Here is a 72,089-nt window from a genome sequence, read left to right on the forward strand (position 1 = left end):
CCATTTACTACCCATGTCTTATGCTGTATTCATTGATTTTGAAGTTATAAAATGACATTTTTATAGCCAAAACATGGCATCCTTCTTTACATGCAGATAAACGCAATTAATGTAATATACAGCAGCTAAACAACACCAAAAATTGAGACTAAATAATAGAGAACTCAACAAGATATTTTTGTTGGAAATATAGGAACGTTGAAAGCACACGAGCAAATCATTATTTTATTCTGTTATCAAGAAATATTAATCTCAAACCTCCTCCAATATGAATCTCAGTTATTTTGCTTTCAAGCAATTTCATATTTTTAAAACAGTTTAGCATTTTGGACCCATCCTCAGCCCTTCTAGTTGCATCTTTTGGGACACTTTCAAACAAGGATATTTGTTCCATATGAAGGATGGAGTATTAGGAAAACCGACTTAGTGACAAAATACCCAACTAAAAAAAAATAAGTATATCATAGTTAAGATATTTAGGCATAATGAAAAGAAAAAATTGACCTATTTTTTATTTAAAACACTGTTATATTTAAACACTTTTATTTAAAACACTCTTAATTTACAGTAACTGCAAGAAGTGACTTTATAAACAAATATCTGTAACTTAATCATTAATTTAAAATAATTATTGTCAAATATCAAATATGGATGTACACTACAGCCCCGTAGTATTAATTTCCTAATATCATCTGTCTGCCCTTTAGATTTAAGTTCCTAAACTGTTTTAATGTTATTGTTAACAAAAGAACAAAACAAAATTCACTGAAACCACTCTGAAAGCACATCCTTTATGTAATCATTTGTATATCTGTGTGTATTACCATAATGATAAAGTACCATTCATGAGGTTATATCTATAGATATATTTATGTATTACCATACATTCATTTCCTATGGATATGCTCCTAAATTTAAATCCAAATATTTATGTATGGATAGGTATTTAAACACTCACAAATATGAATCCAGAAAGTCATCCATCTGTATCATTTTCAATTAGAATGAACATTATTTTGTAGTAGTGTTGAGCCACAATCAGACATAAGTTTGCATGTCTAGAATTTCTTCAAAGCAAAATGAAAATACTAGAATTAGGATTGCAAAGGTCTGATCTAATGATACCAAGTCCTGTATTTTCATGATAAAAAAGCATTATTTCAGGAAAAGACAAGAAAATTTATCTTTAATATAACCACAATCTTATTTTAGTATTTTTATTTAATGCTTCTAAATAATATTTTCTTACAAGCTATTGGGCAACAAGTTGGATTATATGTAATAAAGGACTGTATGAACTAATTTGCGTGCAAAAGATAAGTGTTTCAATCTCATAAATCATTCAATTTATGTTAGCAATTCTGCAAATTAGTTTTTGGACTATTGTAAAGAAGCTTTCATCTCCTTCTTGACAATGCTAAGGTTTATGGGTTTTATTTAAAGATTAAATAGGAATGGTAATATCCCAACAACCTGAATTTGTACCCATATTAATGCATCTGCAATGCATAAATATGAAATGTACAGAGTTCTCAATAAAAGAACTAGTATATAAATGCAGCTTCTACTTGTTCTTAGGTACCATCAGTTACATTCATAAGCAATAAACAATCTTATACTAAAAACGTTGATATAAAAATGTATGCAAAAGAATATAGATATATAAAATATCTTTGAAATCTATTGGAAAAATGTATAGCTATAGTAAAAATTGCTTATGAATTAATATTGAGAATTAACTTTCCAGAAATTGATATAAAGTTCCTAAACCACAATCCATTCCTCATTTTCTGTTTTGAATAAAACATCTTCTTCCAATGTATAAAAAACAGAAACAATGAAAACTTTTCTTAAGAAAATGAAGTAAAAAAAAACCCCAAACAATTATTAATAGCCACTTTTGAAACATTGGCAAATTTGTACGGATGTGGAATTCTAAATAGAGACAAAAGGCTTTTTCCATGCATTTGGGAGCATCTAATGCATTTGGATGCAGTTGGAAGCATCTAACTACATTTTCATGATTCACTTTATACTTAAATATTAATTCAAACAACAGAGAAGAAAATAAGCATTGCAGAAAAAAAGGCTCTAAATTTTAAAAACTCACCTACCCCAAATCCAAGGTTTTATTCAGCCCCCCCCCCCCCCCCCCCCCCCCCCCCCCCCCCCCCCCCCCCTAAATAACTTGTTCATTCAACATAACATTATTTTCTACTTCCTTCCCCTTGTTCCACCCCCACCCCCCACATTGGTCCCATTTACTCTACCATTATATATTTTGAAACATAAGGGGATTGTTTGAGGAAGGGGAGGGACACAACCCTCTTCTGTTGATATACGCCATTTGACAGCAAGAATAACTAACTGGACTTGATGTAAAAAAATTGTTTAATCCTAATCATAAGAATAATGCCATAAATAGTTTTATGGGAAAAAGACACTTAGTAAAAATGTGATGGGTCTCAAATAATTACTCCAAAAGGGAAAGAACAAGTCTGTACAGATAGTTTTGCAGAAATCTATTTGTTCTTATTTGGACTTATTTACATATTTGGATTAAGCATCACCCTTCATTGCAGCTTTATACATATATTCATACTTAAATTCTCACTGAAACTTACGAATATAAATGATTATCTCTTAAATATACATTTAACTCATTACAGTACTTTATGTTAAACATTCTTACACCATGAATTTATATATCAGGTTTCTAAATAGTGGTCAACCACTATTTAGTTTGGAAAGGGTAACTCATAAATAAGAATTCAAAAGCATTTTGCACAAAAAATAAAGAATGGCATTTATAGTTCTTACGGAACTTTAAGAAAGCATTTTTTTTCTACAACCAATTATGTCAGAGTTCAAGAGTGGTATGTGTGTGAGAGAGAGGAGAGAGAGAAACAGAGAGAGAGAGAGAGAGAGAGACATAGAGAGAATGAAGACAAAGCTAACCCCTCCTAATGTATATGCTCTATCTCAGCCAAGTATCTCTTAACCATCGAGAGATGACACTATGTGATCTTGTTTTTAATATTTTATGCTCCCCAAATACACTTGATCAGTTGATTCATTTTCCTTTATCATTTCTTTTGATCCAATTCTGATCACAAAATATTCCAGATTGATACTTTAATTGGATAATATGCAGTTCCTCATTTGACAGAATTCTGCTCCAGATTAGATCAGAATCTGACTGAATTGGGATGTCACACACAACAGAACATAGTTCCTGCCTAATCATTGCAAGCCCTCTAAGGTGTGAGAGGAAATAGCTACAGTGGTATTTTACTAAACCAGATGGGTTTGGAGAACATTTATTTCTATCACCATCAAACTGGATTTATACATAAAGACACACTAAAATAACACGAATAGCAGATGCCTATTGAGGAAGGGGAAAGGGGAAAAAGTGTGATTAGACTGACAGCAGTATGTAGAAACTGGTGTTGCATAGTTGAAGAATTATGAATAAAAGGTTTAGATCACCAATACATTTTTGTTTTTATCTGTACAATGGTTTACTTTTAGAGTTATTGAAAATTAACAACTTTTTACAAAAGGCCTCTTTGTGTTCAATACAGTATAGTATGTTTAAAGTGCTTTCCTCTTCAATCCATCCAAGTCTATTGCTTTAATAGGTCTTTTAAGACTGCACCTGCACTAGCATCGAGTGCTACTGGCATTGGGGTGAAGGTAGGCAAGGCATCTGAAATGGGTTTCATAAGCAGATGCCCAGATCCGCTTGTTCCAAGATTAGCTGGAGAGAGGAGTGGGACTGCTGCTGATCGAGGCGCAAGGAATGGATTTACATCTGGTCTTCGACTGGCTCCTGAGCCTGTTGCATTTAAGACAAAACACAGTAATGCAATTAATTATTCAACAACAAGACATTCTTCACAATTGTTATGTTTTCTGTTTACAACTCCATATGCTGTTCTTTTATCTACCCCAAGACCGTATGTTGAGATATAAACTAAATAAATAATAATGTGTCATTAATGTCTACATGTTAAATCTTTAGAAATGATTATTCATTTCTAAAGATTTTACATGTGGACATTAATAACACATTATTATTTATTTAGTTTATATCTCACATTTCCGTTTGAGTATTGAGAATGGTATGCAAAATATAAAGAAATAAATGCAAAATGATAACACATGAAATTATAAATTTTACAATAAATTAACTGGGGGGGAAAGAAGAAACACCTTTAAAGATTTTCCAAGCACTAAAAATATGAGGGTCAAAAACAATGTACACTTCATACACATATACAGGCAAATCCATAATAAAGTAATTTTTTCCCATTTTTTGCAGCTATTTGAAGCATATAACTAAATGAAATACAGAAAATGAATAATGAATAATGAAAACGTGAATTAAAAAAAGTGAATTAACAACAAAAGTATCATTAAAAATATAATCCTATAAAATTTCACTATGAAAATGAATTGTAACTGTAATGCTGAGACCTGGTAAAAAATGTAAAGATAATGTTACACGCTTCTGGTTATTCTATCACTATGAAATTGATGAAAAATTGAATGTGTAATGATGCTGATAGTTAACACGAGACTTACATTGGCCAACAATTTAATTTTGGACTTCTGTCTGAATCCTTGTTTCTCTAGATTTTTTGAAACTAGTCATTTATGTTTCTGGAATCAGCACATTTTCATATCAAAATTATTTATTACGGGGACTTCCGGTTTGTCGGCGCATGAGCGGCAGGGGATTTGCGGCTGCGCGATCCCTGCCGCGCTAGCCGTTTTGGGGCTCCGACCCAGCCGGGTGCGGAGCTAGGCTGCCCTGCAGGGGCAGCTGAAGGTGGGGGGATCCGGAGAAGGGTTTGGGGTGCTGCAGACCCCTCCTGGCCGGCAGAACCCCCTTTTCCCAGGAGCGGTGCAGCGGCGGTCCGTAATGGCCGCCACAAAGAAGCTGGCAGCCGGGTAAGAATGCGCAGGAGGAAGTGGAGAAAGTGATTGAGAGGAGAAAGTTTTTCTTGGCTCCTAGGACTCTAAGACATATTTAATAAAATTCCTGAAAAGTATGACTTTCTGAATAATACCTGCCAGAAGAGGAAAAAGCGGCTGCTGGAAGGTGCTGAAAGGATAGCTTTCCCTCTTTTCCTACGGAATAAATAACTGGATATTAGAAACCTATTTTTAGGTGGAAATTGGTTTTAAGCGATGAGTGGGAAGAGAGAGGATTAAAAGAAAATATTTGCATGCTAAGATTTGTTGGAGCAGATGCCTTAAGGATTTGAAGACTAGAATATATTGTAACAAGACTTTAAACAGATTTGGACTTTCTTTTTCTTTGATTGATATCACCCCAGAAGGAGAAAGTGAGAACTCTGCCTTGGTTTGGACTGATTGATAACTTTGGGACTGTTTTATCTTTTTTATTTTCTTTTGAATATTCTGGTTGTTGTAAGAAGAAAGAAGGAGAAAAGAAAAGAAAAAGATTTATAATGGCTCTTTCTGTTGAGGAACTAAGAAATGGTGTGGAAGAAGCTTTCCTTTTCTTAGAAATGGCGCACTAATTATCAACAAAATTACAACAGATGAAGACAGCAGAGGAACAAGAAAGAAAGGAAGGAGCCATCTTTAATGAATCTCAGAATTTGATCCAGAAAAAAGGAAGAGAGAAAGAAAAGAAAAGAAGAGAAAAGAAGAAAACTAAAGGATTTAAGGACTTAAGATCTAAAAAAACATTTAAGAAAGGGAAAAATAAAGTGCAAAACCAATATGATGATTGTAAACAAAGGGGAAAAGAAATACAGAGAAGGGAAGCGGTAAGGCAGAGGCTAGAAGAAGGGGGGTAGAAAGGTTTGTTGGGAAAAGAAAGAAAGGAAAAGGTGGAGAAAAGCTACAACGTTTTGAAATTAAATGGAAAAAGGAATTTTTATGGATAATGGATAAAGTATAATTAAAAAAAAAAAAAAAGATTTTGCAAGGTACATAAGATGAGATGGTAGTATTGCAATGGTTTAAGAGTTGATAAGAGATTAAAATGTTAAAATGTTTAAAAATGATTGGTTTTAAAACTTAATAATAAAAGAGGTTTAGAATATTGTTTTAATTAAAGAGTTTAATAAAATTATGGTATTGATGTTATTATAAAATTTTATTATAGTATTTCTTTTTAATATTTGGATTTATTCTCTAATTATGCATTTAATTGTGTTGGATGTATTAGTTAGATAGAATGTACCAAGCAAAATCTGATTGGGTATTAGATATTATTTTAAAGATTAATTTGATTAACTTAGGGGGAGATAGAAAGGCATCATACTCTGATTAATGATTTCAGGAGAAACTGACTTTCTTTTTTTTCATAAGGGATGAGACAAAGGGATGATAAAAAATGGACAAAAGATACAAATATAATGATTTAAACTAAGATGATTAATTAAGGTAGAATTAAGAAGTGTGAAATATGTGGAGAAGTTAATATAGAAGGCTTAGAATGGTAAATAAAATAAGTAATGATATGTAAGATGAGCATGAATATAATTGAAGTCCATGAAGAGAGAGACACCTGGGTCCAAGTTACTTTCAAAAGATATTTTTTTATGTTTTGTGTGTTGTGTGTATATGTCTTTTTGGGGGAGAATTGGTAAAAACTTGTAGAAATATAGAATGAGAATAATGGTAATTAAGTCAGAAAGAAACAGATGAAATAATAATAATGATATTGAATAAGAGTAAAGAGAAGTAAAGAGAAATTGAATAAGAGGTTTTGGTATATTATATGGAAATGGTTTAAAACAGAATCATAATTTATCTGACTTGTTAAATTTACAAGGGAAAAAGGTTTAAACATGTAATGAATAATGATAATTTGTGTGTTTTAAAATTAATAAAACTTGTTTAAAAAAAAAAAAAATTATTTATTACACAATGCCATTAAGAGATCCAAAACAATCAGAGGGGTTTTTTATGTTGCATTCTCCCTGTCCATTTTCTGGTCCAAATGCCCTACCAATGAAACCAAGTCAGTTTTCCAGTCTCAAAGTGCAATAATTTATTTATTGTTCCAAAGGTGCTTTTTGAAGCAGCAACTGGACTTTCTGGTTTTTCTTTGAAGACGTTTCACTTCTTCAGAACTGAAGAAACTTCTTGGATGAGAAGTGAAATCTTAATACACAATGTATATATGGTATTTTACAGGCAAGTTCATTTGTTTTCACTCTGAGTCCTGTATACCCAGGTTTACCACTGAGGCCTTTAGCTTTGCTTTCTCCAAAAAATCTGAACAGACACATTGTTTTCCTTAAAACAAACAGAATTCACAAACACCAGTCACAAACCTTCCATTCATAGAAATTGATATGAGAAATGTATTTGTGGCTGCCAATCTACTGTTAATATAAAAAGCAATCCATTATCCAAACAATTAAGGGGTAGAGAGTATATGTCTGGTTCTATAAGGCAACAATCCAATTCCTGGAATAGAACTTGTCTTTTCAAAGATTTAGCCAGACAAGAAAACTGGGTGATTGCCAAGCAAAAGAGGGCACTTTCACTATTATACTAACAGTAACAAGAGAACAAAAGGAATATAAAACATAAATGACTGAAAACACAAACTTTCAAGATAAGGTTTCAGACTGGAAATCTTTCAAGTTTACTACAGTAATTTAAAGCCAACATTCACAAGGGCTAAACTTTAGCAACTCTGCAGCAAGCAATGTTCCTTTTATAGGGACAAACTTTTAATGTCACTTCAAAAACCATATTCAATACCCCATGTATTATTTTGCTGCCTTTGAAATGCAGATCGTAATTCATGATACTGTAATAAAAATATTAAAGAATCAGAAAATCCATTTATAATCATTGATTTGTTGTTATGAGATGATTCTATAAGCTGGTAACAGACTAAGTACAGGTATAAAAAATTGCCATATTAGCATGTCTAAATCTACCCACCTTTCCCCTTATGCTCTGCAACCATTTATATAAATACAGTCTTGAAAATCCAATAAACATTATAAAATTCAATATAATATAACATTTATGAAAATGGGAGACATTACCTGCCACATTGCTGGAAGGATTAGCCATTCCTAAAGGCTTCATGTTATCAAGAGAAAGTGTTGGTGGGGGGAGAGTTGGGCGTGATTCTGTTTCAAGGAACTTCACAAACAGTTCTGAGAAAGACTGAAAAGATGATCGCAATTAAAGTACTGCAAACAGTTTAGGAAAGACATGATATGTTTCACTTATCAATTCAAGATGAGTTGATTAAGAATTTGACACCTTCACTAAAATGTTGACAACTTGGTAGCTGATTCCTAGGTATCAATCAAGTTCTTGGATCATCTGAAGGCCAATGCCCAAAAAATATCCTTAATTTATCAAATTGTCTATCAGTATATTCATTTGAAAGGATGATAACCTGAGTTTATGATATTCCCCCTCTATTCAATACTTGAGTCTCTTACCAGATTTTCAGTTAACCTACAAATATCACCAATTCTAAAAGTATATTATTTTGGGAATAATATTTCAATTTAATTCCACATGATTCCAGAGCCTATGAACAGAAAATCAAAACCAGTTGAGATTCTCATTTTTACAAAAATAAAAATAAAAACCAACAGACATTAAGAAGGAAGTTCTTGAGCAAAATCTGAATGAATTGTATATAACAAAAAATTATCAGCAATGTATTTTTCCCCAAAGAAAAAACAACTAAACAGGAGAAAGACTGCAAAAAGTGAATAAGTTGAAAATAAGTTGATTTGAAATAGAAAAATAAAAATATCAACATAGACCTTCAACCCTTAAAAATCTAAGTGTAATGGCTCAAACACCAGCTTTTACAACATAAAATGTTCTACATTTTCTATAAAGGAATCACTTAACACACTTACACTGTTGAAAATTGATTGTTGGCTTGGTCTGAGAGGTGTGTTGGGGACACTTTTGGATTCAGCAGCTCTTCCGCCAAACCAACCTGTCACCCATTTTGTAACACCTTTGTGATCTTCAGTCAGCAACTAAAGAGCAATTTAAATCAAAAGGAAAAGTTCAAACTGGCTATTTTTCAAGTAGAGTATCAGACTTTTCTTTTTCATTATTTACTAGAAAAAACAATTCATGCTTAAATACTACATTGCTTTAGATTGCAAAATCTACTCTCCCATATAGAATACTTAGCTGTTGTTCTCCCATTCTTATCAGGATCTACAGCTAGAAAGTGGAAGATCTTTTGTCTCAAAGTACTTTTTTCTTCTTCTCACTAATGATTAAATTGAAAATGTGTGGCAATGGATTCATTAGGTTTAGCCCAGCATTTAAATAAGAATAATAGATTATTGATATTTAAATACAAAAAACAAAAGAGAGATAAAAATTACCTGCTCCAGTTCATCCTTTTTTATTCCAAGGATACTTCCCATTAGCTTTAGTACCTCATGGCGCTTATTCTTTGGAGTATGAAAATGCCCAATGAAAAGATTTCGCATCAAGACTCTATTAAAATGAAGATAAAACAAATATAACTAAAAATGGCTTAATTCTGAGAAAAGAAGTGGGGGGCGTATACAATATGTATTTTGCCATGATTGTGTATCTCTCTCCTAATGCTATTTTTAAATAACAAGGAATACAAGTTATAATGTGGAGGCAGTTTAAGAGGAGAGGAGAGAAAGGGAATGGAAAGGATTTCTAAATAAGAGATTAGAACGTGGATTTATTTGAAAGCAATTTTGACCCTGATTGGGAATGAAGGATGAAGATTATGTATTCTCCTATTCTGTGTCAAGCACAGAACTGAAGCAGTGCATATGCTATTCTTTCCTTCTTGTATACTGTAGCCTATATGATGCACATTATTTCAAGAGGAAATTATTCATATGCAATTGACTTTGTGATAGAAAAGCCTGCTTTGTGTCATAAGATTATACTCTAAGCTTAACTCATCTTTTCTGTGCCACTGATAATGTATTAGACTGAGGGAAAATATGTGAAGAAAAAGCAAGTTTATCCCACTTCCACTAAAATTAACAGCTTTCATGGACTTCCATGCAGAGCTTTGCATATATTTACTAGTAACAAACATCACATTTGATATGAAAATTATGTAGGAACCCAACACCCTAGAATTGATGATGTGTGCCCTGTGCTTTCTCAACCATCTTAATACAGACATCATCACTGTGGTATTGCAGAGTAACATGTAATCATGAGTACTAGTAATGACACCCAATTATTTTGCTGATTGATTTTTGTCAGTTAATCAAGTTTATGTAAAAGTAGTCATTATGGAAGAAAATAACATATGTCCAAATAATCTGATCCAGATAACAAAAAGTTAAACTAATATATTTAATGCTAAATAACTTTCCAAGAGAATGATCCTTAAAAGATCATGACAGGATTAGCATATGCCACTAATAAGCCAGAAATCACAAAAGTTCTATTCTGAGAACCAGCACAAGACCGCAGAAATAAAATACAGCTAATTTTAAAATCCTCTGTATTAATTAAAGCTGCAGTGTTTTATTTCTTCAACTAATCAAACTATTTATAGTTAACTTTCTTAAATTTTCCCTATTAGTAAAACATTACATTGAAGGAAAATGTCCTCTGTTTTCCTGTTTAAATTATTGTCACCCCTCCCATTAAGAGCACTTTAATTAATTGGACATATTGAATAATGTATTTAATAATGTATAATATTTAAAGACCATTTAAAAATTAGTTCTGTTTTATTTTAACAAACTTGTGCTGGCTCTCAAAGTAAAGAATTTAAATTTACAAGTAAAATACAATGTGGAAAAACAAATACTCACTTATCTACTTTTCCTTCAGTACTATTTATGAGGTTCATTAATTTATTTTGCACATCTTCCAACATTTCTTGTTTGATTGTACCTAGAGAAATAAGTTACATTTACTGTATTAAGTAAGACATAAAGAAAAAGGGATGCATTAATTGAGTCTCCAGCAGGATTTCTTTAAAAGAAATGAGATATGTGAAAAAAGTAAAAGCTATCATATACAAGCACCTTTTACAATTTATATTACAGTAATTGTTTTTATTATCTTAGATTTGTTTTTATGCTATGTTTTTCACTGTCTAGAATCTATCAGATTCTGTTAAACAGCAGGGTACACATTCAAAATGTGAGATGATGAAAACAGTTCAGCTTTGGTTAAATTAACTAAAATTGAGAAAATTAATTTCCCTCCATAAAAAATGTGATTCTGATTAAATACATTAGTGATGTTGAAATTGTCTTCTTTCCCCTTTCCATGTGCACTTCCAATTTCTTCCAGATGGTACCCAATGTCACAAGTAGATATAACCCATTCCTTATCTAGTGGAGAATTGTCCTTGAGAAGATAGATTAAAAACACTGGCAAATGTTGGCAGCATTAAATAAAACTGCATGAAGCAAGCAAGGCTTTTTAACAATCTCATAAATTATAGAATAAAAAGTTCGCAGATCTAATAAAGTCGTTAAAAAAGAAAACCATTGTAAACCCCATAACTATAAAGCTGACGTGGTCAAGGGGTGACATACTGATTTCATAAACAGTATATTAAAATAGTGGCAAGAGTGCATCATTGGAATACCAGGTTAAGGACAGGCTGTCATGGGGAAAATGCCATCGCTAAAAGTCAAATGACACATAATCAAAGAGATGAAAGAGCTGTAGAGTCCCAATTGAGCTCCAAACAAGTCTAGTTGACAATACCTCTAGTGCAGCAGTATAAATAATGCATCTCTAGAATAGTAAAAGACTTAGACTTGTAGTTGACTCCTGTAAATTTTGGATAATACAATTCTATACACGCTCTGTGCTTATCAGGTAAATTAATCAAATCAATAAGTATCTGTTTCCCTCAATTTCACATGATGAAATTCAGAAATTGATATAATACTTTATTAATGGGGATAAGTTAGACAGGACTAAATTTCAAAACTTCTGTTGACCCAGACACTTAAAATATTGTCTTTCAATTTGTTAACCATTTATGGAAATTCAAAAACCTAAATCTAGTATGTCTTTTGTTTTTCCACAATTGTAATATCTGGTGCCAAAATAATCAATTTAAAAATCCTTCAGCAGCTCAGGCCAAGAAAACCTTGTCTAGGAATGCATCTGGCCACTATTCAACACGACATTATGTTTTCTTGTGCAAATAATAGCCTTTGAATAAAGTCTTCATTACTTGAGAAAAGAAAAAAGTAGACTAATTAAAGGTAAGATTTGATAGATATTAACCTCCAATCATTGTCATGACCTTTAACTGGGCAAAACGGTGCGTCATAGGGTAACAATTTCTGAACCAAAATACCATAAATGGATTAGAGAATATGTCCAAAATACGGGACCCACAATTCCCAAAGGAATGAAATTTGGGAAAGTTGTGGCTGCTTCAGTGCTATTGGCTGTTGCTGTGGTCATTTGATCTTTATTTGCAATGAATGAAGATACATATACGTGTCCCAGGATAATGTTGCAGGATCCAATATGAATTGGTCAGCAGAACCAAATATTTATTCTTCTAAGCTCTGGGCTCATGCTTGAGCTGATCATCAGGGAAATATTCTCTCCAGAGTATATGCAAATAGAGCTGCCCAGTACACATATTCTGGAGAGACAGGAGTTCCCTGATGATGGGCTCCAGCGTGAGCCCGAAAGCTTGGAAGAATAAATGTTTGGTCCTGGTGACCATCTGAGATTGGGTCCTTCATTTCAACGTTCCTTGATAGTTTCCCAGCCAGTCTCACAATTCCTTGCTCCCTCAACCTATCCAGGATCAGCCACTTACCTGCCTGCTGGCAACTGATTCCCACAAGGAAACTCAGTGGAGAAGTTGGCAGGAACTACCATTTTCTGCTCCCACTGTTGTTGTTTTTTTGCCTGTCCTTGCTGATTGTTTCTCTGTTTAGGTAAGGTCATACTCTGAAACAATGCCCATTAGGGCACTGTTTCTCTAGTATATTTTAATAGCTTTGAAGCTATCAACAAACAAGCTAGATGGAGTATTATTCTTCCTTTGTCTATTACACAGTAATTTACTGAAATATTTTTGCAAATTCCCTCCTCCTATACAATGCAAAGTTATGGCACATCTCTGTGGGATAAGCTTGTCCTGTGCCCTGAATATCTGTGTATTCAAAAGCAGCACTTGCCTTTTTCCTTAGGGCCAATGACTTCCTTACAGAATAGAATAGCTCAACTGCGTTGAGAATTGCCGGCCTCTGAGTTCAGGCACACATTCTGCTTGCTGCAGCACAAAGTTGCTTCCCTGACCATTTGCAGAAGACATAACATCATAATGTTACCTCCATTTCATTGTAACACTATTGTTGAGACAGGCTGAATGTGCTTTAAATGTTCCTTCTTATTCCAACACAACGCAATATAAGGTGTATAAAAGGGGAGCCTCGTCACATCCATGTCAGTGATCTGATCATCTCGAACTGGCTTGGTAGTCTGCTACAGAACACTCCCTCCTGGCCATATATCTGTTCTGTGGTATCGCTTTGAGGAGGAAATCCCAGCCACTTTATTTGCTGAAAATACTGACATACTGATCTACAAATCTCAGAGTAAGATTCGATACAGCAAAGAATATCCCATAACTAAAAATATGTTGTGCGTGTCAATTACAAGAGGGCAATTCAAAGGTAAAACAATGGGCATGAAGCACAGTGAAACTTGGCTGCAGGATATACTATGTGCTTTACGTGCTAATATCCTATTAAAGTACAAACTGAAAACACACAGCTGGAATTTAGGGCAATGTTTATGCAATTAAGCAATAAACATCACAGTTTCTTGTGCAGTGGTTGCTGATCTCATGTGGCCAAATCCCAAATTGTTCCACATCCTCAACTACAGACCACAAAACACTATTCTCACATCTAATGATCAAAGCAGCTGTGCATAAGGTGAAATAGTATCTTTCTCAGTATAACCCAGAAACAGTTTTTACCGGCTTTGAACTGATTCTGATAAAGTACTTTGATTTTATTTACTAGTTTACTAACTAGAAGTGACTGTTTTCTTTAAAGGACAGTAAACAAACAAAACAGTTAATGTTTTTGAGAGCAAGTAATGATGAAAATGCAATCTGGCTTTTTGAATGCTGTTCTTTCTCCTGAAAATACTCTCCTTTTGGATTGACAGAATTGGCATTAAGAAAATTAGCATAATAATGAATGATTGCCATGAGAGAAGAGCTTTAAGACATATTTATTTTATAAAAAATATTCCCATAAAGAGAATTTCAGTTACACTTTATTAAAATAGAAGTCCACATGAGTATATTTAAACTGTACTATTAACAATCTCCATTTGACTTATGCAAAATAAGTTAGTCTGCACAGCTATTCTCACACATATATTTGCAATACTAAGATAAACAGAATTGGCTTCATTTTTGAAAAAAAATGTTTCTCTTGGCAAATCTTTCTACTGTCTGGCCAAGATGTAAATAAAATATATTATGACAACATTTATCAACACATCAGTATATTTAGTCCAAAAATAAGGAAGCAAAGTTGAAAGCAAATTTTCAAGTGGATTCACTATATTAGTATAGTCGAGGGTCTGTTTGAAATGGTTGTTTTTTAGTCCAGAAGTTCATATTTTCTGAATAGAAAAGCTACCTAGTACAGTTTCTTCTCAAGAAAAGGAGATATTGATACATATTTCATTGTATCAATATAATACTTGTAACATTTTAGCAGTTGTGGAGCCCATTTGGCCCTACCACATCTCTCTCAACAATCCAGTTGTTTAACCAGGATGGGCAATAATGACAGATGCTGGAAAATAAATTCAGAAACATATGGAAGGCAACAGGCTGCCTACCCAACTTTAAATTAATGATAGCACTTCATGTAGCAGGAATCAGTATTAATAGGGTCTTTTCAATTTCTGAAAAAAGTATGTAGAGCTTTCATGGATGTAGAATATATCTCCTGACAGAGGATGTAACGGGAACACAGATTAAACAGCACCGTGGCACAAGCTGAATGAATATCAATAAACCAAACAAACACCTACCTGTAGCAATATTCTTGGTTCTTATCTGCCCAATGAAGAAATTAAATATTTGTATTTGGAATAGATAAAAACGGAGAAAACAGAGGATTTACTATTTGATGAAATATTATTTCTGAGAAATTGTTGGAATTTGATCAGATTATATTCAGGGATGGGCTTCAAAAAATTTAGTAACTGGTTCTCTGCCCGGTTGCTGGGTGGACGTGGCTATGGTGGGCATGGTCTAGTTGGCCTCCTGCACTACGGTGGTGCTGGGGGGCGTTTTTGCCCTCCCCGGGCTCTGGAAGCTTTCCTTGAGCCTCCAGGAGGGCAAAAACCACCTCCCCGGGCTCCGGAGGCTCTCTGGAGGCCGGAAATGGGCCTCTTTCCAGCCTTCCAGAACTTCTGGGAGGTATGTTTTTCGCCCTCCCCAGGCTCCAGAGGCTTTCCTTGAGCCTCTGGGAGGGCAAAAATGGCTCCCCGGGCTCCAGAGGCTCTCTGGAGCCTCCGGGAGGCCTGTTTTTTGCCCTCCCTGAGCCTCCCCGAGTCTCCGCGTGCGTCCTGAACTTACGTGTGATCCAAAACAGGCCACGTGGGGACTCCTGAGAGGGGCAGGATGGGGTGGGTGGGGCCATCCAGGAGTGGGATTTGTCAGTTCGCCGAACCAGCCATAAAATTAACAACCGGTTCGCCCAAACTGGGGAGAACCAGTAGCAGCCCACCCATTATTATATTCCTCACAAAGCAACTTTCCCAATCCAATTTTCTTACAAGGACAAAATGTCTTAATTTTAATGATCAATAGAATTTCTATGCAGTACAGAATTAAGGAAATTATTTTATCTTACTTGTTGTTTTGGAAGTTTTCTAATAAAAATAAACAACGTCCACAAAATACATGTAATTTTCTAATGGTGTTCAGAGAAAAGTTAGCAATCAAAAAGAGTATTTTTATTTTCTGTTAATGTATTCATCAAAGTATATGGAAATAATTCAATTGTACGTCCTCAAGATACAGGAAGATCTTGACAGACTTGAACACGGGACCCTATCTAACAAAACGAAATTCAGTGATGAAATAGTGAGCTTCTATATTTAGACAAGAAAAACCAAATACATAGAATAGGTGGTACTTGGCTCAATAATAGTAACTGCAAGAGAGATCTTGGAGTCCCAGTGGACAATCACTTAAATATGAGCTAGCAGTGTGCTGCAGCTGTCAAAAAGGCCAACACAGCCTTAGGCTACATTAACAGAGGGATAGAATCAAGATCACGAGAAGTGTAATATCACTTTATAATGCCCTGGTAAGACTATATTTGGAATATTGCATCCAGTTTTAGTTGCCATGATATAAAAAGAGGTTGAGACTCTAGAAAGAGTGCAGAAAAGAGCAACAAAGATGATTTTGGGAATAGAGGCTAAAACATGTGAAGAATGGTTGCAGGAATTAGGTATCTCTAGTTTAATTAAAAGAAGGACTGGGTGACATTATAGCAGTCTTCCAATATCTAAAGGGCTGCCACAGAGAAGAGGGGGTCAACCTATTCTCCACAGTACTTGAAGGCAGAACAAGAAGCAATGGAAGGAAACTAATCAAGAAGAGAACTGAGAACAATTTTCCTAACAGTGAGAACAATTACCCAGTTGAATAGCTTGTCTTTAGAAGTTGTGGATTCTCCAATATTGGAGGTTGGACAACCATTTGTCTGAAATGTTATAGGATTTCCTGCTTGAGCAGGGGTTTCTATTAGAAGACCTCCACTCTGTTGGAACGTTAAGTTAAACTGTTAAAATGTGTCTTATTCCGATTCTAGAATTACCTGGAGTAAGAACAGCCTGGGGCATACTGTGGTCATGATCAGAGAATCCACTACTAATGAAGGAAGAAATAATTGTACAAACACAAAGGAGCTACTTCCTTTTTCTTTTTTTACATTAATTATAGAAAGTAAAATGACTTTCAAAGAGGAAGATTCAGTCACAACTATACACTGACTTTTAATCTTAGTAAAATAGAAGATAATTCACATACTAGTGCTTTGCTTGCAAATTTTTAAAAATAATCTTGTTACCTTGTCTTTTAAGTTCTTCAATTTGTTCTTCTTTCAGATCTAGTTGCTCTGTTAATCTTGATGCAGAACCTAGAGCTTCATTTGCTTCATCCAACCTTTCCTGTATGATGAGGTGGATTGTTAAAGTAAGTTTACCATGGTTATCAGAGCTAACAAAAATATCTTATATTTCACTTGTATGGATCACACATAAACACATATATTAATTTTATTAAAGTCAAACTTTTTATAGACAATGAATGCAAGAGAGCAGTAAGACATTTCTATTCTTCTCACAAATTCTTTCAGACACTTTTTACTCTTATCTTTTTAAATCTGTCCTCTAGCATCTTGCTTCCTAAAGGGGTGCTTAAATGTTTATGAGCCCCTTTGAATTTTCAATTTTTCTGTATAAATATGTAGATTAAAATAGAATTTTTGGGCTGGAATGACGTTAACAAAAGGAAACACCACTTTCCAGCGTAATAAAGTTATTACGCTCATCTGTGAAGCCTGGTAGTCAGCGTATTATATTTTGGGCCTAATTTGCTGCCTCTGGATCAGGACAGCTTGCCACTATTAATGGAATTCTGAATTGTACCAACAAATTCTATAGGAAAATGTCAGAGTATACCTGTCTGTGAAAGTGGGTCATGCAGCAAGGCAACAACTCAAACATGCAAGCTGTATGATTCAAGAATGGCTAAAGCAGAAAAAAGTTAATATTTTGGAATGGCCAAGTCAAAGCCCTAACCTTAATCCTATAAAAATGTTAGGGAAGGACTCAAAGCAGGCAGTTCATGCAAAAAAGCCCATCAACATATCTGAGTTAAACTGCTCTGTAAGGAGAAATGGGCTGAAATGATGTGCTGAACTGATGTGCTGAACTGATCAACAGCTATTGGAAACATTTAGTCAGTTATTGCTGCCCAACAGTTACTGAAAGCAAAATCATACTTTGCCACACACAAATATGTACATTTAGATCAGTTTCCTCCATAAATAAATGAACAAGTATAGTGCTTTTGGTGTATTTGTTTAACTGGGTTGTCTTTATATAGTGTTAGGACTTGTGTAGAGAACAGATCATATTTTAGGTTGTATTTGTGCAGAAATATTAAAAATTAAAAAAGGTTTGCCCATTTTAAGTACCACTGTACAACAACTGTTACTGCTCCTTCAGATTTTCTGATTCTTTTTCTTTACTGAGTCAGTTTGAATAAATAAGCTGAGCTAGAGAATCATTCAACTTACTTGCAACAAAACCACGTGGTCTTCTAGCTGCTCTGCTTTCTTCTTCCAATCTGCAGTCTGCTTTTGGGCTTTTTGTAACTCAGCTGAATACATGGCTTTCTCTTCTAAAGTTAAAATATGCTTATTTAGCTCTTTAACACACATTCATCATTAAAATCAGATATTGAGAGAACAGCTTGTTCAATAGCTTTAGTGTCACCAAAACGGTATACAGGGTTAACCATGGAAGTCCTTTTTCCAGAATGAAGCCAGGGAATTCTGAAATGGGACATACCATAGCTGTCCCGTTTTGTGTGTGTGTGTGTGTGTGTGTGTGTGTGTGTGTGTGTGTGTGTGTGTGTGATATCAGACTCTGAGGAGGAGGCTGGTTTTCTGCTGGAGTATTTTCTGAAGTACATTCCTAGCAAAAGATATTTTGGCCAAGAGTTAATCTTATAGAGCTATATAAGGAATGGCACAAATACCAGATGGCAATCCTACAAATGTTTCCCGGGAGAGTCAATAATGCCAAGGGGAGCCAAGCTGGTTGGGCCATTTTGTCAGCAGTGCAACCATCTTGCCAGTCAGGGATATGATTAAATCAAACAGATAATCCTAACATCCTTAAAACTTTTCATCATCAGCATGTGTGAACTCATTTTAGCCTTCCTAAACCAAGGAAGAACTTTGCATCCAGCATGTCCAAGTGGGATCCTGTGGGAAAATAAGGTTGGTTTCAGGCCTAAGTTCTCAGACTTCTCTGAGTGGAATGAGGTGTGTGTGTGTATTGGGGGAGGGTAGGTGTCCTTTCCTCTACTAAGTGACTTTTTTCTTTCCTACAATCTTCACCTCTACAGCAGGAGTCATGAGAAAACTTCTAAAAGGTAAAGGACACACAGGAAGGATTGGTGTGATTTTTTTCCCTTACTTTCTCTTTGCTTGCTCCCTCTGTCTACAGGTCCCAAGACTTGACATCCTGCTTTTCTAGTTTCTGTCAAGAGTGTGTGGATACAGAGGCGGACCTCCTCTGATATTACTACCCTATTGTCTTCACTTCTTTCTCTTCTTTGGAGAAGAGAAAGTCATTGATGCTTCAGAAGGGACTATAGGTAGTCCTTGACTTACAACCGATTGCTTTCTAACCGTTCAAAAGTTATGATGGACCTTCCCAGGGTTACTTACAATCCAGATTCAAAGTCCTTATAGCTACCACTCCCCTGGAGGTCATATGATTGCATTTTGGGCAAGTAGCCCTCATTTACAGGAAAATTTGACCACATTTTTGCCAGCATTTACTTCCTTTTTCTGGCAATAAAAAAGTCCATGACAGATAATGGATTCACTTAACAACCTCTTAATAACTTAACCACAGTGGTTCATTTAACGCCTGCTGCAAAGAAGATAGCAAAATTGGTCATGTTCACCTGATGCCTTGCTTGACAACTGGCATGATTTAAGTCCATAATTCTGAGCTCAATTATGTTAATAAGTTGAAGATTAATTGTACTGCCACTTTGATGGCAAAGAGCCAGGAGGTGGTGGTGAAAAATGGGTGCCTTTGGTTTACATTTCTTCTGGTGCCCAAGCCATGAAACATTTCAGTACTAATAAGAGGTACATGGTTTTTTTTATTTATTTGACTTATATGGTTGCCAAATCAGAAAGAGTCAAAGTAATCTGTAACGTTTGACTTGGGAGTTTTGGTTTGATTGCCTTGTTCTGAAGGAATCAAAAGAGGGAGATAAGAGGAAATGACGCTGCAAAACTTTAAGGAATTCCTGGACAGTGTATTTCTGTCTTTACTTCGTTAGTCATTGACCTGAAGTTACCTTAAAGGAAGCCCAGAATAAAGGAAATGGAAGAAAACAAACAAACAAAACAAGCACAATCTGTAACAAAGGTGAAGTGTCCAGGTGGAGGTTTCACAGAGTTCACAATGTGTGTAATGTCCCCCAAAAAGGAAGGATTGAAAGGAGAAAGGCATCTCCTCCTATAGGAAGGAAGTTTTTCTTGTCCTGCCCCCAGAGTGAATGGAAGGGAGTCTTCCATTTTAAAATGCCCCACTTCAGAACAAAATAGTAATAAAATAGTATTACATTTTTAGATTACAAGGAAAGACAATCATGGCAATGTATACATTCAACTTACCCCGTTGAAATTGCTCTAGCACCATCTGCAGGTTTGTCAGGGATATGGCATACTGTTTAACTTGGTCTTGTGAAAGTGTTAGTTGAAGCATAGTCTCATCTCTTTGTGCGGTAACAAGGTTCAATTGTTCTTGCAGAGATTCCACCTGCATGTTTGCCTGATGGCTTCAAATAAAACATAAATACTTAGAAATACTAAATTTTATTTCCGATTTCTGTTATCTTTTATTACACATGTGCATGTTAAAACTTTTGGGGAAGGGCCTTTATTATACTCTGCCAAGAGTCCATTATGACTGGGCCAAGTAATGTTTCTTGTATCCATTTTTTAAATACATATCCATGCAAACAGCAATTTACTGAGGAGACCAAACAAATACCTGACATTTTCCGCTACAGTTGATGAAGACTGAAGCTTTTCCTCCAAATCGCGGACTTTCTTTTTTAGCTTTGATTCCCGATCCTCAGCGGCTAAAGCTTCACGTGTGGAGGTATCTTCCCTTTCCAAAAGATGATTACGTAACCTGTCTAGCTCTTGATTTAATCGCTGCTCCTTCTCACGTAAATACTGCACCTGTATATGATTGAAGAAATGTTCTTTCAGTTCCTTACGTTACTACCATCTATGCATCACTCACTATTTTCTTGCACCCTTTATTTACCTCATTCTGTAGCGCGCTAGTCTCCATTTGTTTTTGTTTGAGGGCCAACATGACTTGATCTCGCTCTTGCTGAAAGGCAACAGCTTTTTCATGCATTGACTTGGCTTCATTTAGCAGCTGGTTTAGTTCTCCTGTCTTCCCCTTTCACAAATAAAAATAACAAGCGGATTAAAGCTCTGGGATAGCACATCAAGACAAGCAGACATTGTTTGTTTGAACATATAGAAGATATAGTTCCAAAAAATGTGGCCACCCACCAATTTTATTTGCTGCTGTTGCCTATGGAGCTTATGTGGATTCCCAAAACATTCTTTTAAGTAAAACTGATTTGAGAGGCTGAAGTTTTGCATTATGCCAGCTTCCCATATATGTTGATTAATTAAAAGACCTTAAGAATATAAACAGAGCCCTGTGAGGAGTTGGTCATCGTGATGATAATAAATAATATAGAGATAGTCCTTAAAAGAGTTCATTTAGACTGTTCAAAGTTACAATGGCATTGAAAAAAGTGACTTATGACCATTTTTCACATTTATGACCATTGCAGCATTCTCATGGTCACGTGATTTACATTTGGATGCTTGATAGCTAGTTTCTATTTATGATGGTTGCAATGTCCCAAGGTCATGGGATCACCTTTTTCAATCTCCTGACAAGCAAATTTAATGGGGAAGCCAGATTCACTCACCAACCATATTACTAACTTAACAACTGCAGTGATTCACTTAACAACTGTGGCAAGAAAAGTCGTAAAATGGGGCAAAACTCATTTAACAAATCTCACTTAGCAACATAAATGTTGGGCTCAATTATAATCATAAGTTGAGGACTACCTGTATTAAATTTACATGTTGCCTGACACCCAATGAAGGCCCATCTAAATTGGCCATTTTCTTTCTTCTATGGCCAATCAGAAAATAATTCAAGTCAGGTGGGCATTCCCAGGCCCCATTTTCCTTACTTATGCTCGGGGGAGGGGCTGATTTCACTTTCCAAATTCAGCATAGGAAATGGGAATCCTACATCAGAGTTTAAATAACATGACATAACTGCAGTCACATTTCCTCCCCTATGATTTTGATGCAGAAGAATTCAAACTCATTGCATACCTGTTCTCTTTCTTTCAACATCTTTTCAAACGTAAGTGCTTTCTCCTTCATGGAATTATGTTCAAATTCCTTCTCCCTTAACATTATTGAAAACTGCATGTTTGTCTCTTGTAGTGCTCGGAATTCTGTTTCTTTTTCCTGGCTTTTTGCCGCTATTCTGTCATTTTCTTCCTTCAATGTACGAACATCCATTTCTAAGATCAGCGTTCTTTCTTTCAGGTTAGTGACACTTTGCTTCAGCAGCTCATTTTCACTCTCTTTATTACTAAGATTTTCTCTCAGAGAAAGCAACTGGTCACCTTTTGATTTTATCAGCAGATCTTTTTCTTTGAGAGACATCTGTAAAATGTCAGATTTATCCTTTAACTGCTTTATTTCCAAGCTAAATTCCTGTTGACACTTTCTTTCGACCTCTGACGATGCAGCCATTGAATCAGACAGTCTCTGATTATTTTCTTGCAAAGTCTGGATAAGCAAATCCTTTTCCTGCAATGTTTTCTTTGTGAATTCTAGTTCCTCATTTACTGATTTACACTCACTGTCAAACATCTGAGAAGAAGTATTACTGGGAACTTCTAATGGTTTTCCTTCAACAGAAGAAGTTACTAATAGTGGTGGTGTTACCATATCAAGCTTTCCAAGAATTACATCACGGGTATTATTAAGGTTTCCTATGCTCTGCTGAACTTGGGCTAATTCTTGAGTAAAGGTTTTTAACTTTTTCTCATTTTGTTCATAGCCCTGTATTAAGCCATTGTATTCTAGCTGTAGCTGGGAATTGTTTTCACTGTCAACTGAAATTTGTATCTGAAGTTTTTGTAGTTCTTCTTGGAGATGACCAGACTCATGTTGCATATTTTGAACAGTAGTCATTACTTGTTTCTTCCATTCTTCCATTTTCTTTACTTGCTGTTTCAGTGTGTCACGTTCCTGTAAAAGTTCCTCAAACTGATTACTATTAATTCCTGGTAACTCACTGCCTGAGTTTATACTGGAAGACTGCAGGACAGTTAATAAAGTTTGACATTTCTGACTTAAAGCATCAATCTCAATATCTTTCTCTCGGATGATACGGGATAAGTTCTTTATAGTTTCTCGAGACATATCATGACTGCTACTTTCAAATTCGCTGGATAGCTTTTGGTTTTCTTCTTGTAACTTTTTCATGGTTGATTCCTTAGCTGCAACAATATCCACTAATTTGTGATAGTCTGTTTTTAACTGACTGTTTTCTCTAGTTTTTTCACTAAGAACTGCTAGCACTTGTTCTCGTTCCATGGCATAGGTCTGTAATTGCTGTTGAAGGAAAATAACATCTTGCTTGTAAGATGAGGAGGAAACCGTTGCATGCAGTGCTTGTATTTCTAAGTTTTTTTCTTGAATGATCTGTGTAAGTTTGCCAACTTCATCTTTAGATAATTGGTCAATCTGTCTACTTAGTGAAACGTTCTTTTCATTCAGAAGCTTGATTTCCATTTCTCTCTCCTTAATGCCTTTTATCAGCCTTTCAATTTCAACCTTAGATAGGTCATGCTTCTCATTCCCATTTTCACCATTGAGTGTCTGAACTTTAGATTCCTGAAAAAGATCAGGAGGGTCTTGCTGAATTACCTTTCCTTGGTTGTTCAGTTGTGTTTTAATTTGTTCTACTGTCCTCTGTAGGCTTTTGATTTCTTCATCCTTCTCCATGCATACCTGCCTATGTACTATGTTCATTTGTTCATGCTGAAATTTTGATTCCTCGGTTTCCTTTCTGTATTCTTGTAGGGATTGCTGTAGTTGAGCCATTTTCAAATTCTGATCCTCAAATGTCTTTTTGTTTAATTTAATCTCTTCTTCAAGACTATTTTTAAGTATAGTTAATTGTGTTATTTCTGCTTCAAGCTCTGTGATGATATCCAATGTTTTGGGCTCAGCCAAAGAAGGGGACCTACTTTGTTGTTCTTTTAATCGCTCATTCTCTTCTTTCAAATGACTGGTCTCTTCTTTCATAGCTGAAAGACTTTTCTCCCTTTCCTCTAAATTCTGCTTCAGTGCCTCAATTCTTTTCATGTTCTCAATATAATCGTCATGTTGCTGCTCTAACTCAAAAGCTCTGATTTTAAATTTTTCAACAAAGACTTCTTTCTCTTTTATGAGCTCTGTCAGTTGTTTCTGGCCAGCTAAGCTAGTGGTTAACATCTCTTTAGTTTCTTCATGATCCATTTCCATCTGTTCAATGTTCCTTTTGAGATCTGCTATCTCAAACTCTTTGTCTTGAGAAAGTTTTACTAACCGTTCATGTTCATATTGTAATGCAGTGGTATCCATGTTACGTGCATTTGATAACTCCTCAATGGTCTGTTCATATTTATGAGCCTGCTCCAACAATCGTTTTTCAGATTGGTTTAATTCTCTTTCTAACTGTCCCTTCTCAAGTTTCAAAGCTTCCAGCATAGTATCTTTTTCAAAACCAATTTTACCCTTCTCACTATTAGCTATTTGCAACTGCTGTTTAAGTTCCTCACATGCTAAATGAAGTCTTCCCTTTTCTGTTTGAAGATTCATGATGGATTTCTCCAAATCTGTATTTATTAGTTTATTTTTAGAAATTTGCTGCTTCAGGTCTGATATTTCTTCTTCTCTTTCAGTGGCTGAATGATCTTGATAACTATCAGATTTCTGATGTATCTTGGTTAATTCGTTTTTGAGAAGAGAACATTCTTCTTCTCTTTCAGTTAGATTTTTCTTTAATTTCATAATTTCCTGTTCATTTTTGAAGCTATAATGTTGGGATGTTTTAAGTTGTTCTTTTAACTCTTTTATTTTATTTTCCTGATATTGGTTAGTCATGTGCAAATCATTAAGGGCAAGTGAGCATTGATTCAATGCTTCTTTCTGGTTTTGCACCTCTTTGCTCATTTCCATTTTCTCTGCCTCCAACATAGATACTGTATTTTCCCCAGATTTTACATCCAGTTTTAGTTGGCTGATAACTTCAGCAGCTTCTGCACTTTGTTTGACTAGTTGTTCCTTTAACATAATCATATGCTAAAATAAAATAAAATAAATATTTTTATTTATGACATACAAGTAAAGCTTTGAGTCAAAATACTCTTTATTTCACAATGTTTTCAAAGCATTGTATTTACGTTACTGTAAAGTACCAATATCAATCCTGCATTTTACCATTTTTTTAACCAGGAAAACTTGCCTCCTCACTAGCAGAAGACTAGGGTTTCATTAATTCCCAATTCACGATACTGACATTTTGCTGGGTATCCATCTTATTCAATCAGAGCAAGGGGAGGAAGCATTAGTTGAAGGAAATCTGTTAGGGGTTATATAGGGGGAGGGGACAAAGTCACAGTCAAAAATCGATGGAGTTGTCTTTTTGCTTTTCTTCTTTCCAGTGTATCTTTTCACCTTTTCCCTTTTTTTTTCAAAAATGCTAATTCTCCTGTTTCCAGGGAAAAATTAGCTTATACTAGTCAAGAGGTCTGAATTAGAGAGGGTTTTTGAACTAGTTTTTTTAAATAGTTAACCAAAAACTTTATAGTTTTGTTGCACGGATATTTAAACACAAAAGCACATATTTTGTAAATTATACAGTATTCCTGCCCCTCCCTTATATTTCTCACCTGGGTAGCTTCTTGGTTCTGCTTGTCCAGTTCTTCCAATTCCGCTATTAGAGTTTCTTTTTCAGCACTGCTTTCATTCAATTCATATTGCTTCTTTAGCATGTGTTCTAGCTGATTTTCCAAGATCTGTCCTTTTATAGTACTAACAGGTTGTAAACTTCCCATTTCTTTGTTAACTTCTCCCTTAATTTAGACACAAAAAAGATCTTAAATTTAATAGGATAAAATCAATTTGAACATAATTGCTTAAAGACTTAATTTTTGTTTTACATAAATAGCAAAGGGGTGATTATATTTTTAATTTTAGAAAGCTGCAAATGGACTCAGGGACAGGTAAGTTTGAAATAAGCTTTTGGAATTAATTATAGGAATCCTTTCTGTTGGAAAAACATGGTAGGAAGGGACTTAAGGTTAGACACTAGAGAGAAATAGAAGGAACAAGATATTATAATTAAAGAAGAATATTCTGTATACTGAAGGATAATTTTGAACAATGGACCTTTAATGTTGGACATATTTTTATATTACCTTTTACATAGTTACCTGATTTAATGTTTTCAATTTTGTTATTTCACTTTCTGCATCTGTAAAAATGTAAGCAGAAAGTTCATTGATACATAGAGAATTCAAGTTGTTAATAGAAGATTTCTTCAGATTTTATTTATTAAATTTATATGCCGCTCATCTCACTTTGAAAAGTGACTCTGGGAAGCTTACAATTAAAATTATAAATATAACAGATAGTACAAAGATTAACTACAAAGAGAAGCAAAAAAAAAAGGAAGACCAATAAGGCAGTAGCATCTTCTTAGTTAATCCACTAGCCACTTCCAACATGGAGCACTTCCATTAAGATCCCAGGATAACAAGCAGAGCCAAGTTTTATCTCCTTTCTGGAAAGCCAAAAGTATGGGAGCAGACTTCAACCCAGGCAGACCTCAAATATAAAGACATATTTCATAATGTGCAGGTTATGTGCACCACTCTAGGAGCAGCTAAAAATGGCCAGGCTGGAGGATTCTACATGACCTATACCTTCCAAACAGTCTTCGTGGATAGGCCCCACTTGAGTGTCTTGCAATAGTCCAAAAGACAGGTGAATAAGGCGTGAATGACTGAGTGCATGTTCTTATGATCCAGGAAAGGGTGCAAGCAAAAGAGTCGTAATTCCAGAAGGACGCCAGGTTGTGCAACTTTATCTAGAACTATAGATGAACCTCTCCAGCCATTCTCTCTTACCAGGATTCAGCTGAAGCCCTTTGTCCCCCATCCAGATCCCTACAAATTCCAGCACCATGGGGCACCTACAGCATCACTGGGGTCGCCCATGATGGAGATATATAGTTGAGCATCATCAGTGTACTTAAGATACCTCGTCCCATGGTGTCCAATGCTCTCACCCAGTGGTTTCATATAGATACTAAAAAGAAGTGGAGCAAGTGCCAATCCTGCAGCACCCCACAAAGGACAATCCATGGGCTAGACCTCTTACCCCCTATCAACACTGACTGGGACCAGCCTTGGAGGAAGGAGCTGGATCAGCACAAAACTGCACCCCTCAAATGCCACAGCTGATCCAAAAGGATACTATGGTCAATAGTACTGAAAGCCACCCAAAGGTCAAGGAGATCCAGGATGGATGTTCTACCCACATCCCACTCTTGCTGGAGATCATCTAGAATGCAACCAATATTGTTTCTGTCCCAAACTAATCAAACAGGCCTGAAACCCGACTGGAAGGTGTCCAGATAATCCATTTCATCCAGGATATCCTGGAGCTACAGTGTGACCACCTTTTCTACCACTTTCCCCAAAAAGGGAAGGTGAGAAGCTAGACGAAAAATTGTCCAGATAGGTGGTTGAGTGATGGTATCTTGAAATATACTGAGTAAAAGTAAAGCAACAATTAAATACAAGTCCATTTATTATCATATTTTGTATCATTTCGAAACAAATTGGGTTAGGAAGAAAAACAGCCAAAAGAACTGTTTTTCAATATTATAAAGTACAATAATACAAATAGGTGAATGGGTTTGGGTTTATTTATTTATTTTCTTAAACTTGTTTTTCTAGAAAGGCTTGATCATATCTTTTTAGGTATGAATGTTTTCCTCACATACAATACTTGGGCTAGGAATCAAAGAGCTGTATATGAATCGACCACTTTTCAGCTTTCTTCTTTGAGCAGCAGCTTCTAATGCTGAAAGAGGCACAGGAAACCACGAAAGGAAAGTACCAAAATAGAAATGAAGAAGCATTTGTGCATAAATCTCCAATCTTTGTTTCACGAAACTGTGTTCACATGCTAAAATACAACATATCATATGGTGAATTTGCAGTGTTTTCATACCAAGTAGTGCTTGTTGCAATCGTTCCACTTCAGCCTTCAACGATTCTTCTACAAAACTAGGGACTTCCTCTACTTTTACATCGTCCTGTTTTTCAGGAATAGATATTTGGAATTTACTGCATTCAGATTTTAGCCTTTCGTATTCTTCTCTTACTTGATTTTTCTCTTTTCTTACAAATTCAAGTTCTTTCAAGAGAATGTCTTTCTCTTCTTCTGCTGAAGACAATTGTTGACTTAAACTTTCCACTTTATTTTGTAAGTTACTCAGGTTTGGTGATTTTGATCCATTTTGTAGATCTTTTTCAGAAGACGCTTCAGTATTTCCATCAACTAAGCAAGGAAACATAAATTTATATTAGAACCCAGAAGCACTCTATAATAATGTTATAATTATCATATTGAGTACATAAATAAAAAAAGTTAAAACATAAATAAAAATATTTTGTAAAATTAAATATTTCTTAATTTCTTCTGCATAAATATTAACAATAAGTATTTTGCAAAGCATTTTTGTAGCATTTCTACTGGTACTGTCAAGTTTTATTTGTAGAAACTCACAGCCATGGTTTGGCTAAATTAAAAATTTTATTGCCAATGATAAGAAAGACACGTACTTGATTGCTTAATGCACTGCAAAAATGCCTGGATTGTATATATTCTCATAGTTTTAAGCTTTATTTCTCATGACCTACTGATTTAATGGATACTTTTCCATTAGTAGTTACAATGGATAGTAGTCATTATAAACACAGCAGGCACTCTGTGTTTATATAACATGGAGATACGTTGCAAAGCTTTTCTGTTGGGTTTGCAAATATTGCTAATACTTGAAACAGACATAATGTAACTATATGCCCTGCATGCATATCTTCATTACTTTTCCTCTTTAGCACTATAGAGAGAAACTATACAGAAAACAATAGATATCTTGAATATCTTTAATAGTATAAAACTGAGAATACATGAATATGAAGAACTAGGAAGTACCAACATCATTAATGCCATAAGAAAACAAACAGAGAAATTAGTGGCAGCAGTCAGCCAAACAGAATCAAAGAATCAAGGTTTAGAGTTTGCAGAACTTTCTTATTGATGCTATTTTTAGTATTTGCGTCACAATGTTGCACTTTGGTTCTTAACAGGCAAAGCTTGTATCATAACATTATAATGGACATTTCATCATCCTGACAAAATCTTTGTTTGCTGCAAAGGTTCGTATGGTAGCATTAAGTCTCTGAATAATCCCACCTGCAGAAATTTTTCTACCATTGGAAGTACAGTGTTTCCAGCTTCAGGACTAAGCATATTTATATATCCAAGGATTTTAACTGGCCATACCATTTTACTAATTATAGCTAATGTTTCCTGTTTCACAAATTTTATAGTTACAGTTTTTCTTAAAAGTACTATACTGGTAAATTAGAAGGACTACGTCTATGAAGTATCATATTATCCGTTATGGGTGCTCAGCAGTCCAGAAATTATAAATTACATAAAGTACTACTTGGAATAAAATTACACTTGAAATCTGGTACTCTTTTTACATGCTCAATATAGTAATAACTTTTTTAAAATTCTTTTAGAACTCTTAAGAACAAACAAAACCTTTCTGTAATTGATCCTCCAATTCATCTATTCGTTCTTCATATTCACTTAGTTCTTCTCTATGACGTCGGCTTATCTCTGCTAATTTTTGATGATGTGCATCTTGCAATACTGAAAGCTCATGCTGGTGCTGATCTATTTCTTGGCTCAACTTCTGTTTCAGTTCCTAAAATGTGTAATTAATGAAAAGTAAAGTTCATGACTTGAAAGTTTAAAGTTCTTTATGGTTTTAAATTTTAAATTTAAAGTATAAAGTTCATTCTGGAGTACTTTATTCGTTAACAATGCAAAATATCTGAAGACTGATTCACTTACAAAGGAAAATATGGAACTTTTAGTAAAAAATGTCCATGAATGATTCGGAGGTTGTACCTTGTTGTTTAATTAAGGAGCACTCAAAAGATACAATGCAAATCATTGTTTTAATTCATAAGAAAGCATTATTTCTAAATATTTCAAGATGTATATTTACATTCATATTCATATGCAAGTATTTTATTCAAAATAACTTTAAAAAGCATTAATAAATGTCTGTGCATTAGAGGATTATCCTAAACTTGTAGTAACTCTATAAGGAGTGATGTCCTTATAAGGAAAAGAGGTGGGGTGTTGTGTTTTTTTTTACCTTGATAATATTTTGCAGCTTGCAGATTTCATTTTGATCTGTACTATTTTCTCCTTGAGGCTTAGAAAACTAAATGAGATGGTGGAGAAAAAAGATTTAAAATGCTGAAAGTGGTTTAGGCTTAAATGGTGTGCAGCAGCAACATGGCAGGATCTTAAGAAAATTATTCTTGAACAATGTTTAATAAATCAAGTTTCAAGCTCTACAATGAGTGTGGCCTAGTGAACAGAACACCAGGACCCACCACAAGGATTTGTGTTATACAAATTGCATCTATGTTAGCTTCAGTCCATCATTTAGGAGCTTCATAAGCTAAAGCTCAGCTCTATGTGCAGCAGTTTACAATTTGCCTCTTCTTCCCACCCTGCCCCATTAAACATACTGAAGCAATATTCCCAATGTAAACTTATGATTCAAGTTTATACTGAAAAATGAAACTGTTATAGAAATACACACAGCTAACTATTCAGAATTCCTGGTGTGTGTGGGGGGTGGGTGGGTGGGGGGAAGCTGCAACACTTTTATCAATGTTGGTAGAGGTAATCCTCAGCTTACGACCACAATTGAGCCCAGAATTTATGTTGCTAATTAAAAAATTTGTTCAGTGAGTTTTGCCCCACAACTTTTCTCACCACATTTGTTAAGTGAATCACTGCAGTTCTTAAATTAGTAATACCGTTGTTAAGTGAATCTGGTTTGCCCATTGCTTGCCAGAAGGGGATCATATGACTCTGGGACACTGCAACCGTCATAACTGTGAGTTGTCAAGCGTTTGAATGTAAATCATGTGACCATGGGGATGTTGCAATGGTCATAAGTGTGAAAAGTGGTCATGTCATTTTTTTCAGTGCCATTGTAACTTCGAACGGTCACTAAATCAACTGTTGTAAGTTGAGGACTACCTGTATATTTTTTATTCATTGTCACAAATAAAATATATGTAATGATGTACAATTACACTACAAACCTACAGAGACAGTGAACTCTGGATCAAATGTTAAACAGAACACTGTCACTGGAAATAAACAACTCTTGTGCCACTCAGGCAAGTTCCATTAATACTGAATTTAGAAATGAGATAATTAATAATACATCTCTTATTAAATCATACTGCCGTTTAAAGGGAAAAGTCAGGGAGCAGGTCAGGCAGGGCTGGCTGGTTGGGGAGGGGGGAATCATGGCTACTTAGGTTGCTGCCACCACCGCCAGCAGCTTGAATTTCCCGAGTGAAGCAGGAGTTTGCCGTTCCGAGCGAAAAACGAGAGGCTCTGCCTGCCGCCGCTTGGGTGGGGAGGACAAGGAGAAGAATGGCGAGACCCAGGGAGCAGTCAGGTGGGGCTGGTTGGTTGGGGAGGGGGGATCATGGCTGCTCAGGTGGCTCCTGCCACCCCTGCCACTGCCAGCAGCTTCAGTGCCACGGCTGAAACAGGGATCTCTCTCTCTCTCTACACACACACACACACACACAAACCGAGTTTGGAGAGCCCCCTCCTCTCTGACTCCCTGCGGCAGCAGTTGCAGTGCTTCAATGCCTGGCTGGCAGGGTGCTCAAGTAAGCTAGTGTGAGGCATGGGGGGCAGCTCCACGCCCTCTGCCTTACTTACTCCTCCACCGCCCCACCTCGTTTTGTGGCCACTGCACAAGTGCATTTCTCAGCTTCCTGCTAGGTTATGGTGGCAAGCAAGGAGGAGGGGATGTGGAGGACGAAGCAAGGCAGGGGGTGTGGAGCTGCCCCATCTGCCCCCGCCACGGCTTCCCTGAGGCCCTTCAGCCAGGCCACCCAATCCAAACCCTCACCACCACCCAAGGCAGCCACATCCCTTCACTAACCTGCTTTCCAGCTCTGTTCTCCGTCGCCACACACAGGCCCAGTTCTCCGTCACCACATGCAGGGCAACTAAAGTAGTCTGGTGGGACTATGGTAAAAAAAATAGTTCAGACCTTCCAACTCACGGAAAGAAATAAAGTTCTTGTGAGGTTGGAAGATCTGAACTATTTTTTTTTACCATAGTCCAATAGACTACTTTTGTTGCCCTGCATGTGGTGATGGAGAACTGGGCCTGTGTGCGCGCGCGCCGGGATGGCATGGGCCAGCCGCGGGCTGGACCCTTATAGTTTCCAGGATGGCAATGCAGGCTGGATCCGGCCCGCGGGCCTTGAGTTTGACACCCCTGATATATGTAGTCTATATTATGTTATTCAGAAAAGAGACACACCTGTGCAATCTGCTTCCAGTGTTCAACTTCAGATTCGAGCCTAGAAATTTCACTGGACAGTCTGTTTATTTCCTGTTGAGACCAGATCACATCTCCAAAATCCATATCATCTCTATGAAAATCAGAAGAATGATGTCTAACAGGAAAAGAAGCTGATGTAGTGGCTGATGGAGAAACTGGTTTCAACTGTGATGAATGAGCAGCTGACTGCATTTTCTGTAGTTGCTCTTGTAAAGCATTCTGCCTGGCTTTGAGATGGCTGATTTCCACCTAGACCAAGACATGTACATTTCAGTAAAGAAAGTGTTTGATCCAACATTAACTGCAACTTTTAATTTTAATTTATCTTTTAAATATTGTTTAATTTAGCTAACAGCTACTAAAATTATTCTTATTTCATTAAGCTATTTCATTAATTGTACCTTTTTCTCTTGTTGCATTATACTAAGAAGAATCCCTTAAATTAAGGCCAACTTCTTTCAATTGCATGAACATGTCCTTGTCATTTTTCAACAACATAGCAGTGGTTAGCCACTACACTCTTGAGACTTGTATTTCTGGCTTCCCAGGATAGGACTGATTATCTCCCATCTGAAAAGTAACTAAGCCCACTTTTGCTTATCTTGTTCATAATAGAATAGAATAACAGAGTTGGAAGAGACCTGGGAGGCCTTCTAGTCCACCCCCTTCTTAGGCAGGAAACCCTACACCACTTCAGACAAATGATTATCCAAACTCTTCTCAAAAACTTCCAGTGTTGGAGCATTCACAACTTCTGGAGGCAAGTTGTTCCAATGATTTCTGTCAGGAAATTTCTCCTTAGTTTTAGGTTGCTTCTCTCCTTGATTAGTTTCCACGCATTGCTTCTTGTCCTACCCTCAGGTGCTTTGGAGAATAGGTTGGCCGCCTCTTTGTGGCAGTCCCTGAGATATTGGAAGACTGCTATCATGTCACCCCAGTCCTTCTTTTCATCAGACTAGACATACCAGTTCCAGCAACCATTCTTTATATGAACAAGATCAAGTCAAGACTGCTGAATACTACCACTTAAGTGATTATTTTTTTACCAGAATCCTACAATGCCTCCATGAAATCAATTATGTAATTTGAATCTGATGTTAACATACTATAAAACAATCTTTGTGCAGTATCTCAGTCTGATATTTATGTGTCCTGAAGACCTCTCTCCTGTGGTTATGAGGAAGAGCGTATTTGTCCTCAGAAAACAGTGCATGCGTTATGAGACTTAGAAAGAGAGAATATCTTCGCAACATAATAATACATTATGAGGGAGAAGATGCATCTTAGTATGTGTTCCCATTCATACCTTTCCAACAATGGGGTTTCTTCAACAATGGGGTTTATTTCCTTTGACATAAGGAAACATAAATTACATGCAATGATTTGTCAGAGAAGGAAAATTACTTACTAATGTTGTAAATGTATGTTTTAAAATTTTTACTAACTTGAGTGCTGAATGTAACATGCTTACTTATGGGAATTTATTATAATAGCAAATCCAAATTTTTGGTATTTAAAACAAACATGGACAAAATAACTGTTTAGTTACTCAACCACTTTGAACTTTTCATGACAGAATGGATATCATTTGATCAAGGCTATGTAGCAGCAATTTGTCTCCTTCTGGCCTCTTTTTTATTGTCTTCTATTTTTTCAATCATCACGGTCTTCTCCAGTGACTCTTGCCTTCACATTATATATTAACAATATTTAAGCTCTAGCTTTATTAAGCAGTCTGGTTTTACTTTACTAGCTACTGAATGATTTGTTCTTCCTGTGGTCCAAGGAAGTCTGCAAAAATCTTTCCAATACCACAGTTTACAGGAGAAAACAGACTCATATTCTTATGCATTACGAAGTGGCACAGACTGCTCTTAATTATATCTTTATGTTATTGAACATATTCTATGCTGTACTGATTTCTACATATCTATACACCATATTTCTAGTGTTCAATAATCCAGAGAAATTTCAGCAATCTCCCTGAACTAATTCCAGACTTTATAAAGAACAGCAGCTATTCATGTTTTTTAAAAAAATATATTACAAATGAATCATAAGCTTCCTTAAACATAAATAGAACAATATAAAGACAATATAAAAAATATCTTGTTATGCTGATTCTTAACGATTCAAGATGAAGTATGACTTGTAGAAAGGTTTGGGGCCACTTACACACATTACAACAAATAGCCAAGTTGCCTGCCTGTCTTTACAAAATAGGTTGCCATCCTATTAAGTACATAAAGTCACAAATTAAATGTTGTTCAACTAGATTGAGCCATTATTTACCTCTTTCTGCTGTAGCTGATTACGATAATCTATAGATTTTTGCTTTATTTGAAGCTCTGCTACTTCGTTCTTTTCTTCAAGGTCATTACAAAACTTTTTCAACCTGTCATTCTAGAGAAAAATGCATTGAAACATTAATAAACAAGAGCTTAAAACTAATTTAACCCAGAGTACATATTAGGTCTGACTCCCAAACACAAAAACAAAAATGTATTTTTTTTCTATTTGCTTTTATTTGTTTTTCAGAAATAGCATCCTACCTCTGATCTCAGTGTGGAATGAAGACTTTCTACATCTCTCAGACTATTGTCAGATACAGGAAAATCAACCGCAGGACCTGAAAAGAGCAGGAATGGAAAGAAGATGAAGATATTATATTGTCTCTCTCTCTCTCTCTCTCTCTCCCCCTCCCTCTCTCTCTCTTACACATACACATACATACATATGTGTATCCATACACACACACAATACACCAACACAAGTACCAAACATGGGATTTCTGTTTAATTCTAGGGAGCTGAAAGTGCCTCACTTTGAATGATTTTTAATATCTTTTGCAGATAACATTGATCAGATCTACCTTTAGATTTCAACATTAAGCCAACAGTTGGATGTGCCTCCAAAAATGCAAATGCACCAAAACAAATATAATTGTGGAACTCACAATAAGTAGTTATTCAACTGTATATTTCTTTCATCAGATTCCCACACTTGAGTCCTGCACTCTTTGAACAGAAATCAGAAAAAATTATAATAGGTTCAGACCAATCAATAAGAATGATTAGGGGACTAGAAACTAAGTCCTATGAAAAGGCATTAAAAGAGATGAGCAAGTTTAATCTAGAAAAATATATCCAAATGGGGGAATACAATAGCATTATTCAAATCCCAACGATGTCATACATAAGGTCAAGAATTCTTATTCCAAAGTTCCAACACAGAAACTTTACTAGATATTATTAAAAAAATCCAGTTTAACAGTAAGAACAGTGTGGCAGTGGAACCAAATACTCAATGAAGTGCCAGGCTCCTCTTTCACAAGCTCCTCTTCCTTTTGCTCTCTTTGTTCAACAGAAGGCTAGACTGCAAGCCATCTGATATTCCTACATTGAACAGATGTTACACTCAGTAGCCTAAATGGCTCCTTCTAACTGTATGATTGAATGACTAAGTCAGTCAGGAAAGACTCAACCCAAAATTAAGGGAGATGATCTATATCTCCTTTAGATGAGGTAAGGTATATTCCATCCTGTTTTTTAAAAGCAAGTTATAAGTCTACTCTTGAAGAAACATTTCCTTACATCAGAAGACTGAGCAAGTATAAGTCAGTTTAAAGCAGGGGTCGCCAACCTTTTGGACCTCAGGGACCACCAAACTCATAATTTTAAATCCCAGGGACCACTAACTTGTTCTGTGGGTGTGGCCTAATTTGTGGGTGTGGCTTGGTGGTCATGTGACTGGCTGGGCATGGCTTGTATGTAAATATTATAAATATTTATATAAATATTGAATTTTGTATAAAAAAAGAGCAATTTACCCAAAATCAGGCAAAGCAGGCAGGCAGATTGAGTTGCTCACAGAATCACAGATTCATTCAGAGATCTATCTACCTGCCATCAGCTAGCTCAGTCTGTCACATAAAATTTGCTTGCAAACTCATAAAATTTGCTAGCAAACTCACAAGATTAACTCACAACACACCATGTATGTAAATATTGAATTTTTTATAAAAAAAAAGAGCAACTTTTACCCAAAATCAGGCAAAGCAGGCAGGTAGATTGAGTTGCTCACAGAATCATTCAGTGATCTATCTGCCATCGGCTAGCTCAGTCTCTCAAATTTGTTTGCCGTGAGTCTGCATTGAATCATAGAATCTTCACTCCTAAGGGAGGTTCGGCTGTGCTTAAAAGCAGAGCCGAAGATCTAAAGACTAGCTAGAAAGCAAGAAATCCAACCATTTCCTGCTTCCTAGCTAATCTAAATCTCCCAGCACAGCAGAACACCTGAGGGTCAGAAAAAGGAAAAATAGCAATTTAGCAGGCAAGTTTTCCAGGTAAGGAGTGAGTGGTCAGAGAGGGTTCCCTTGGACCATGTGGGCCTTGTGTTTCTGCACAGCCTGGATTAATTGCTTTGAGGGGGTGCTCTGGGGGTGAGATTTCTCTGCGGCCCACCAAAATTTTCTCACGGCCCTCCAGTGTGTTTAAAGCATCCCATTTCACAAAAGCAACCGAGAGTTTAGTGGCTTCACAATTCCAGGTGCATCTGGATACTGTTTATCTGGACTAATGAAAATTGGGCATTTAGTTGGCAAAGCCACAGTGGCCAAAAATTGGAAGAGACCAGGTTACATACAATAGCAAAGAACTGAGATCTAACAGACTGTACAAATTATTGCATAATATTCACAATGTCACATGCTAAAGAAATATAATACTTAGGTTCATCCAATTTATATTTGAACCCTCTGTGTAAGGAAAATATTAGACATTCAAACTGGTTTTAGACAGAGGAAGAAGATACATTATTGCCAAGGCCTGCTGGATAAATGAGAAAGCCAAAAATCCCCCAAGTCAAAATATGCTTCACTTACTACACAAAGGCTTTGAGTTGCATCAGCTCTGAAAATGTCCTTAAGAAAAGGAAATCCTAGAATAATATACTGTCCTCATGCCAAATTTATGTGTAAGATAGATAGCCACAAGCCAAATAGAATATGGCAAAACAGACTGGCTCTAGTTTGGTAAAGTGGTAAAGTAATAATAAAGACTGCATACTCTCTCCTTATTTATTCAAGCTATATTCTGACTATAGCTTGAATAAATAATATTCTGAATACATTCTGAGTCCTTGTCTCAGGACCATTCATTTAGTGACTGTTCAAAGTTACAACAGCACTAAAAAAAAGTGACTTATGACCAATCCTTGCATTTAAGACCATCACAGCATAGTTGTGGTCACCTGAACGTCATTTGGATGCTTAAAATGCAGAAGGTATTTATGATGCTTGCAATGTCCCAGGGTCACATGATCACCATTTGCAAACTTCCCAGCTGGTTTCTAACAAGAAAAGTCAACAGGGAAATTGCCAGGAGGTTGTAAGTCACAGTCATGTGATGTCTTGCTTAGTGACCATGGCAAAAATGTTTATAAAATCAGATGTAATCATGTGATGCCTGACTTAATGACCGTCCTGCTTAACAACAAATGTTCTGGCGCCAATATTGGTCATATGGTGAGGACTACCTGTATACTATATATTGAAGGGAGAGAAATTGGAAATGATGAGCATCACTTTAAAACTGAAGAATAATCTGCCCCATGAGGTTAACATAATTTAGATAATTGCAAAGCCACCCAGTCATTGAGAGTTGGGCGGCATACAAGTTTAATAATTACTATTATTAACATGCAAATTATTTGCAAGATCCAGTAATAAAATAGTGAAAAAATAGGACTGTGATTAATTAACAAGATGAAAGTAATGTCAATAGGTTCAGTAAACAGCCTTAGAACTGACAATGAAGACACAGAAAAAGTGGATATTTTTACAGGATAAAGTACAGTAAAGGAACTATCAATCAAGGAATATACTACAAGCTAGCACTTAGCGGGGTATAAATGAAATATATAGCATCTGATTATATTTTCCAAATAAACTTTGGAAAAGATAGATGCTATAACATATCATTATCTATAAAGATTAGAATCATGCAATGACATTCCATGGATGTGAAAGATGGATATTAATTTGAGTACTGTGCAAATAATGAGGTACAGAAAGAAACTATTATTTTTTTAGTTTCAAGAAATTACTTTGCAATAATTTACTATCTTGTATACCTATTACCTTTTCTTTAGATCCTAAAATGGAGAATATAATCTATTCTATAACCTGTATACTGTGTATATTAATTAGCAGCTTTTCTTAAAAGAAAGTAATCCATATGGAAGAAAACACTAATCTGTATAGGAATTATGGAATGCTGTTGTCTTGTGTGAATGTAATACTGTAATAATACTTATAATACAAGTCTTGGACTTTGGCACTTTCTCTCTCTTCTATCCCATCTGTTATTATACAGCTTGCCATCACTTCTAAATGAAGACAATGCATTGCTTCGATCTTTGCATCATTTGCAATTAAATTATCTCCTGGAAGCTCACCCACCCCGGGTTTAATTTAAATTTGTCAATCTCTTTATTCAAGCAACTCTCTGTATATTTGAATCAAAATTATTAGAGTTAGTAATTCTCTAAAACTGCTTTGTGACATAATTTATGGAAAATTACAATCTAAAGAGCCTTTTGATACATTTCTCATATTTTGTCCAATACTATCTTCTTCCTCTATAGTATGTTGCTATCCTTCCTTTCATAAGACATGCTTATTGTAACAGAATTACTCATAATAAGGATTTAAAGGACAAGCCTGAAGACATCTTAAATATTTTGATCAGCTGCACTAATACTTATTTCTTAGTTCAGATCAAATGGATATTTTAGTACATGAAGCTATAAAAACTTTTAGTACGAATGTTATTTAAAAAAAAATTAGTTTCAAGAAATTACTTTGGGATAATTTACCACCTCATACATCTATAGCCTCTTCTTTGGATCCTAAGATAGAGAATAAAATATCTTACCAAAAAAAGCCCTCAATTTATAGTGCAAGTACCCAAGATTCTATGATCCTTGAGCTCTGTATCCATCTGTTTTTTTTTTAAAGGTAGTCTTTCCTAATCCGACATTTTCAGATATATTAGGGCAGTAATCCTCCAGTTGGTATGTAGGTGCTGGTTGAGTGCCTGCAGGCTATATGGGTCTGGATGGGTAGGAGCTAGCCTTAGCTCAACCCCGGCAAGACAAAATGGCCCTGGATTTTTGACCCCCAGGCCCAGATGATATTTCATCTCTGACTCTGAATGAAGTGGCATTGACTTGGGTACACAATTTGGGGGGCCTTCTAAAACCACCACTTCTGCTCAAGAAGCAGGTGGCAACCATGTTGGTGGGGGGGAGGTTGTCTTTATACAGATTCATCTGGTGTGCCAACTGCATCTTTTCCTGGACTGTGAGGCCTTGGCTATTTCCCATATGGATTGCTACAACATGCTGTACACGTGGCTACCCAGAAGCTACACCTGGTCTAGAAAATGATGGTGCGTGCAGTGATCGGTGTCCCTAGGTGTACCCATATGAGTCCTCTGTTGTTTGAGCTGCAATGACTCCCAGTTTCCTTCCAGATGCAAGTCAAGATGCTGCTTGTTACCTTTAAAAGCATATATAGCACAAGATCAGGTTATCTGCAGGACTGCCACTCCCTACCAGACTAGATAGGGTGGGCATGTTCCTAGTCCCTTCCCTTGAATATTGCCATCTTATGGGTTTAGGAAGTATGCCTTTTCCATGGCAGTCTCTACTTTCCTAGCCTTCCCTAAAGTACCTACAACCAACTGCTGGGATATGCTGAGGTGAATGAGAGGATTTATGGTTTTAATTCATATATGTATTATGCTGTTTTAATTGTTGATCGTGTGACACCCAGGGTTTGATATAAGTCAAGTGGCTACAGTATATAAATATTTTAAATGAATAATGAAAGTTGCAGTCCCAAGTTCTTTGTAGTATACCAGGTGGGAGCTATTCTTTTGCTTGTTTGTTTGCAACATTCAGAGTTATTGTTTAAGGGACAGAAGACAGAAAGGGTGAATTAAAAAGAAAATTTCCTACATTAAAAAAACCCCCTGCCTTCCTCTCTTTCAGAAGTACCTGGTCCAAGATCTCTTCCTTGTTTTTCCCACATGAGGGAAACATATGCCGCCATTCTCCACCTGCAGGACACAGGTTAATATTTACAGAAAATACCTCCACAACCTCATTGGAGAATTTTGGGGGGAAGAATCCCCGTCCCCAGTCTGAAAACCTCTAACCTGTCATATCCTGGCCTTATGGGTCTTTGCCGCTTGATCCTAACCCTCACCCCACCCACATCGTCGCCTTTTCTTACCTCCCACCTCTTCTGTCCCTTCTAACAGCATATCCTTGGTGAAGCTGGAGATCTGTCCGGTCAGTGTCGACAAGCTGCCGCCGACCTGCCCCACCAGGGACTGGCCGAAACCCGCACCGAGGCCCCCCAGCCACGACGACATCCCAGTCAAGGCTCAACCCAGTCCTCGGGGAAAGAGAGTAACAATCAGCTGGGGTCTCCGACGCCGCTTTCCCCCACCCAAGTCCGGTCCGTCCCTCGGTTTAGCCGTTTCAAGGAGCTGCCGGGTGACTTTTTGGGGTCTTAAAAAGGCTCTTATCGTAGGATTTCTACCGGCCAGCCGTCCCGGCCGGGGTTGTTCAATCAGCTGTAAGGCCTCCAGATCCAGCTGCCACCTCAACGGCCGCCATGACACCTCCAGCTCATCATAGAGCACGGAAGGGTAGAGCGCCCTGTTGGCGCTCGGGGAATGCGTCTCAAGAAACAAAGGTCGACGGGACGTGGAGGGTGGGGGTTGCATGCTCGCCGGAAAGGTAGCTTTAGTCTCACCTGGTTTTACCCCACCCCCCCCCCCGGCCCTTTCCAAAAATTTGGTTGGATTACCCGTGGCTAATCCCCAACTCGACATGCAACCGAATTCCTTGTTCTTTGAGGATAGATCTTAGACCCCCCACCCCGCGTAGACAGATGTGAAATATTTCACAGGATTACGAGGTATCCAGAATTATTTGTGGCTGCCCCTCCTTTGGGATTTCACCAGTGTTTATGAACAGTAAGAGCACTTTTTATTCTGTTCCAGTACGATTTAAAACAAACAAACAAACTTCGCAATAGATGCCGTCTTCCTTTTTAGTGTTTCCCAAATCTTTAGATGGTCGTAAATGCGAAGACCGGTTGTAAGTCACTTTTTTTCAGTGCTGTTAATAACTTTGAATGGTTGCTAAACCATTCTCTTTCTCAACTCTGCTAATATGAGATACGTAATGTGGGTTCCACACTGATGAGCTGTATTCGAGTATTGGTCTAGCAAATGTTTTGTATGCTTTAGTTTAGTGTGATATTACCAGAGAAAAAGCTACGTAGGATTAGGTTAACAACTCTTAATGCCTTTTTGGCTATGTAGTTACAGTTTGTTCTAGCACTTAGATCATTAGAGATAAGTATTCCAAGGTCCTTTAGAGAGGTTGGATCATCAGCAAGGTCTTGACTATTCAGCTTGTATTTTATTTTCTGATTTTTTTTGCCAATATATAAGACAGAGCATTTATTTGTTGAGATTTGAAGTTGCCATTTGTTTGACCATTCTGATACATAGTCAAGGTCTTTTTGAAGGGTAGCAGTATTGTCTGTGGTATTGAACAGCTTTATATCATCAGTGAAAAGAACGCAGTTGCTCTTAATATGATCACAGAGGTCATTTATGTAGAGTATGAAGAGAGTTGGTCCTAGAACACTGCTTTGGGGGACACCACTATTGACAGGTACAGAATTCGATAGGGCTTGATATTTATAAAGGCAGATACTGTTAATATTAATTTCTGGGTCCATTGTTCAAAAATACCTTTCAGTATGTCCAAGATTAAAATAGTTTATTAGTAAGTCAAATGTGTAATCTTTTTTCAAGTTCCCTCTAGTGTCTCAGTTCAAAGTCTCATCATATCATGTTTCTTTTCAAGATAATTCAAAACAAAAGGATTTTCCCACAGGAAGGATTCTTCTAATTAATTGAAAAATCTTTATTTCAAATCTAAAATCATAATGCTAATCACTTTTTGCTGTTTATTTCAAGAGAATTTTCTTTAAAAAAAATTAAGTCCTTAAACTTGGATTTAAAATGTCTTTTGGTAAGAAACCTAGTGCTGTAAAACGTGTCGATCCAAAGGTTCCTAATAGCTTAGTTAACAACCAATTTCTAAAAAGTGGTTAGAAAAGTAAGCATGTGAACCCAGGGTCATTTGGAAAGCACCAACTTGGTTTGAGAGTTGGCTATTCTTTCATTGCCAGAGCTCAAAACCCACTAGACACTACCGCCTTACATTCTCTTCACAAGGAGCAACTGTATGGAGCACTTCTGGGTCTTCTCTTTGTCCACAGAGGAATTATGAAGAGAGAGCCTACTTGTTAGTTCTTCATTCTGCCATGGTTGGGTCAGCTCTGTCTTCAGTTTGCCATTTCTTCCTTAGAAGTCCCTATTTGCAGGAGGTTTTTTTTTCATTACGAAAATGCATAATTTAGCCAATGTTTAAAAAGGTCAAATTTGGACCTGAATAAGCATAATAATGCAAGGGGAACATTATTGTTTGATGATTCAAACCAAATACGATCAGAAACCTGATGAAGATTCTGCTCTCAACTCTAGGTGGCTTACAATAAAAAGCAATTTTTTTAAAAAAAAGCAATTGGTAATCATAATAGGTGACCTGGCTCATATTTATACTTCCCTCACTATGGAGCTGAGCAGGGGTGGGATTTAAAATTTTTAACAACCGATTATGTGGGCGTGGCCATGTGACTAGGTGGGTGTGGCTTTTTTGCAAAACCCTTTTTTTTTGCCTTCTGGGCCTCAGGGAAGCCTCCTGGGGGGGTGCGTTTTTGCTCCCGGGAAGTTTCCCTGGGGCCCAGGAAGGCAAAAAATGCAGTGAGGTGCAGCACCCCCGCCGTGCCCCATTCCCCTTTTTGCCTCCTGGGCCTCAGGGAAGCCTCCTGGGTGAAGCAGTAAGACAGCAAGGGGGATCCCAGCACAGCTGATCATCAGAACAGCTGATCGTCGGGAGTGGGGAAAAGAAATAAATACCTTGAGTGACTGGGCGGGGAGAACGCAGTCAGCAATTCATGCGTGTGATGTCACATATGCACGATAAGGACTGACTGGGAGGGGAGGGGAGGGCGGAGAGTGGCTGGGCCAGCAAGAGGCACGATTTGCCAGTTCTCCAAACTGCAGAATCATAACAACCGGTTCTATAGAACTGGTAGAATGCCACACCCGGAGCTGTGCTCTTCCTGGGATAGCCCAGGGGGATAATCAGGTTTCAAAACTCTTTCTGAAGTCATCAGGGTTAATTTATATAAGCTAATTTAGGCCCTAAGAATTTATACAGTAGTACATCATATTCCTGGATCCAGTGACCATAGTCGTTTTTGTTTGTTTGCTTGTTTTACATTGAGCATCAATTTTGTCCTGTGTGATGCAGTATTATTTTCAAAAAGTTCACAAAGGAACCATTAGTTATCACAGAGCTGAAGGTGAGATGGACTTGGCTTTGCCTTCTAATTATTGCTTCTTATTTATACAAAGGTAATTATTGTAATCTTACATATCACAACTTATTTTCAATTTTATTTATTACTAGCTGATAACCCGGTGTTGCCTGGGTATTTATTTATCCCAATCCCGTATGAATTATATCTATAGTAATTGGGCCTGATGCTGTTGTACTGTCTCTGAAGCTCTAGATGTAGCTCCCTCTCTTATCCTTTAGTTGGGCCTCACGCTGTTGTATTGGAAGACACACTCACACTCACTCACTCTCTCTCACACACATACGCACATCGAGAGGTGTTGGGGTATCTTACCTCCACAGTATTTGTTTCCAGAGGGCAAGTCATTTGTGTACGTTTGGCTGAAATTGCTCAAGGCGTTCCAGAGTTATACACAGTAGCCGATAACCCGGCGTTGCCCAGGTATTTATTTATCCCAATCCTGTATTAGATAGGAAAATCTTGTAGTTGGGACTCACACTGTTTTACTATCTCTCACGCAGCGTCACAAGTCTTGTATTCCTCTCCTCAGGAGTTTGTCTACTCTGGCACTTGGCCAATCGCCTGATGTTTCCTTGGAGGGCTCAGAGGGAGTCCCTTTGTGGAGTACTGTGAAGCCATTACCATGGAAAGTCCACTGTGCTGTACAGAAGCCATTTTAAGGCACAAACACCCAGAGGGGTGTTAGGGGTGTCTTACCCTACAGTATTTGTTTCCAGAGGGTAAGTCATCTGTGTACCAAGCTTGGTTGAAATTGCTTGAGGTGTTCCAGAGTTATGCTGGAACACATACACGCACACATACACGTTTTTATATATAGATAAATTTTTATGCTGCCCATCTCCTCTATAAGGCAACTCTGGGCAGCTACAGATTATTAAGGGATTGGGACTATATCTGAAGCATGTATTTTCCCAAAGACCTAAGTTTGAGGACAATGAACCAAATGATTTTCACTCTATAGAATATTATGTCCGTCCTACCCGGGGAGTGAGATTGGCTCCATCCACAATGTCCTTGCAGAAGTCCCCCAAAGCTTGACTGTGTTGATAGGCTTGGGGATCTCAAGGAAGTGGTGATTTAATGAGGTAGCTACATTGCTTGTAACATTTAATAATCTTTTCTAGCAATTAAATGTTTTAATTATGAAATTTAAATATATGTTAATATTAATAATTTTCAATATTGTGACTGTTTCTTATTGTATGTTGCCCAGGATCATGTTCAGGAGATTGAGGGGGGCATATAAGTATGATAAATAAATAAATTCTACACCATTATCTGGTTATAATGCCAATGGAATAAAAAACCCTTAGATGACATTTTTTTAAAAGGTCTTGGCTATGAAGGAAATCCAGATTTCTTTCAGGTCTTCCACCAAAAGTGGATTCCATACTTTTCAGTTTTAGGAATGTTCATCATTACAAATATACAATTTTCAAGGCTGTCCATTAATGTAATCCCCAAATAGAGAAATTTTCAAATTAATAAAAAAATCTCTCCCAAAATCTACTGCATTAACTTTAAACCATGGAATGTTTTACATCGGTTGGCTCTTAAATAAGGATTACACCTTTTTTAAGTACACACTAAATGGAAAAATTATTTTTAAAATCTTTGCTTCATAATGGATATGGTATATATTGCATATGTTTTGAAAAGATACCTTGCTTGATGAAAAGATACATTTGAAAGAAGTGGACCTAAATTCATCCAGATTCAACTTGTCCACAAGGACACAATTTATTGGAAAAGTAAGAAAAAATAAAACTATGATTTTTACAGACTAGTATGATTTCATTTCATGGTTTCTATACATCTTTTCATATATTTCTTTTCAAGTAGTAGCTTAAACACAAAATGAATGCATGTAGCTTTATGTAACTAATGCTGTTATTTTTTTCAAAACAATGTGCAGTAAATATGGTATTTTTTGTTAATAAATAAATTAGGCAGATCTAAAATAGCTATCTTCAGTTTACTGACTGGCAAAGCTAGATACACTTTTATAGCATTTATCCCTGGACCAAATTGTCCTTCTTGTATTTCTGTAATACCTTCCCAGAAATCAACAGCATACGAAACATGAAAATAAGAGGCATTTGGCTTTCATATTTAACTATCTACTTAAATAATTTTTGTAAGCAGATATTATCAAAATCAATTTTAATAGTTATTTTTATAGTACCATAATCTGTGTACATTTACTAATCATTCAGTAGCAAAGAATGACACATCAACATGGCGGAATATAATGATTTTAAAATAATTTGTAAAACCTAATCAATTTCACAAGATTTTTTTGTATATCTGGCAAGTATCTATAGGTTTAATGAGTATATCATTTGTATCCAAAACTATAGCCTTAATATGTATATGAAAACAGAATGTGTGCTTAAAGCATTTTTTAAAGAACTATTTTAATACATTTTGCCAACTTCAGTTATCCTGCAATATTTGTTATGTAACATTTGACTGTCAGAATATAACTAGCTTACAGAATTTGCTTCCCAGTTTCCCTTGGTAATAGAAACAGAACAGTAAAGTGCATGAATGAAGACCATTCATGAAAAGCTGCAAATCTGTTACAAGAAAACATTCATTAACATCTGATAAAATACATATTTATACACATTTATTTGTGTATATCCATTTTAACACATAAGTAACTGTGCAGGGTTCATTTCAGATGTTACTAATGTATATTAATATGGCACTGAAATCATGGCATCAAAATCTTTTTTAACTTCTTCACTTCAAAATTAATATCGAATCTTGGAAAGGCTATAGCTCAATGACAGAGCACATGATACACATAGAAATTCCGGGTTCAATTCTAATTATCCTCCATTAAAAGCAATTCAGAGAGCAGATTCTTGCTTGAGACTGGAGAATCACTGCCAGAGTAGATAATTCTAACCTAAATGGATCAATAAGCTGATTCAGTAGAAGGTAACTTATGTCCAGCTTGATAGTGTTAATACTTACAGAAATATCTAACGGAATATAAAATATTAATGCCAACTGGAATAAGAATTATAATAACATTTATCAACTATATCCAACACTTTTGACTTCAGTTAATCAGATTCTAGGTGTTGGCTGAATATATATACTAGTTCAGTGCATCATAGCCAGTATTGGCCCAACATTTAGTTAAAAAAATACTAAAGGCATTTTTAGAGCAAAACAAGGAAGAAATAAGTCTTGAGTCTGCTATTGGAGAGGGTTCCTCCTGTGTGCCCATCAAATCAGCTTTGGAAGATTGGAATGCGTGGAGGCAGATCTGGAGGAACAGGAGAATAAAAGCAGGATGTTCCATTTTATGATGATGATCTTTAATACTCTAGCACAGTCTTCCAAAATAGGTTTGATGGCGTGCAAATCTCTTGCTATTCTTAGTCAAAATGTTGTTAACTGATTAAGTTCTGAAATTAAGCTGATGTACTGATTCATGCGTGTAATTCAAATATCTCTAAAAAATGAAAGGTGATTTGTATTATATTCAGTCTGTTAATCTGGAATCTTGGAAGTGCACTGTAAACATGATATTTAGAACACCTTTGAGCATATATGTGAAACTACAAATTTTTAGATTTCACATAATCTTATTTAGCAAAGTTTCAAAGCCTTGCTTTATAATCGGGTGATGCTTGATCTTCCTGTTAAGAATACATCCTCCAAGAACAAGCCATCACAACTGAGAGAGCTGCTCCAAATACAAAGATCTGCAGATATCATAAACTCAACCTGAACATCTATGGATCAGAAAAATATTGGATGAGATTTTATTGTATATTAAATACCCCTTTTCTCACTGTTCTTCTGACTGAATAGAAATTACCCAGAAGGTCAACGGTATAACCATAAACTAATGAGATTTTGTTGTATAGTAACCAAATTGTTTTTTTAATTCTGATCCTCAGTCCGAAATCTCACAACTGTATCTTGCTTTGGTACATCAGTGAAATGAACCCTACCTTTATGCCACCCACACAGAATTAATACAGAATGTTGCGTTCAGATTAGAATAAATATAAATATTTGTCATTTCTTTTCCTGTGTATTCAAGCTGTTTGTAACAGTTTCCAAGGACATATTCATAGCGGCTTGAAGCATATCATTTTCACTCACATCACCTCCTGAGAAGAAACAAGAAAACAAAATATATTAGTTTTAGAATACACTGTCTTTTAACAATTTTAAAAGACAGAAAAAGATCTAGTTCTGATGCTCATAGCTTATTAGTTCAAGACAGGAGTGGGGAACGTCTTGCTGTCAGACAGGCCTATCCAGGAATTCCCCAAAGACCTAGTAACCATTTCCTACTTTCTGCTACCAATTGTGCAATATAGTCAGTCAGATCCACTTTACCCATGTCTTTTTTTAATGTAGTTAAGAGTCAGTACATGATCTGACTGACTGATGTAAATTAAACCTCTGCAATGTCATGTGGCCTTCAAATCGGGTAGGAGTCTGGATTTACTTGGAACTAAATCTAAGTCTCCACTTTTGGTTTAGAAATTGGTAAAGAGGACTGGGGTCATTATTCTCCACCCTTCCCACCCCCCAGGTGTTTATCCTTTTCCTTGTTGGTAGATTCATAGAGGAGACTAGATTGCATTCAACTACAGATTCCTCTGAACAGGAAAACCCTTGGCTTAATATTAAAAAGAAAAAAATAAATTAGAAAGCCTTGAACCAAAGTTAACAGATGCCTATCCTTTTTTTTCCAGATATTTTGAGACATGTCTGAATATTTTATTAACTGATATAAATTTTATAAAAGTTGATATAAATTCTAAAAGAAAAAAGCATCAAATATTTTATTTATTCTATTACTTTTATAGCCTACCTTTCCTGTTAGGCTAAAAGAAACCAACCATATCATAATCAGTGAGGAATGTGAGGTTTTCTAGCCTGCCCTAGTTGTTCATTTTAAGCACTACACCACAATGGCTCACTGGCCTAGTTAGTCATTCTATTTCATTATTCATTCTTTGAATAATACCCAGAAAGCATCACCCACACAAAATATACCTGCTACTTCTGGTAACCTGTTTCTATTCTTTTATACCTTAAAAGGTGAATAAGAACAGAAAAGGTGATGCCAAAAAAAATGCTAGCGTAAATGCTAGCTAAAGTACAGTTTTCTAAAATTAAGTCTCATATATAACGCACTATGAATTCCAGCAACATATTTTCAACATATGGCTAATGGCAGATAAGTATCTATGGCATCCAAATAGGTTGGCAGTTAAGGGTGAATTTTATCCTATGCCACTGAAACCATTAGACTTAGAACTGATTCTATGAGCACTCCCAAGTTACAAATCTAATCAAGAGTGATCAGATTTAGAGTAGACTGAGCAGATTCTTTTCCCAGTTTATTAGTCCTCATCTATTACAGTTCAAACATCAATTCAGAACAAGTACCACCATGCTTGTACTTGATGAGAAAGGACAGAACTGGACATCATTCACACACTGGTACTTCATTGCTGTTCTCTACATAATCTCTATAAAGTAGATGCTCAAAATAAACACAAAACACAAAATAGTATTTTGGAAGACACCCACCCCACATGGAACTGCCACAGGACAGAACAGCAGTGCTTTCTGAAAATTTCAGATGGTATTTCCCAGAAGGATATGCTGACCAATGATACAGAAAGCTAACAAGATATTTGGTAAAATGTATTAAACAAAGTAAGAGATATCCTTGGCTCATCATTTGAAAGAATAACTGGAAACATGTTGAAATCTACCAAATAAAAGCAATACCTGTGTCATTAACTAGTGTGTGTGAATTTGTAGCTGCTTCACCATGGAATTGTGGAATCTGAACTTGCTTTTGCAGCTGCTGCTGTCTAAAATAATCAAAGAGAAATATGCAGCATTAATTTTTATTATACATACCGTGTTTCTCATATAATAAGGCCGGGTCTTATTTTTTTTTGAGCCCCGAAAAAATGGCTAGGCCATCTTTTCGGGGTGACTTAATTCCCACCCCTTGCATCTTCAGGCGGGCGGGCAGCGATGGCTTGAATGTTGGCCTCGGCATTGGTGGGGCACTTCATATCGGGTTCAACGCAGGCAGCACCATATCTGGGTGTGCAACAAAAGTACTTCCTAACGGCAAGCCCCCCACCATTCCCCCATTTTGCATGTTTTAATATAGGCCTTAATTTGGGGGAGGGGCTTAATTTCATTTCATGCCTATAAAACATGCTGGGACTTCCTATTGGGGGAGGCCGTATTGTTGGAGAAACAGGGTAGAAAATCCTATAACTTTATTATTCCTTGCCTTTCTTCATCCAATTTTATTTTTCTTATTTAATAATGAAATATTTAAAAAGTTCACAGTACAAGAAGCTGGACCAATTTATTTCAATTTTGCACTACACACATTAACACACATACATATATACATGTATGTATGTATATTTAAAATATCCAATTCTAAAAACTGATCAGATAGATTTAATATTTAAAGTATATTGATCCCAGAGAATTAGCCAATAAGCTTACTAACAAATGTTGACAAAACTCCACATTTTGGTCTTTTCTCCTAGATTCCATTTTTCTCCTAATACAGAATACACAACACAAAAATATTTTGGGATCATGCTGTTGGACAATACATCTGATTCCAAAGCCATGAGATGACAAACCATCCTTGAAAGGGCTAAACCAGTGCATTCTCAGAGAAAAGAAGAAAAAGTGTTCTCTGATCAAGATATGGAGTTTGGCACATTACTATGGTAGAATATACTTTTGGACAATAATTACAGTGATGATGATTAGAGGAAATGAAGTCCAGGCATGATATTCCCCTCTGAAAAAAAAATCGGGGCCGGCCAAAGAGACCCCCCACCGCGCGCCAAGAAATCGCTGCCCAGCTCCCTTTTCCTGCCGCTCAGCGGCCTCCGCCGCACCGCCCGCCCGCCCGGGCTCCGCTCAGGTATCTGGCTGGGGCTGTCAGGAGTTGCTACCGCCGGGCGGCCCACGCGGCTCCTCCTGCGTTGCCTCGGGAAGGGAAAGGCAAAACCAGGAGCCGCTGCTGCCGTTGCAAAGCGCCGCCGCAGCTCTTCCTTTTTGCCTTTCCTTCCTGAGGCAACACGGGACTGGAGCCACGCAGAGCCGCGGCAGCGGTAGCAACTCCTGACTCGGGGCCTCCGAGGGAGGAAGGAGGAGAAGAAGGGGGGAAAGGGGGCGATTCCCCAAAATCGAATTCGATTTTAATCGGAAGAATATCATGTCTGATGAAGTCTGTCTGTTGATGCATTTTCAGTTATTACCTTGAATTAATGCAACATAAAAATTTTCTTCAAAATAAAAATGATAATCATAGGTAAATTACACATGTACATAAAATAGACAAGGATTATAGGAGTACCAATTGCTAATGAATGTATTTTATCATTACATAATAAGAACAAGAGATGTACCATATCCCAACTAATTTATAGTCTAGAGCAAGCCAAAAGAGAAATTGGATCTGCTTGTGAAATAAGATCTTATTAAAAAGAAGCACTAAAAAGAATGATGCCAAGAGACAGGCAGTATAGCATTTTCAATTAAAAATAGTAACATTGTTGCCACTTTCGAACAAGATGACACAATGTTTGCCAAAAAATAATCAATGAATACATAACAGAGATAAATTATCAATTTGCTACTAGTTTATACTTTATACTGTCCTAAATAAAAATACTTAAGTCATCATACATTCATTTGCATTTCAAACTGGAACAATCATCTATATAACTGACCAATGAATTAGTTACGTAGGTAGCGTGTTTTGCCCAAGAACGGAATCCTGCTATCTGCAGCCAGCATGGTGCCTCAGTCTTGTACTATAATATCAAGCCAAAAGAATCGAGATATTTGCAAAACTGAGTGAGTGGTTCAGGAGTTTAAGAACCAGTTCAACACTGGGTATGAGTTAATTCAGGAAAAAAAAAAACTCTCAGCACTCTCCTAATACTTTGGACTACAATTCTGTGTTCTAACCAGCATGGTTGGCATTAGAAAAGATAGGAACTGTAATCCAAAATACCTGAAAAAATCAAGTAATAAAGTAATATCACTTAACAAAGGCTTCTGGGGCTTGCCATCCACAAATTATGCTTTACACAGTTTACATTACTTTTCAAAATAGGCCTGTCTTCGACGCCGCAATTCTTCTGATGGGAGAGATTCAGTTTGGCCTGTTGCAGATGAGTGTGGAATGTTCTGTGTGCAACAATCTGAGAAGCCACTTCGATGTTCTCCTAAAAGTCACACACACCCACTTATTGGGAAGGTTAAGTTAACCGGAATATTTATATGTTTTGCATAAAATAACAAAAGCAATCTACAATAGAAATTTGTATAATAATCATCATATAATAGAAGAATTAAACAGTAATAACAAGGAACAATATAAAAAACTTTTTAAAAAAGTAACAAATGCAACTGCCATCAATCATACTTTAAAACCTAGAACAGAACAAAACAAAAATATCCCCCGTTTGGTTTCCTCCACAGCTGGTAATAAAAAGGCTGGTGCCAGTTAGACATGCTCAGGGAGGACATTCCACAAAGCAGGAGATCATGCTGACTGTAGAATAAATGGAGGCTCAAAATGAACACTTTCACCTGTGATGTAATAATGCATGTACTAATAATCAGTTCTTTTAATATCACTGCATTTCAAAACCAGAAGATTGAGAGGTCTAATCCTGCCTTAGTAATAAAAGCTAACTGTGATTTAAGGCCGTCACTTTCACTTCAACTCACTTATTTATAAACATGAATTTAAAAAACAACACTGGTATAATCCTGCTTAGTAGCTGGGCTACCAACTGAATGTTTCATATCACCTTAAAGGAAGTCCTGTTAGATACTTAAAATATTTTAATAACTGCCTAAAACAGTTTTGAAATGCTGTCACCTTGTAATAATATTAATGTGAGACACACTATATTTTAAAATTATTATTCCTACCTTAAACTTCAGAATTTGGTTACTGAATTAAGAGAAAAAGTAAGATTACTCTTTTTGTTTTTGCTCTGATGGGATGGAAAAAGCAAGAAGCTAATTTTGAGTGTTAACCACCCTTCTGCCACCAAAGCACTCTTAACTGCAGATCTCTGGTAAATATCGTTCAACTTTCCTCACACTTTTCCATATATGTGAAAGTAAAAAGAAATAATTTCTTGCAAATACTTTATTTGCTTTCTTCACCAAACTTAGTATTAAATCATTCAAACCTGAGTATCAATCCTTGCATCTAGTCACTTCAGAAAAAATCCCACTCTGCTCCAGAGAATAAATTTCTCTGAAAAACTTAAATGAATCCAAAGCACATCACCAGATGAAACACTTATTTACTAGGGTTGTGCAGTGTTTGAACATGATTTGGAAATTAATTATTTTGACTCAGAGATTGTGAAAAGTCTAAATAAAATGTAACTCATTTTTAAAGTGTGCAAATCTTATAAAGACATTTTAAAGGCATGTAATGCTTCTGTGAGCAGAAAATTTGGTGTAACCTTGACTCACTTTGGGTCAATCACTGTCTCTCAGCAATAGGAAGAAAGTCACAGCAAACATGTCCAATCTCTGGCAGACAAAACTGCTGATTCTAGTCCTGGCAGTCAGCAGGAGTCCACACTGACTCAAAGGCACATATGCAAAAAGCTTCGGTGTACTTTTATTGCTTTGTTGTATTATATTTGAATATGATTAACCCTACAAAATATCAATTCATTTTTAAAAACAAAATGTAATCTTTTACCTTGCATACTAAGTTGAATAGCCCTCCGGAGATCTGCTTCTTCATCCTCCATATCAATTTCCTGTCTGCTGAGTGCAAGTGCTTTTTGGAAATTTTCTTCATCTTCATCTAACATATTGGTATTATCAAAGGACTGGTTAACATCTAGTGCTTGTTCTAAGTCTGTTTTTTGCACTCTGGAAAAGTTAAACAGAAAAAAAAAAACCATTCTTATTCTAAAGCCAAATGCTGTGCTATGTTGAGATGAGTAGTAGAGAGAAGGATTTAGTTTTTAAAAGATACAGTGAGCAGAAAAAAGATGGCCATCAGAATGAAATCGGACTGGTTTTTTGTTGTTCGTATCAGAAGCATCACAATATGACATAAGGCATACCATATGACATCACATTTAAAATATTAAATACAAGATTAGAATATCTCCAGATTAAACAGATCTTGCCCAGAAACTAGCAACATTGTGTTCTGTCATGCTGCCATGAGGTCCTCAAGTATACCATCATAGGGACACAAAGGGCAGATGTATGTGTTATTGTCTCCATGTCACCACAATCACAAAGAATAGAAGCCAGAAGTCTCTGGATCTCATTGCACTCATGCATAGTCTATTAATGAGGTCAGTAGATTTATATATAGAACCATTGACACTTTATTTAAGATTCTCCTAATAGCTGCATTTGCAAGGATAGCTATGAAGGTTGTCCAAGCCTTTTTTTTTAAAGTCTTACTTTAAAAAAAAATCCAATTCTTAAAAAAATATGCAGAAATGATGCAAAACTTATTTCGTATTTGGTGTATCTTCTATTACGCATAGACAATATCTTTATTATACGCAAACATATATTTTGGTTTATTCCATGTGTAAACATAATAATACCCTCTACTTTAGCTCCTATTTTCTTTGTTCATAATCAGGACTCAAAAATACCTACACCGAATCTATTAAAGCATTTATTTACCTTACCTCTGATCTCTTGATTGCAGTGTCTCTTCCCCAATTAATTTTGGCCTTTGCATTTGTTGCACTCGAATCATTTGCAGTAACTGATCAGCTTCACAATCAGGTAAGTCACCTTTTACAACAAATATTGAATAACCTATGAAAGATAAGAGGATACAAAGAGATTAGGAAGATAATCTAAAAATTAATATAAAGTACAATTAAGTAATTAATATAAAGTTAGTGGACAAAGCATTACTGGATAGAAAAAATGTTCTTTATCAATATTGGGCAATTTGGTTATGCATTCTGCATAACTCAGTTAAATAACAGAGGAAGAAGAGTGTCCTTAGATCAATATTACAGCAACATTAGAGCATTCAGCATCTGAAAATTAGCATTACCTTCCTGTTGTAGTTGGGCCAGAAAAAGTGCAAGGTAAGTATCAGAAATTAGTTCTGGACCAGTCAAGAGAGAGTTCAAGTTGAACCACTGTTCAAAGAAAGAAAATTAACATGCAGGGTGATTATTAATGATAGATTTTAATACATAGCAAAACATATACCTGCTATTAAAACAATTAAGTAAATATACTATATATGCAATCAAAGATAAATAAAATAATTTTTTTGTATTACTTACTACACCATGGAATAATATTTGTATAAATTTGACTGCTTGCAAATAAGAGAATTCCTAGTCTTTGTCAGATAGTAAATGCCAAGTTAATGGATACGATGACCTACAAGGTCCCTTCCAACTTGGTTAATCTGTATTACTATTTAGTTATAGGGAAAAAACAAGGCTGTAATCAAAGGAGTGCCATGAATACATAGCAGAAAACTTAACACATTGCAATTTCTGCTGTGGAATCATCTACTGCAGGGTTGTCAAACTCAAGGCCCGGGAGTTGCTTAGATCTGGCCCACGGGACCGCCTTGGAAACAATGTAGGACTGCCCCTGGTGCCTCTGCCAGTGAAAATGGAATTTGGGAGGGCCGTGCATGGCCCTTCCCCTGAGCTCTGTTTTCTCTGGCAGAGGAATAGCAAAACAAGCTAAAAACAAAACAAGAAATGTTTCCCCTTTTGCATTTGAGCATCCAAGAAGGAACAGGAAAGGAAAAAGGGAAAGACAAAGAAAAAGAAGGAAAGATGGGAAGAGAGCAAAGAAGGAAAGAGGGGAAGGAAGAAGAAATGAGAATGAAGAGTGAAGGAAAAAGAAAAGGAAGGTTATAATGAGGGAGGGAGGGTCTGAGGGAAGTCCTGCCTTAGCACTTGAGGACCACAGGTGCCCCTGACACGAGTGACGTTGATAGCCACACACACCCCCGAGGTCAAACACAACCCTGATGTGGCCCTCAATGAAATCGAGTTTGATACCCCTGATCTATTGCAATGCAAATGCCTGGTTTTAAATTAGAAAAACTGATTAATCAGAAACGTCAAGGGAAAAAACCTGGCTGCTGCTATTATTATTAGTCTACATGTTACGAAAAATTATTTTTGTCTGTTGTAACCTTCAATTAGCAGACTGGTACATCATAGGGCAAGAATTTTTGAATCAAGATACCTGAAATACATCTTTAAGTTAAAAATACGTATAAAATCCAGGACCCATTACTCCGATGGAACTGAAATTTCAAGTATCTTCAAGATGCAGCTGTTGCAGCATAACCACAGTCAGCTGCAGTCATGTGACTGATTTCCAAAGCTTCCTGCCAGCTTCCCATAAAGTCAGTGAGGAAGCTGGCAGGAAGTTGGAAGTTACTCTCTGTTCTGCTTATCTATAGTTCTATATTTAGGTAAGTAAATATTGATAAAGGAGGATTCAAAAGGTTGTAGGTTATCTAATACAATTAACATGAAAAAAATCACCTACATCATTCTGAATCAGTTCGTTTCAGAATGGGAATACTGAACAGTAGGAACAAAGCAGCTCTGGGAAATAACATTTTGAAAAAAGCTAAAATGTTTCATCAATTCAGTCAATCAATCAATCAAACTACCTACCTATCATTTATCTATCTATCATCTATCAATGAATGCAGTGTTTGTCATTAGACATGTACTAGATTTTGACTAAATTTATAGCTGATTCCAATGGTAAGTTTGACATAGATTTTAAAGAAGGAAAATATAGAAGAACTTTACCTGTTTCCCTAATTTTCGAACTGTAAACCAGTGCTCTTTATAGTTACATATAAAAGATCTTTCATTTCTGAAAATAAAACACAATGTATTCAGAGAATTAAATATTTGAGCACAGAAATATTAATCAGTGTTACCATTTTTGCATTTAGAAATGCCTACAGAGGTATTAAAACTGTGATTCTGATTATGTGAACTTTTCATCCACAGATAGTTCAGAATATTTAATAACATTGTTTTGGAGATATATTTATCATTATATATGCTTGATAAATACAGACATACTGGTGATGTCATCAAGCAGGTACTATTCAAAGACAGCATTCTACAGATTCTGAAATGTCATGAAGGCTCAGGGGACAAATGGACATGTAAGGCCTCAATAATATGAAACAGAAAATGTTGAGTGGATAAAATCAGAACTTGAAATAGTAATTTTCAAAAGGAATTCTGAAGGAAAGGATAAGGCTTTTCTTTTTCTTGCATAACTGTTACTATTTTTTAAATGGAAGCAGGGAGCTAAAAAATAAAGTCTTACATAGGATCGATCCCGAGCCTCTGATACTCTGGGCTGTTGAAGAGGATTAGTTCTAAACCCCAAACTTTCAAGGCATTGCTTATAACCTGTCAAAAAACAGCACTTTTCATGAGATAAATCAGTCAGTTATAAAATGTAAGCAATGCAACCATTTTAGAACTATAAAGACAAATATATTAACTAAATGTAGATACGTCATACTCAGAATAGACCACTGAAATCAATGGAACTCCAGAAGTCAAGACTAAAGTCACATTGATTTTAATTGGTTTGCTCTGATTAAATCTAGGCCCATTCTATTGTTTCCACTAAACTGAGAGTGGGGGAACAACCATATTTCATGAAAAGAAAATGACTGGGCTAAGATAATTAAGAATTAACCTTCATGAATCTACTTTGAGCAGGCCACATATAAAATACATTTAAGGGAGGATAACAAATATACAATTTGAAAACTAATTTGGCCTTTCAGAAAACCAGTTGCACTTGCAAGGAAAATAATAGGAAGAAAAAAAAACAATTTGATTCCCCCCCCCCCGCCCCCAAGTCACATTATACCTTAGTTGTTATCAGCAGCTCTATACAATCAATTTGCTCTGGAAGCATCAATGTTATTCTTACTATCTAAAGATCATTATGTGTAGCTGATAAGATATTTAAAACCTATCAATCTAATTCTTTATATCGTGAAATCACATTTCAACTATTTTAGGGAGGAAATGTCCCTAATTCAGGAATATCTGTTAAACATTATTATACTGATGTATCATTTGTGTGAATGCATGATTTATATCTTTATCCAAATTACATGATGCAAATGCTGTAAATCACTGCAGAAATTTAGTTCTTTGTGAATGAGATCTATAAACTATAGTTTTACTTTATATTATAAAAGACATTCATTTTTTTCAGGGACAAGATGTTAACCATTTTAAAATGCCACTAAAATAATTAAACGTTGAGTAACTATTCCAAATGTTTTTTTTTTTTTCAAAAAAACAACTAGACTTCCTTTGTTCTTCCTTGAAGTCATTTCACTTCTTACCCAAGAAGCTTCTTCAAGTTCTGACTGAATGTTGGAGAATGGAAGGATTTATATATATATTCCTGTATACCACTGATCTGTTTACAACATAGTCCTTTTAGCAATTCCAAGAAGGTTCCACATCCATTTGCACTATTAAGGTGACCCTGAGGACAGATAAACCTCCAGATAACCTCAACAATTCCTGAAGAAAGTGTTAATGACCAGAAGACTGCAAGGAATATAAATTTTTCCATTCTCCACCATTCACTCAGAACTGAAGACGCTTCTTGGATCAGAAGTGAAACATTTTCAGGGAAAAACAAAAAAAGTCCAGCTGCATTTTGAAAAAGCACCTTTAGGACAACCATGACCTGGATGACTGAGAATCTCCATAGACATGTTGAGTGACTATTTGCATGAGAGCTGTATTTCTGGATATCACGGAGTCCTACAAAAACTCAGTATATATCCATCTGTTCTTAAATTTCTTGTTTGAAATACATTACTAGTATAAAACTTGTTTGCCAACTATTGGGAAATTAAAGAGAGAAATTCACCCTGCGTCACATTTTGTAGAAGAGGAGAAACTAAAAGCAATCTATAGAAAAGTATAATGATAAATTGCAGATTAAGTCTGCCAGCTTCAGTGATTTCAAACTTGATACAAATATAGTCAACTTTGGATAGTTTACTTCATTGTTACAAACTACTGTACTTTGCAGGGCATATATACTACGTAACGTACATGGCTCTGAAGTCTTTGTTCCTAGTTTACTTATTATTTACTTAGCCTAGTTATTACATACAACAATCTATCCCAAAGTAGCCTACTATAAGGACAAGTTAGACACAGGTACTCCTCGAATTAAACACTGTTTAGTGACCATTCAAAGTTATAATGGCAGTGAAAAAAGTGTATTATAACTAGTCCTCATACTTACAACTGATGCAGTATCCCGATGTCACATATCAAAATTTGGGCACTTGGCAACTAGCATATATTTAGGATGCTGCAGTGCCCTGGGGTTATGTGATCATAATGTGATCTTCCTAGTCAATTTCTGACAAGCAAAATCAATGGGGGAAGCCAGATTTGTTTAATGAGTGCATTTGTCATTTAACAACTGCAGTGATTTCTTTAACAAGGTAAAATTGGGTGTGACTCACTTAACAACTGCCTTGCTTAGCAATTGTCCCAATTATGACTAAGTTGAGGACAACCTGTAATTAATTATACAGGGATATTGTAACAGTACGTGGGGATAAGCCTGGATATAAGAGGGGAAGAGATGCTGCCAAAGAGAAAGTGGAAGGTTTATATTATCAGCCTTACAAGATCCTGTTAATGTAACCTCACAGTCAAGTAGAATTAGATCATCTGGTCAAGTTTCCTGTCTCGCTTATCTGGAAATGCTGAGATCAATTTTGAGTAGAAACTGCATGTGTGTGTGATCGCATATTTGCACACAGAGGGAGTCAGTTTTATCTAGGAAGCAAATTTGCTGTAGTGATTAAGGCACCACATCAGAAACCAGAGGGCTAAGTTCTGATCCCACCATAGGCTTGAAAGCTGGCTGAGTGATTTTGGGCCAATCATTCTCTCTTAGCTCTCAACTCACTTTATAAGGTGGTTGTTATGAGGAAACTAGGAGAAGGGAGGAGTATTAAGTATGTTTATTGCTTTGAGATTTTTTTATAAAAGTCATAAAGGCAGGATAAAAAAATTCAATATCACTCTCCCACCGTCTCTTTTACAGCTTGAGAAGTTGGTGAGATTCCTTTCTGAGTCTCTTTCTCTGCCCATTATGCAGTTGCAAGCCATGCACTCTCTTTATCGGATCATTCCCTGGGCTGCCTCTTTTCTCTCTACCTCCCACATGTTTATGTATGCAAACTTTTTAGTTTGTAATGACATATTTGGAAAATATACTTTACACATATAAAAGTACATTTCTACCATCCTTGATGTACAATACAAAGGAAGATTTTTATTAATTACAGATATAAATAAATAAGCAAATCTGTCCAGAAAAAACTTAACGCAAACATTTTTTTTAAATCCCAAAGGACAGATAAATTGGGGCAGGAAAAAAAATCCAAATAATGTATTACATTATCAGTTTGCCCTGGGGAAATCCATCTCATCCTAACTTATGTAGAACAATTATATAAATTATTAGAATGCTAATCTTCTACTGAAAATCACTGGGGTGAAAAGGCATGGAAGCTATTTATAGAATTGCAATCACAATGCAGGAGTGAAACATAAGGAACTCTCTGTAACCATGGCTTTGTTCCTTATACATTTTTAGAGGCAAACATTTACCTTTAAAAAATGTATTCACTGAGCACAGCTGTTTCCTAAACAGCTCTCAAATAGGAGCCCAAGGTATTTCAATAAGCATCCTCAAATGTTGTATTTTAATGAAGTTTTCAAAAATTAGAGAGCAACTGCTTAGAAACTGCTTACTTGAATTGAGAAGAAACCACTATCATCCATGTTTACTGAAGGTTGCTGTTCAACAAAGAATGCAAAGGAAAGAAGATTAATTTATGTGCTACGGAAACTTTTGGAAAATCATATGTAGAGAATAATTTCAGTTAATCTCAGTAAATCTTAAAACTTTAAAAAAATACTTTTAATGAACCATTCTGAAGGCATGAGAACAAGTGTGACATTCTGGGATCTGCAGGTTATGTCAATGAGAAACAGCAAATAAACTATGTAGACAGGCAACACCAGGCAAATACAAGAACTTACTGGTTAGTACAGTAGCCTTTTTCATTTTGTTCTTTGTTATACTCATTTGTGGATATCAATTTAAAAGTAGCTGGGGATAAAATAAATTCTGTACCTTAAGTTCTCTAGTTTCTAAAAAAAAGTCTTTAAAATGTTAAATAGAAGCTTCACTGAGAAATTGACTGTAATTCTAATGCAGGTAGTTCTCAACAGTCATTTAGTGACTGTTCAAAGTTACAATGGCACCAAAAAAGTGATTTATGACTGTTTTTCACACTTATGACCATTTCACCATCTCAATAGTCATGTGACCAAAATTCAGGTGCTTGGCAACTGACATATTTATGATGGTTGCAGTATCCTAGAGTCATTTGATCCACTTTTGTGACCTTCTGACAAGCAAAGTAAATGGGAAAGCCAGATTCAGTCAACAACTGTGTTACTAACTTAACAACTGTGGCAAGAAAGGTCATAAAATGGGGCAAAACTTACTTAACAAATGTTTCACTTAGCAACATAAATTTTGGGCTTAATTGTAGTCTCGAGGATGCTATTCCAGGAAAGAGAATAGATAACTTTACATTTCATCATTCTGAAATTCAGTTTCAATATAAGCTCTTTCAGTAAGAAAATATGCAGAACAAAAACTGGCAAATAAATATAAAACCACCTGAAGAGATGTTACCTGTAAAAATATTCTATATTCTTCACTAGAAACTCCACCTTCTGCCATTCTTATTCTCTCTTCTTCATCTAACTGCTGTGCAATAGAAGACAGTTCCACAGGACTGAAATACTCCCCTTGCAGTAAGTTATTCAAACAGTGCTGGGCACACAGAGAACCTTCTTGCTAAATTATGAAAAATTTAAAAAGAAAAAGAAAATGTAGTATTGTATTATCTTTTCATGTTTATTGTTCAAAAACCAGAGCAAGTATATCCTTGAGGTTACCCTGCTTCTGTGTTTAGCCAGAGATAGTGAAATAGATATATTGCGATAGCTTTCTTCGTGATTTCAACAATTATGTTTTTAACATTTTGCACTATATTTTAATGCATTTATATCAGTTTGGACTATTAAATGAATACACTATACATGAAAGTGTTTTGAATAAAGCTCACTGTTTCCATTAAAGTATTTAGCTAAAATTATGCCCATGCAAATATGTACCCAAACAAGTCCAACTAGTTCTGCGTGAAATTGCAGAAACATATTCATAATCTTTATCATTTAAGTTTACTAAATCACATATTTAGTTTTCCAGCTTAACTTTTTTATTGTTCCTAGCACATTAAGCCCTGCATAATACCTACTATTACCTATTTTTATTACCTATTACCAAGAGAAAAAATGCACATCAGTTAGCTGTCTTATATATCTAGTACTAATTTTTACAATTTTAATGTAAAGTTAATAAGAAAATCAGATGTATGAATTTATAATATATAACATATACCTGTTTCTAAACATAAAAGTTGCATCTATCCATATATAGTCAATTAAAATAGTGTTCCTGGCTGATTTAAATCAATATGACTTAGACCAAACTTCAGGTTTTTTTTCAGTTATCAGTTGCTAACAACATAGATGGCAAAATGCAACTACATTCACATCCTGCTTGAAGGCATTTGGTAGCCCATTAAAGAAATTGGACTAGCCTCTTAATACAGTTCTTTCTCTACTCTTTGACCTAAACATGCATAAAAAAGGCATTTATATACATTCCAGGATAGCAATTTTTTTTCTTTATGCCAGAGACACCCAACCCTCTGGGATGTTTTTAGGGACATGCAACTCTTGGGAGGGGGAATCAATTTAGCAAATTCATGTTATGCTTAAAAATGTTCTTCCTTAATAGCTAAATTAGTTGGATACCATTACTTTATAATACTATTAATATATCATTGCCTTCAGAATAATCTGAAATGTATCATTTTAACTTCCCAATAAATGTACATCTAGAGATTTCAATGTTACACAAAACAAAGATGGAAAAGAAACTCAAACCATTCTCTTCACCCAGCAGCAATAATGTTATTCATGTTGTCAAGAAAAAGGGGTTCATATTAATGACAGATGTATGAGACATACACAGTTTCAAAATAACCAGTTCCATCAGTAAGGCAGGAAACAAAATCATGTACTGTATCATTCTGCATGTATAAGCATGAATAGCTGAAAGGAAACGAGGATATACATGCAGCACCTCATATAAAATGTTAGTGTTTAGTAACACCAGTTCATATGTTCTTGTCCTCCATGCTAAGCTCCATGGTTCAGCTCACTTCCTTGTTTTCTGCTCAGCAGATCCTGCCAGCATGGTCGGGGGCGAGGATGCTCGGAAAAGATTCACTAAGCATGGGAGACAAAATGCTTCCTTGCACCCCCCCCAGCTACAGGAATGTACTTTAAAAGCAACACCTTAAAGAGTAGCCGTCCGTTTTCAACAAACGTGACCGCTTCCCCTTCCGAGACAGGCGACAGTGTTTCAAAGCTCAGACCTTTATCGTAGCAGTCACTATCCTCTCCTACTGATTGGAAACCCTTCACCCGCCTTGCCTTTCTAAGTACCTCCGAAACACAAGAAATTGGCTTTATTCTTATTCTTCCCTTCGGCAGCTTGAATATAAAAGTATAAAAGGCTAAAAAAAAAAAAAGATTTTGGTAGCCTTTGAACGACCCAAGGAACCGAAACGGCAAAGATTCGTTGTCCGGGCAAGCTGCCCGCGACCCGCCTTTCTTTCCTCTCGCTTCGCCCTCTTTTTAACCTCACACCCCACCTTCCGTAAGGGAAGGCAAGAGGCTCACTCACCCTCTCGTGAAAGATGGCCTCCATGTTTATGTGTCTCCCACCGCCACCATCGGCTTCCATCCCACATGATCCGACCCAGCCAATCGAGCCACGTTGTGCTCCGTGACCCGCTGCAGCCAATCGCCGAGGCCATCTCTCCGTTCCGACGAGGTGTCCCCTTGACTCGCCTCGATGAGCGCAACAAACGCCCCGTAGTAGCCCGTCGCAACGCTCTGCGCGGCACTTGCTGTCGTGCTCCGGGGTCTCCTGCGGCGAGACGGACAGCGGACTGCACCGGTGGGGACCCTGCTCGGGCGGGCTCGCGTCGTACCGCCTGCGGGGCATTTTTAAGAGTAAACAAGGATGGAAAGGCGACAATAGGAAAAGAACGCAACTCTTATTTGCCTACTGCACTTGTTTTATTTATTTATTTATTATTTATTTTGATTTGTCAATCGCTTACAAGATAATAGGTATAAGTATATACATAGTTATGAATACATGAAATGGGTACATATAAGAAAAATAAAAGAAACAATAGGACAGGGACGGTAGGCAAGTTGGTGCGCTTATGCACGCCCCCCCCCCTACAGGCCTCTTAAGGAAGGGGGTGAGGTCAATAGTAGACAGTCTAAGGTTAAAGTTTTTGGGGTTTGGGGAAGAAACCACAGTCAGGTAGAGTATTCCAGACATTGACCACTCTGTTGCTGAAGTCGTATTTCCTGCAATCAAGTTTGGTACGGTTAACCTTGAGTTTGTATCTATTGTGTGCTCTTGTGTTGTTATGTTTGAAGTTGAAGTATTCATTGACAGGTAGGACATTGCAATGTATGATTTTATATACCATACTTAGATCAGACCGAAGACGGCGTAATTCAAGGTTTTCTAGGTCTAGAATTTCAAGTCTGGTGGCATAAGGTATTATACAACGAGTAGAGGAGTGGAGAACTCTTCTTGTTAAATATTTCTGGACTTTCTCAACTGTGCTAATATCAGATATGTGGGTTCCAGACTGATGAGCTGTATTCGAGTATTGGTCTAACAAATGTTTTGTATGCTCTAGTTAGTAGTGTGATATTACCAGAGAAAAAGCTACGTAGGATTAGATTAATGCCTTTTTGGCTATGTAGTTACAGTGGGCTCTAGCACTTAGATCATTAGAGATGAGTATTCCAAGGTCCTTTACAGCAGTGGCCCCCAACCTTTTTTGTGCCACGGCCCGGTACCGGCATCACAAAATGATCCGCGGCCCGGTACCGGCATCAGTACGCATGACAAGGCAAGGCGAGCCGAGCGACCGGCCAGCCAGCCGTCCCCCGCTTCTCTCCGCCACCTTCAACTCCTCCTTTGTACCTTTTTTGTGCTTTTTTTATCTCTGCCGCCATCGGGACGGCTCTTCGTTCGAAGCCGCCCCCCCCCCCTCTTCAAAGAAACTAAGGCACGAGGATTCCTTCAGGACCCAAATGCCGCTTTCCAACCGGAAAAGCTCACCAGGAAGCACTTTCTGTCGAAACAAGATGGCGGCGCCCAGCAAACGGGCGGCCCAGTAGAAAATGATCCACGGACTGGTACCGGTGGTTGGGGACCCCTGCTTTACAGAGCTTGGATCATCAACAAGTTCTTGACTATTCAGCTTGTATTTTATTTTCTGATTTTTTTTGCCAATATGTAAGACAGAGCATTTATTTGTTGAGATTTGAAGTTGCCGTTTCTTTGACCATTCTGATACATACTCAAGATCTTTTTGAAGGGTAGCAGTATTGCCTGTGGTATTGAACAGCTTTACATCATCAGCGAAAAGAATGCAGTTGCTCTTAATATGATCACAGAGGTCATTTATGTAGAGTATGAAGAGAGTTGGTCCTAGAACACTGCCTTGGGGGACACCACTGTTGACAGGTACAGAATTTGATAGGACGCTCCCAATTTTGACCATTTGTTGTCTGACAGGAATGCTTCTATCCAGTTATGCAGTTGTCCAGAGATACCATAAGATTTTAGTTTTAGGAGTAGTTTGTCGTGTACCACTGAATCAAAGGCTTTACAGAAGTCTATGTAGATTGCGTCTATTGCTTTGCCCTGATCGAGTTGTGTAGTCCATATGTTTTTGCCGTGTAAGAGTTGCAGATTACAGGATAGTTTTTTCCTGAAACCAAATTGTTTATTGGAGAGTAGGCTGTTTGTCTCTAAGTGGAGGATAATGGATTGGTTAATAATTGATTCCACGACTTTACAGGTGACGCAGCATAAAGAGATTGGTCTGTAATTTTCAACTAGGCTGGGGTCTCCCTTTTTGAAGATGGGGATGACCGTGGCTTGTGACCATAGGTTAGGCAAGGAGCTGGTCCTGAAAGACTTTTCAAAGATTATGCTTAGAGGTTCGGCTATGGCAGTGGATAGCTTTTTTAAGAAGTAGGCACATATTCCATCCGGTCCAATAAATAGATAGTTTTAGATTGCGTAGTGCTTTTTCAACATTGTCTTCTGTAAAATCAATATGTATTAGATCATTGTAGTTGTCTGTGGTTCGGCTAGGAAATACTGGGCATGATCCATTGCTGTTTACAAATACTGAGCCAAAGAATGTGTTAAAGATGGCTTTAATGGTGTCATCGTTGCAGTCTTTACCATTAGGTCCTATCAGGGGTGGGATGGACCTTGAGTCTTTTAGTTTGTTGTTCACAAAATTGTAAAAAGTGCGGGTGGAATTGGTGCCTAGGTTTTCCTCTTGTTTAATGTGATAATTGGTGCATTCAGTTTTTATCTGTTGGCATACATTTTTGTATCGGCTTTTGAAATTGGCAACGTTACCAGATTTGTTTTTCCACCAGAGTGATCTCTTTTTGGATTGAAGTTTCCTTATTGTTATGGGTAATCTGTTTTTGTTTTGGTTTGGGGAGTTGTTGTTGGTACATATAGTTTGATGACTCTTTTGACTTCAAGTAAAAATATGTTGTAATGGTCTTCAACAGTATTGCATCCAGTGAATAGAGATTGCCAATCAAGGGATGAGAGATCATTGTCTATAAGATCATAGTTGCCTTTTTTGAAGTTATAATTGGGGATTACGTCGTTGTGATGATTTTTGTGTGGGCGTATGTTGAGACAAAAGTCAATCATATTGTGGTCACTGCTGGAAAAGGGTTCTTTAGTTTGTATTCCGTAAATTAAATTCAAACTATTGCAGAAGATGAGATCGAGGCAGTTGTTTAGTCTAGTGTTGTTGGTTACCAGTTGTTCCAGTCCCAGATTTGTAACAGCATTGTAGAAGGTTGCGTGTATGGGTTCAGTTGTACATTCATTTAGGGTCCAGTCAATATGAGGTAGATTGAAGTCACCAACAAAGATAAAAGCGTGTGGGCAGGATGCTGCCCATGTTAGTAGTGTATTTAGCTTGTTTACATGTTTGATGTCATAATCAGGTGCTCTGTAACATAGTAAGAATTGAAATGTGATATTTAAGGATAGTTCACAGATGATGGTCTCAGGAAGAGCAAGCTCCTGGGTAACTTGGATGTTTTTTAGATGTAAGGACTTTTTATAGAAGATAGCAACACCATCTCCTCTATGAATTTCACGATCTGATCGGTAAACATGATAGTCTCTTACTGTGGTAATGGAGTCAGGGAGAGATGCGTTGAGCCATGTTTCACAGACAAATATGATGTCGAATTTAGCTATATTTAGTAAGAGGAGAAATTCAGGTATTTTATTTGCAAGGCTTCTTGCATTGAGTAGCTTGCATTTAAGGCCAGCAGTAGTTGGAATTGAGTAGCTTGCATTTAAGGCCAGCAGTAGTTGGAATTGAGGTAGTTAGGGGCGTGCGTGCCTAGTCTTGGGTGATGGTGGATTGGTTGAGGTAGGGTTGTGGTTGAAGGTTAAAGCTGAGTTGCGGGTTGTGTGACTTACTTTTGATACAGTCAGCATGGTAGTCAGTGTACAGGTCCTTCTCTCCATTGTCTAGACGTTTTTTGAGTTCAGTGCGGAGTACACAGGAGCAGGCACATTGCTGTATGGTTAGGTCAGGGCGACAACGGAGGTTCTTATGGTTGGTTTTGGTGAGTGAATTTATAGTGTAAATGAATTTACATTTGCTTGATTCATTTTTGCAAATGACCCTGCAGAAGCGTGGGGCCACAGAGCCGTCTCTGTTTTTGAGCTCTCGGCCAAGGTGGGAAATGTCAAGTATTTCATCAGGGGAAATGGTTGATGCTTGATAATCACTGATGATGTTTCGGACAGTTGTGATGTCATCATTATCATTGATGTCCTCTAGGCCAAATAAGATGGCATTTGGATGTTTCCGTTCACGCTCAACAGCTTCTCTGATGAGGACTGGGACTTGGGTCAGAATAATAACAGAATGTGAAGAGAGTTGGAAGGGACCTTGGAGGCCATTGAGTCCAACCCTCTGCTCAAGCAGGAGATCCTATACCATTTCTGACAAATGGCTCTCCGGTCTCTTCTTGAAAGTCTCCAGGGATGAAGCACCCACAGCTTCTGAAGGCAAGAAGTTCCATTGGTTGATTGTTGGAATGATCAACAACTGGTCACAGTGTTTTTTGTTTTGATGTTGCAGGGCTACCAAATGTAGTTTCCTGTCATTCTCTGTCCAGTTTAACGGTCGCCAGAACTTTGGCAGCTAAGATGTAGCCCTAGATTTAAAGATCAAAACATTCTTTTTGTCGGGTGGTGGTGGTGCCCAGTTATAGTGCCATGAGTGCACCTTTGGAAGATTTTAAAAGACCAGGTTAGAGGAAAACAAACAGGCTATTTTATGGAAGAAAAGGACATCTGCCTAGCCAGCCAAATCAACTGTGACAATGAATGGAGTAATAGATGTCATCCAAAACCACACTTAACTCTGATTTGTTTAGCTGAGGCTTTTTTTCCATAATTACAATTGGTTTGATTTATAATGTGCCAAAGCCTAGCATGCTGAAGTTTTCTATAAGCACATATTCAATTTATATATATATAAGTGAAATACCACTCACACATCACCACAAAATCTCCAGAACCGTAAAGCCTACAAACTAGAAATTTGGCACGTATGTTCCTCTTGGCTTCCAGGTGCTCAGTAAGAAAGGATTTTCCAAAATGACCAGACCATTAGTATTTCGTATATTATTATTAACACACTCTGATGCTAAGGAGTTCTACTTCCCCTCCCCACCTGAAAATAAATCTGTTCCAAATGCAAAACACAAGCAGAGGAGTTTGAGTTTCAGTTTTAGTTTCACAGCACCAAGCAGCTTTAGTACAGAACAGTTGAGCTAAGCCACACCCAGGCTCCTTGCTGTCCCCTTGCTCACACAGCAAACTCTTTCAGTTTCCAAACAGCCTTCAACTCACACACTGACAGGATGCTAGCCAGATGAATACTGATGGGTGCTGGTAGGCAGAGGCAGAATTTCCCCCCCTTATTTTCTTCCCAAAAAACTAAGCCTGACCACATAGTTTCATAGCGAAGCACAGGTATCGAGCTAGTATGGTATATATAAGTAACAGAAACCAAATATTTTAAATAACTAGATATTACAGTCACCATAAAATATACCCCCCACCCCCAAAGGTAGTATCAATAATATTTTATACAAAAAAGTATTTTAAATCTATTTCAAGGTACTTTTATTTAGATACCCAAGAAGATCAATTATCAAGGAAGAAATTCCAGAAAAATTTATGCAGTAAATATACATAATTGTATTGATCCCTATCAACTACAATCCTATACTTTACTGGATGTAACTATATGCTCTGAAGATGACTGAAAGATTCAAGTTCACAGAGACAAACAGTTTCTCAGAAACACACTGAACCAACCTTCTTAATACTATTACCCTTACTTCAAATTGTATGTTTGAATGACATTATACAGTTGGGGCTACATACTTTTTTAGTAATCATATGCTGAACAAAGGTAATACTAGATTCTATTTTCATTATGGAACAATCACTTATTCAAACTGTAGGGGGATCAACTCTTATTTGACGCATTATTTCCATAAAGCATCTTCACCAGGTTTCAGTTCCCTATAAAAAGAAAATATTACAGTTTTAAAAATAAATTATGACAGATTAGTACATTATACATTTAAAAATAGTCTTAAATAATTAGCTTTAAAAATGGAAAGCAAAGATACAGTGGATAGGTATTCCCTATATACAATTATATGCATAATTAGCTTGTTCTTGCAAATAACTGTGAAGAGTTTCCCCCGTTTGGTATTTATTTTTTTATTCCCACTTTTATTATTTTTTGTAAGGCAGTAAACATACACAACACACACTCTTCCTCCTATTTTCCACAACAACAACCCTTTGAGGTGGGTTGAGCTGAGAGAGTGATTGGCCCAAAGTCACCCAGCCACTTTTCATGACAGGACTAGAGCACATTCTCCCAGTTTCTAGCCTGAGTTCCCCGTGTTGTATACATCCAGAGAAATTGATGCATACATCCTAATAGTGATCGTTTTGAATTTTCCAGCTGCAAAACTGATTTTGCCCCCTTTGGTCCACAGCTGCACATATGTGGAACAAAATGAGGATATAAATGGATAGGGAAAACTAAGTCTTCCTTCATTCAATGAACAGTGCTCTGATTTCAGCTGGCTCACATTTCCCCCCAAATTATATAGCAATAGGAATAGCATTCAGATAGCCACCCAAAAGATGAATTGCAATGTTGTCCAAGATGCTACTGCAGATTTCATTGTAGATTTTAGTTCTGCATTTAACACAATTCTTCCACGTAGACTAGTGTCTAAACTTCTGGACCTTGGACTTTCTTATTCAATCTGTCTGCATTATGGTTTTCCTGTCTGGCCGCTCACAGAAGGTCAGATTAAGTAATCATACCTCTTCAGCCCTTACTCTTAACACTGGTACACCACAGGGCTGCGTGTTGAGTCCCTTACTCTATACCCTATGTGCATGACTGCATTCCCACTCACGCTAGTAATGCTATTACTAAATTTGCAGATGATACAACAGTGGTGGGGACTCATCTTCAGGAGGGATGAGTCTGCCTACTGAGATGAGGTGGACTAGTTGCTTTCGTGGTGTGGAGACAATAACTTGGTCCTCAACACCAGTAAGACCAAGGAGGTTATAGTGGACTATAGAAGGAACAGATCAAACATCCAGCCCTTGCTTATCAATGGAGACTCAGTGGAGCAAGTGGCCAGTTTTAAGTTTCTGGTTGTTACCATAAAAGAGGACCTGAACTGGGGTGCTCACATTGCAGGACTGGTCAAAAGGGCCCAGCAGAGATTTATACTACCTGAGACTTCTCAGAAAACAACAACTGAATGAAAACTGCTGGTGACCTTCTATCGCTGCACCATAGAGAGTATCTTAACACTGCACCTCTGTATGGTTTGTCAATTGCACAGTGGCAGATAGGAAAGCATTCCAGAGGGTTAACGTCATTGCCCTCTCCCCTCTTTGGAAGACCTTTATGCTCCCGCTGCCTTAAGAAAGTTCAAAACATTCTCAAAGATCCATCTCATCCTGGGCACCCTTTTTTGAACTATTACTATCTGGCAGACGATACAGAATAATAAAAACAAGCACAAATAGCCTGAAAAACAGCTTCTATCCCAGGGCAGTAGCTCTTTTGAATTCTGCTGTATAGTGCAGTGTTGGTGCAGTGTTGGGGGTTTTCAGTTCAATGTGTGGAGGGTGAAGGATGTGTGTTTGTGTTTATTTTCATGGTCATGATGTGCACTGAAGATGGTGCTTGATTTCATTGTACAATGACAATAAAGTAAACTATAACTATCTTGGGGCAGCTGATTCTCTCAACTGTGTAACAGGGAGTGCAAGTTAAGTCACCTATTATTTTTTACTAACTGAGGGATTTTTTGTAAACATATTCCAAGGCTAAGCAAGGATTGAAGGGTAGGAAA

At 36.7% G+C, this 72,089-nt stretch overlaps 3 protein-coding genes and 1 long non-coding RNA gene across 8 annotated transcripts in view; 1 reads left to right on the plus strand and 3 right to left on the minus strand.

Moving 5' to 3' along the window:
* Positions 1 to 2,509: 2,509 nt before the first annotated feature.
* Positions 2,510 to 41,382, minus strand: TRIP11 (thyroid hormone receptor interactor 11). 2 transcript variants are annotated; one of them, XM_026679194.2, is made up of 20 exons: positions 40,975 to 41,382; positions 35,228 to 35,304; positions 34,968 to 35,078; positions 32,655 to 32,924; positions 30,439 to 30,507; positions 29,814 to 29,979; positions 28,209 to 28,538; positions 26,402 to 26,442; positions 25,859 to 26,041; positions 22,239 to 25,268; positions 21,130 to 21,270; positions 20,848 to 21,041; positions 20,469 to 20,632; positions 18,342 to 18,445; positions 17,109 to 17,208; positions 10,818 to 10,899; positions 9,381 to 9,495; positions 8,895 to 9,020; positions 8,055 to 8,178; positions 2,510 to 3,841 (listed from the first exon to the last, which is right to left on the minus strand). In XM_026679194.2, exons 1-20 carry the CDS (start codon positions 41,114 to 41,116, stop codon positions 3,630 to 3,632), a joined length of 5,781 nt encoding a protein of 1,926 aa, XP_026534979.2. In that variant the 5' UTR covers positions 41,117 to 41,382; the 3' UTR covers positions 2,510 to 3,629. The 2 variants fall into 2 exon arrangements, with proteins under 2 accessions (XP_026534979.2, XP_087808195.1); XM_087952069.1 differs by lacking the exon at positions 40,975 to 41,382 and adding an exon at positions 35,632 to 35,650.
* LOC113419675 (uncharacterized) lies at positions 39,782 to 41,202 on the plus strand. The gene is made up of 3 exons (XR_003371939.2): positions 39,782 to 40,438; positions 40,731 to 40,811; positions 41,003 to 41,202. It is a non-coding gene; the product is annotated as an uncharacterized LOC113419675 (long non-coding RNA).
* Positions 41,383 to 45,923: 4,541 nt separating the features above from the next.
* Positions 45,924 to 64,409, minus strand: ATXN3 (ataxin 3). Of its 4 annotated transcripts, none has more exons than XR_015746824.1 (12): positions 64,198 to 64,354; positions 62,071 to 62,235; positions 61,116 to 61,160; positions 57,619 to 57,704; positions 57,084 to 57,150; positions 55,337 to 55,424; positions 54,957 to 55,089; positions 53,996 to 54,171; positions 52,364 to 52,487; positions 49,996 to 50,081; positions 48,192 to 48,353; positions 45,924 to 47,131 (listed from the first exon to the last, which is right to left on the minus strand). XR_015746824.1 is itself a non-coding variant. In XM_026679201.2 (11 exons), exons 1-11 carry the CDS (start codon positions 64,255 to 64,257, stop codon positions 48,259 to 48,261), a joined length of 1,125 nt encoding a protein of 374 aa, XP_026534986.1. In that variant the 5' UTR covers positions 64,258 to 64,409; the 3' UTR covers positions 45,924 to 48,258. The 4 variants fall into 4 exon arrangements, 1 of the variants encoding a protein (XP_026534986.1); XR_015746823.1 differs by having other exon boundaries at positions 46,363 to 47,497; XR_015746825.1 differs by lacking the exon at positions 45,924 to 47,131 and adding an exon at positions 51,987 to 52,070 and having other exon boundaries at positions 48,301 to 48,353.
* A 5,374-nt stretch (positions 64,410 to 69,783) lies between these two features.
* NDUFB1 (NADH:ubiquinone oxidoreductase subunit B1) overlaps positions 69,784 to 72,089 on the minus strand; it is a 9,288-nt gene continuing 6,982 nt past the window's right edge. The window contains exon 3 of the mRNA XM_026679205.2: positions 69,784 to 70,212. Within this exon, the coding sequence (XP_026534990.1) occupies positions 70,176 to 70,212 (37 nt within the window). The 3' untranslated portion in view covers positions 69,784 to 70,175. The remainder of the gene's footprint in view (positions 70,213 to 72,089) is intronic.

Source organism: Notechis scutatus, chromosome 1 (genome assembly GCF_049901735.1).
Source record: "Notechis scutatus isolate UNSWTSFEM ecotype Mainland chromosome 1, rNotScu1.2, whole genome shotgun sequence".
Taxonomy (NCBI): Eukaryota; Metazoa; Chordata; class Lepidosauria; order Squamata; family Elapidae; genus Notechis; species Notechis scutatus.

Coding starts and splice junctions, on each gene's coding strand:
- ATXN3 (XM_026679201.2), bottom strand. CDS start 64,257: ATGGAAGCCGATGGTGGCGGTGGGAGACACATAAACATGGAGGCCATC. Junction 55,425..57,083: donor TTCGAAAATTAGGGAAACAG/GTAAAGTTCTTC, acceptor TTCTTTGAACAG/TGGTTCAACTTGAACTCTCT. Junction 48,354..49,995: donor CACACTAGTTAATGACACAG/GTATTGCTTTTA, acceptor GTTTCTTCTCAG/GAGGTGATGTGAGTGAAAAT.
- TRIP11 (XM_026679194.2), bottom strand. CDS start 41,116: ATGTCGTCGTGGCTGGGGGGCCTCGGTGCGGGTTTCGGCCAGTCCCTG. Junction 21,271..22,238: donor TGTTGAAAGAAAGAGAACAG/GTATGCAATGAG, acceptor TATTTGTGAAAG/GGGAAGACAGGAGAACTAAA. Junction 3,842..8,054: donor TCCTTCCAGCAATGTGGCAG/GTAATGTCTCCC, acceptor TAAATGCAACAG/GCTCAGGAGCCAGTCGAAGA.